The 72,089-nt window shown below is 38.6% G+C and overlaps 1 protein-coding gene across 1 annotated transcript; it reads right to left on the bottom strand.

Moving 5' to 3' along the window:
- Positions 1 to 11,651: 11,651 nt before the first annotated feature.
- On the bottom strand, positions 11,652 to 66,185 carry LOC126011797 (ketimine reductase mu-crystallin-like). Its single transcript, XM_049775587.1, is given in 4 exon segments — positions 11,652 to 12,121; positions 12,124 to 12,269; positions 15,692 to 15,789; positions 66,147 to 66,185. Coding segments are annotated over 4 exon segments (753 nt in total).
- Between the last annotated feature and the right edge of the window lie 5,904 nt (positions 66,186 to 72,089).

The following is a 72,089-nucleotide window of genomic DNA, read 5'->3' as shown; positions in this document are numbered from 1 at the left end:
TCCTCTTTGCGCCTTGTCATATTTCCTATCTCAAGACCATGGCAACTATGTGGTGCATATTTTTATTGCTGCAGTGCTCACTGAATATCTTATTTGATTTCTCTTTTTGAACTGTTGTGGTGTTTCACCTTCTTCTTTTCCCCTTGGTCCCTCAAACCAAGAATGAGAGCCTCTAGAATGACTCTGCTCATAGTCGGTGTAGTCGATTTTTACCCCATTATATTACCTTTCTCTTCCTCAAACAAAACCACATGACTTGAACTTTCTAGTCCCGCCTCCCAATTAGAGGGGGCAGTAATGGAGGCACCAAGACCAAACAGTTATAAAACTACTAAGTAATAAACTAGACACAGAAGGGACCATGCATTCTAGCACGCCCTGGGGGGGCGGAGAGTGGAGGAGGATATGGGAGGCAGGATGGGAGCGGTTGTGGGAGGACAATTCGGTGGTGGGAATTCCCCTGATTCAATGAAAATATGTATCTGAAATATTACTATGAATGATATGTAAGCCACTATAATTAAAATAAAAATTATATTTAAAAATATAAAATAAAAAGTGTGATGACCAAAAAAAAAAAAAAAAAGAAATACAAATTAAAATAGACTAGGAAGTACAAATGAGTACTTCTAGAGTAAATTCCAACCTTTTGCAAGTATGGAGTTTGACAGTTGCTCCAAATTTACTCAATTGTAGCACCAGGTTGTAATTCTCAAATTAGACTAGGGCTATAAGGGTTTGTTTATAAGGGACTGCTTCAGTTTCTTTTGAGGTGCCACTTTAGAACAGTCAATAACGTAATGTAACCACTCTTAATTCAAAGCAGTATCTTATTTTTATATTATAGGCAGTAATCTTCAACTCTTTCTTGGTTTACCCTTTGTAGAGTGTACTCCTTTCAATGAGTATAATTCTGTAGTGGAGTGGAACTATTCCTTACTGATTTAGGAGAGTCTAACACCTCAGTTCTTTAAAAATTAAATTATATATGGATGGTTGCACAGACATCTGTAGTTGGCCTAATAGAGAGAAACTACCTTTGCTTCTGCAATCATGGCTAATCTACACCAAAACTTAGATTGATCTGCACTAAAAAATGAAACTCTGACCAACAAAGCTTCTACAGCAAGAAACTGGAGGAGAGAATCCTTTTGGATTAGAGTTAGAAAAATGCCCTCTTAAGAAAAAACTTCTGCTATAGAACAAAACACTGAAATCAATAGTTCTTTAAGGTGCAGAACTTTATTCTGGGGAACAGAAGGGATTATTCCAAGCTCTTGAATGTGAGACAAAAAATTATAGGTGTTAACAGGGGTCAGAGTTATCTCCAGGCACCATCTTGATGCCCTCTTGCAACCTTGCTGGGAGCACATTGTACTCTTTCATTCTCCACTGTAACAACCCTGAGGGCATATTCCTGAGGTGAGATCACAATTATTTGTGCTTAGCAAACAAACACAGCCCTAGCCCTTCCAGTTCACACCAGACTGTTACCAAGCAAGTAGCACTCCTAAAATTAAAAGTGCCCTGAAGGGTATGTCCGTCCTAGAGTATGCTCTGAGGTTGAAGGCTAAAGTTTATCCTGGTATATCACTACCTAGACCTTTATTACAATGCCCTGCTGGGCACTGGCGACTCTGAATTTCTGGTTGTGGCCCAAGCCCTTGTAAACTTGTTGCACAAATGCCTTAAGCATTCAGAGTCTTAAATTCCAGGCTCTTCCTGATGCCTGATAAAACTTGGCTCAGGACGGAGACTGGTAATTTGTGACTATTCCCCTCTTGTCATTGGTTTTGTTCAAGCTTTGAGTATAGGAACCTCCTTAAACTCACATAACCTTGAACCATCATTCAAATCCTGCACCTGTTTGATGTTAGAAAATAGGTACACACTGAGTTTATTAGCTTAACCTCTTGGTTGCTACTCAGGTCTGCTTAAATTTGGTCCTGGAGGAACCCAAGATCTTGAATCTTTGGTGGTAACTAAAATTGAGAGAACAGGCCTTTCCAAGTTCTGAGAAACTTGGACCATAGGAAATTGCCCAGGTCCATTTGATCTCCATGATAAGTGCAAATAAAAATAACAATGATTGGGGCTGGAGAGGTGGCGCTGGGGCCAGAGAGGTGGCGCTAGAGGTAAGGTGTCTGCTTTGCAAGCGCTAGCCAAGGAAGGACCGCAGTTCGATCCCCAGGTGTCCCATATGGTCCCCCCCAAGCCAGGGGCAATTTCTGAGCTCTTAGCCAGGAGTAACCCCTGAGCATCAAACAGGTGTGGCCCAAAAAAAAACCAAAAAATAAATAAATAAATAACAATGATATATCACCTTGATACCTGAAGTGATAGCCTCTATAAAAAAGAGAAGAAACATCAAGTCCTGGCCTGAGTGTGGGAGTGGTACTTCAAAGAAACTCTGAGACATTTTATACTAGAAATGTAAATATGTTAAGTCTTAAAGAAAACAAAAGCATAAGATTCTCAACAAATTAAAAACTAATCAGCGTAAGATTCTGCAATTTTACTCCTAGGTATCTCTCCCAAACATACAGAAATACTGGAGATATATAGCAGAGAACGAGGCCTGGATTCTGTTTTAATATTTAGGAAAAGGGTGGCATTCTGAACAAGATAGATAATAGGATATTTTTTAATAGGATATTTTTTGACCTGAATATTATATAGTCAGCTTGCATTACATTTTAAAATCTGTTTCTTCATGTCAATGCTAGTATTTTTATCTAAGAAGATTGTCTCCAGCAAATCCTAGGGGACTGGTCCAGTTAACTCTCAGAAGTTGGTAGCAGTGAATAAGAGGGAAGGTGACTAAACACATATTATAAAGCTCTTAGTGAACAAGGAACTCCAAATATAACAATTTAAAATACACAATAAAATATTAATTTATTTTAAGAAAAGACTATCATGACGTTTGCTATGTGGATGAAACTGAAGGATATTATACAGAGTGAAGTCATTCAGAAGAGGGATCTACACTGAAGGCTATCTTTCATATGATCTATAAAAAAAACTATAGTAAGGTAATAATAATGCAACAGAATTTGTATTCTGCCACTGTTCTACAGAACTGAATTTACCATGATGGGGAGATTGAGGTTGGGGTTGTGTTGAAGGAGGATCCCTCAGACAATGGTGGAGGAAAATGGGTGCTCTATTGTCTTGGAACATTGTATGCATGAAACCCTGTCATTAATAGTACAGAAGATCACAGCAAGCAAGTAAAACTAATAAATAAAATAACTAAGTAAAATAAAAATTAATCTTTCACTCATTACTAAAATTGGTCCATGTATGTTGAGATGTTGCATCAGAGCCCTTAGGATGGGCTTGGATGGAGGTGGATGATGATGGAGGTCTTTCTCCTCCAGCTCATGACACGGGGCTCTGCAACCCCCTTCAGCTGTCGGGGTGGCAGCGAGGAGAAGATCCACTCACAGATAGGCTTCAGGAAATATCAGCTTTATTTGCCCTGGTCACCACATGTGTGGTCTATCATAACCATTCACGCTGGATCCTTATTCAGCCCTGCATACTAACTTGTCTTTCAGTCATCTTTCCTCCTGCTCCTTCTCCATACTCCATCCAGGCCACCTCTTTTGCCCCTCAGGCAAAACCTCTTATAACCTTTCATTTCTGGGAGAATCTATTCGCAGGTAAGATTACACAGGAGGAAATGGGAGGTGTGGTTACACATGTATTCCATCACCTTTAAAAGAGAGACCTTGGGGCTGGAACGATAATACAGTGGAGGGGGGGGGGAGTTTGCCTTGTGAGACCAACCCAGGTTTGATCCCTGGCATCCCAGAGGGTTCCTCAAGCTCGCCATGAGTGATTCCTAACCAACAGTGCCAGGAATAATCCTTGAGCACCATTGGGCATTGCTCTAAAACTAAACAAAAACAAAACAAAACAAAATAAATAAAAGAGAGATCTGGACTGTAAAAAAGTAATGCTGTGCACTATGACATCCTCTTCAGTCTGTTTCTTGTACTATTTTAGTTCAGGTGCTTTGAATAAATATTCATCTCCTCTGGGATGAGATCATTCTGAATTCTGATTGAGCACTTTTCCTGGGAAAACATGGAAGAGAGAGGTAAGATAAATTGGGATTTCCCCATCACTATGACTGATCTTTGGTTTTTTATGTAGTTCAGGTAACATGGTAACAAAATAGCTAATAATGTTTATGTATGCACCCAATCGAGTGGTGAGCGTTGAGGCTATAACATATTCTCTTTATCTACTTTCTCTCTTATATTATCTATATCTGCTTACTTCTTGTTGTTTCTAGTGTCTCTGCTGCCCTAGATTACATACTCTATAATAACTTTGACCCTTTTTAATACTGCAGAGCTTTGGCCAGAGTTATCAGGCATGGAAGCTTTTATTTACCATAAAGGTGGAGTAAAGTGTGGGTAACTAAGAGATGTTCCAATAGCTCCTTAGATTTAAAAAATAATTTGCTAGCCTCTTTGGATAATGGCAGCCCATTTTCCTCTCAACAAACTTGACTGAAATTCAATCGTGAATAACTTTATATCTGTTAAAAAAAACTGTATTATGGTGGCCAGAGCAGTGGCACAAGTGGTAAGGCGTCTGCTTTTCCCATGCTAGTCTAGGATGGACCAAGGTTTGATCCCCCAGTTGTGTCCCATATGGCCACCCAAGCCAGGAGCGATTTCTGAGAGCATAGCCAGGAGTAACCCCTGAGCATCACCAAGTGTGGCCCCAAAACAAAACAAAACAAAAAACCCCTGTATTATGAACAGCCTTGTATCCACAGTGTTTTAATAAATAATTAATAGAAAAGAACTGTATGGATAGAGTGGCAAAGAAAGTGAACTTTATAATTAAACTAAATGCAAATAACTGACTACATATCGTAGTATCATGTTTATACTCAGGATACGGAGTAACTCTATGTTATCAATCTGAAGTATAAAGCTAAAAACAAGAAAATTTGCAAATCAGTTACCCAAAGTGATGGGAAATAGAACCTGGTCTATAGAATGGAGCTTATATAAAGGTAAGAAGTGTGAATTTAAAGGGAAGGGACCCTGAGAGAATGGTGGAGGAAAGCAGACACTCTGGTAGAGGTTGTGGTGTTGGGTCTTTGTGTGCATGTCCACAATAAAAATTTAAAAAAAAAAAGAAAGAAAGCCTATCAACATTAACAGTAGTATAAATCGCGATATCTTAAATAAAAAAATAAGCAAAAGTTTCTTCCAATCAAGATGTTTTCTGTCTAAGATAGAGTGAGGGTTCAAGGAGTTCAATGTAATCAGTTTTCCATTGGGCATCACAGTGGTCACTTTGAGGTATTTTGTCAGATAGTTTAGCTTAAGTATATATGATTTTTAAGTGGGATATTATTTATCTGTGACAATAAATTAGTCTTGGTGAGTTAGAGGCCTTCCTGATAGCCCCATGTACCAACTCCATCCTGCCATCCCTGCCATCCTGAACCCATTGTGCTAGCAATGAATGGCTGAATGATAGCCTGAAACTGACATCAACTGATCACTAAGCCATTTAATCTACTTGGCTATGTAGTATATTTTTTTTACATTGAATGCTCTCTGGTAAATATGTGAAATCTTCATAAATTATTTATACTCCCACAGATCTATCTACTTATATAGTAACTTATATATGTACCAGAATTCTACTATCAGGTCCTAACCTAACCAGCCAAGTTAACCAAAACTGCCATGATCCAATGTCTGTCCTTACCCAAGTTATTTCTATTTTTCATACTGCCTGGTCCTCTAAACATTGGGAATTTTTCTTTCTCATTTTTGTACTTGAGACCAATTTAAATAGTACTATCACAACCCTGCAGTCATTTTTTACCCTAAATTTACTTTCCATATCCATTTATCCATGAACCAAGTTCAGTTTCTCAATATTCTCTTACATAGTTCATTTGGGGTTCTTCCATTATATATAAATTGAGGAAGAGGTGCCTTCCTTTCTACTCTTGTACAGTCACATCTGCACCATATCCATCTTACAGAAGAATGCTCTTGGTGTCAACCTACCTTCTGTTTTGTTGGATTTGGCAGGACTGATTCATGGTAGGTAGCTCACATATCACTTGCTTTTCTCCAGGGTCAGTTAATCACCAGAATTTCCAGTTGAGTGGCATATGTGTCTCTGTTATAGATTATATGGACTTTCTTCAGACCCTAGTCATCAAATTAGATTCTATGGGATATGAAAAGAGGTGTGGTAAAATGGGGTGACTCACCCAAATTATAATCAAGGAGACCAAAGGCCACTGTTAACAATATCCTGAGCTGGAGATTTGATGCTCAGGCATAGTAAATGTGGAGCTGTTCAGGTATAGCAGTGCCAGGATGCCCTTGGCCATACAGTGCCAGGAATTGACTAGGGAAGTTGTTCGTTCTTGCAAGGCATATATCCCTAACCAGTGAAATATCTCCCAAGCCCTCTTTTGGCTTTTAACTTCAATTTTAAGTGTCATTTTTACATCACAAATACTTCTAAAAATAGTTATTTAATAATAAGGCTTGCAAAGTTTCATTGTCTAAGTTGCATTATATAATGCTGGTTGCATTATAGATTGAACCTGCTTATGAGCTCTTCCTGTTCTGGGGCACATTCAAAGTTGATATCTTCTCATGTCACTTGTTAAAGTGAACAGAGAAAATAATCAGTTGTGAATTGCACTGTCTCTAGAATCCAAAAAGGTTTATTAGTGTTGTTATTATATCATTGGTGGGGGAAATAGTACATGGTAATTTTTTTAATTGTTATTTAGGCATGCCCAAGAACACTGAACCTTTCACAATTTTTCTGTTTTCTGTTTTGAGCATAGCCCTTTAGACAGTGGGTGAGAAAGTAAGTGAGTGTGGGAGTTGTAAAGCTTTGTTGGCAGCAAAGTTTTATGAAAGCAACAATCAAAAATTAAATAAAGGGGCTGGAGAGATAGCATGGAGGTAAGGCGTTTGCCTTTCATGCAAGAGGTCATCGGTTCGAATCCCAGCGTCCCATATGGTCCCCCGTGCCTGCCAGGAGCAATTTCTGAGCATGGAGCCAGGAGTAACCCCTGAGCACTGCCGGGTGTGACCCAAAAACCACAAAAAAAAAATTAAATAAAAACCATTTAATGAATACAAGGTGTTACTGGCAGCAATAGACCATATATTTCTCAGATAAAATGAGGTCATGAGTAGAAAAAGCTTACGAAGTTCTGCTCTTGAATCAGGTGGGTTGCTACCCCATAGGTGATATTGAAGTGAATATGGATCTCAGCTGATATTATTACATGTGATTTAAAAAATAATTTTAACTGCTCAGCCATTTCTTGGTCTTCCCTTTTGCCGTCTTTCAACCATAGCTGTTACCCTCAGTTTTGAAGTCTGAGAGTACTACCAACTCTAAAGTTTGTACTTTACAATGATGCCTGCAGAGACTTCAATATGGCTACCTATAAGTCAGTGGGCCTGGTGTGCTCAGTGAGCTGGATCCCATTTGTGTCTGGCTCCTATGTGCACCCTCTATAACAAGGTCATGGTGATGTTTTGGGCCCTTAGACCTCACTGGTAACACAGATTCTGCATTTTTATAGTTATTAAGAAATTTGATACTTCTAGTATAAAATTTTTTATGGTATTAATTACAGTTTACTCAAAGGAATAATGTGGGCAATAATTACTAGCCTTACTCTAATACTTGGTGGATCTCAATTCATTGAAGTCCTGAAACTTGTACAAGGATCATGATCATTCTTAGGAAACCTATTTTCAGTTTCCTGCTTACCATTATCCACTGTATGTAGCTGTGAAAATTAACATGACAACTGTTGTGTTAAACCCGTACATTTAGGGGATTCCAACCATGCATATAATTAAGACACTTGCTCTTGACTAGCACTCATAGATAACCTCTAAGTTCCTGGTCTACCTTGCCTGATTAAGAGTCGCTGTAGGCTTGGTACTCAGAATACAGTGCTAAACTGGTGTGATCTATGCTTGAGGCCTTAGGTCATGATGCCTGCATCAATCTAATCTCTAGAGATGTTGGAAACTTAAGGTCAGTCACGTGGTAACTTTATTTACACGTGACCAACTGCTCATAAATATTCTTGACATTAAAGTTCACCTAAGTTTCCCAGTTTCTGAGTGTATTGTCACACGTCAATGCTGGAAAAACTGGGCTCTATTTACTTGGGCCACTGGAAAAGGATAGATTCACATTGTCTCTTCTGCATTCTGTTTAGTGCACCATTTGTCATTCTTGACCTTAATCTGTGTCTTTTCACTATAATACACTATACCCACAATAATACCAGGTTTCCTGAGTTCAGTGATCCTGGAAAATTATTGAAACCTAAAGTTGTCTTTAAAACCACAGACACAGCTGGCTCATTATTTAACCCACAGAATATCATGTTATACTATGCATCTCCAGAAATTTCTGTAGATCAGGAGACTCTAACTGTCCCTCCAGTCTTGCAGCTCATAATAATTGTGCCCATCCAGGATCCTCTCACACTTTGCAGCCTCACTGTTATCAGGAGCCCAATTCCATAGCACTATTTTCAACTGCCAGCCCTGCCTTATAAGGGCAGCCCCTAAAATCTATTCAAATATTTGACTTTCCTCAACATCACACCCCTCATTATGTCAGTAAATTCTGTGTTGTCTGGGTTAGCTTTCTGGTTTCCTGTAGTATATACACTCTGACATGATTACTTCATTTTCAGGGGTCTCAAACTCGAAGCCCATGGGCCGTTTGTGGTCCTCAGTACAACATTTTGTGGCCCTGCTCTAGAGGAATCTTTTTTGTTTGTTTGTTTTGTTTTGTTTTAGTTGTTTGGGTCATACCTCCCAATGTTCAAGGCTTACTACTGACTTTGCACTCAAGGATCACCCCGACTTTGCCTCCTGTGGCCCCCAGGTAAATTAATTTTGAGACCCCTGATAGCCCTTTAATCCTGTGCTGGCATTTTTACTGCTCATTATAAGGGTTATCATTATTTTGTTTGTTTTGGGGCTACACTCAACAGTACTCAGGGGTTACTCCTGGCTCTGATCTCAGAAATGGCTCTTGGCTAGCTCAGGGAGCATATGAGATGCCAGAGATCAAACTCAGGTTCTTCTCAGGTCACTTCAGTCCCAAGGGTTATCATTTTTGATTTATTAATTGATTGATTGATTAGGTCATATCTAGAAAAATTGGAACTTACTCTTAGCTCAGGACTCAGGACTCACTCCTGGAGGTGTTCACGGGAATCTATGTGGTGCTGGAGAGATAGCTGGAGTGGTCACATGCTTGGCAAAAGTCTTATCCACTGTACTATCTCTTGCATCCCTGGGTCACCATTTTTTATATTCTTCCAAGAGATCTTGCTTATGTTTTTTCCGAGATTCCAGATGCTAATTAAATTCTTCATAATGAGTGAATTTTGCCATGTTAATGAGTATGGCAGGGACCATTATCTATCCTCTAATGTCCTGCTCTACTCTCTACTCTCTTAGTGCAGAGTCCTTAGGATACAGTCTTTCGACTAGTCTCCTGTTGCTGCTGTTACCTGATGTTTGTCTCCTGTAGCAGCACCTCTAAGTATCTTTGCTTGCCTTTATGGACCAATACTTTTATTCTCTGGATTGTGCTATGATGTGACACTGTTTCTTCTCTTAGTGTGGTAGGGACAGATCCTGGAGTCAGGGGCATATCTTGCTGCCTTGTCCAAGCTCACAGTCATTTTTGGGAATTTGTATTCAGTTTCTGAACAGTAAGTAAGGAGGTAAAGGCCCAGGTCCTCCTGCATAACTTCAGGATGATACAGAAAGACAGAATCTCTGGAGCTAGTCTTTCTTTCTGCAGCATCCTGAAATTATGCAGGACCTGGGCCTTTACCTCCTTACTGTTCAGAAACTGAATGCAAATTCCCAAGAATGACTGTGAACTTGGACAAGGCAGATTTCTTCAAGTGAGGCCAATTCAAAGCAGCAGCTCTCTCAGCATGGAGAAATGAACTTTTTTTTTCTCCTGAATGGGGATTTGTGCATGTCAGCACTCTAACTACCCAGAACAGAGATAAAATTCTACGTTCTCCATAAACAAAAGGGTAGGTTCAAAATAATTAAATTTAAAGCAATGTTTTTTTTTTCAAGGGGGATCATATACAGTGATGCTCTGGGGTTACTCCGAGCTATGAGCTCAGAAATCGCTCTATATGGGATGCCAGGGAGCAAACCCAGGTTTGTCCGGGGCCAGCCGTGTGAAGGCAAAGGACTTACTGCTGCACTATAGTGCTGGTCCCTAAAGCAATGTTTTATTTCTTAAAAGACCCATTTTATAAATGTTTGTTGAAATAATTGATCATTTGAGTATATTAAGGGATAAATTAATTGTAATTATATAATAGTACTAATACAACCTGGATATGTCAGAACAATCACATCATTAAAAGTGAAATACAATGGTAGGGTTTTGGATTGTTCAGAATAACTATATTCCCTTGATCCCTTAATGTCCCACAAAAGAAAATCATTAGGAATAAGAAAAGGGATAAGTGAACAAAGAAAGAAGCTTAGCTCTGTTTTTTAGAGAGGAATATGTGACCCATGGAAGACCGTGAGGTCTCCATAGAATCAGAGTGCTCTGAGTGCCAATCACTCAGTTTTACCATATACCAATGACCATCACTTATAAAAAATTATTTTTGTGGAACTGGAGAGATTGTGCAATAATTTGGGCACTTTAAATTTAAATTTAATTACATCTGGCCAAACTTGGTTTGATTCCCAGCATCCCATATGGTCCCCCTGAGCACCTCGAGGAGTAACTCCTGAGTGCAGTCAGGGTGAAATTCTGAGCTCCAATGAGAGTGGCCCTAAAACAAGGAAAAATACCTTTGTGTATTAGGAAAATGTTCTAAGAACTTTTTCCTTTCTGCTGTGTGCTGAAGCAGAACTGGCTGCATTCTGAAGGTGAAAATTTGGAGGAGCAGGGTTTTCACTAGGACTTCAGTCAACATTACCTTAAAGTTGGGTCAGCTCTTCTCTAATGCCCTCTGCTGGAAGGTAGCTAGAATTACATAAGGATTTGTCCTATACATCTGAAGGATTTTTCTATTCGAAATTTTTTCCTGGTTATAATTTTAGGGAACTGTCTCCAAAGCCTAGCACCTTTCTCAGAAGATAAGCCCATCATCTATCAGAAAGATTCTAGAATGATAGAGAAGTATGTCTCCAGTCTGGGTGCAGGAGGGTTTGAGAGGATCATCCAACCTGTTATTAGGGAAGGAGAAGCAAAGTGTTGGCTCTTCCTGGAAAGTGATAAAGTATTCTTAGGTAACAAATTATCCCCAACTTTTATTTTCAGAATCAGAAAATTATTTATTTCAAGGGATTACAAATAGGAGTTAAATACAAAGGAAAGAGTTGCTACAATAATCTAGTAGGTATAAGGGAAAAATGGCCACCTAGCTTTGTTTTCTAACTACAACCAAGTGGAGATCTCATTATTAAGGTAAGACATTGTAAGCACAAAGCAATAACTCACTGGGGATTAACATCCTTCACTAGAGTTAAACAGAGATTACTGAGAGTTATTTAGCTTTGTCAAACTATATTATCCACTGTTACACAGGATCCTTAGGCTTATTTACTACATGACCAGAAATCATACATGAGTTTGGCTGCCTCCATGTTTTCCACACCCATTTCCCAAAACTTGAACATTGTGGTCTTCTCACAATGAGCTGGTCTCACTCCCTTGAGCACTTTCGACAGTTCAGCACAGATCTTGGCCTCCATCAAGAAGATGTCTCCACCCTTCCTTGAGTCCACATTCAGAACAATATGGTTCAAGAACTCATCTTTTATTTCTCCCCAGTCTGGTTTGTTGATTTCAGTGACATTAATGTGAGCCTCTAGTTTCACCCATTGACCAAACAAAATGGGCTTTGTTACCACAGAGACAGTTATGATCACATCTTCAACTAACAAAGCCTCTTGGACTGATGAACAGACCCCCACCTCTCCCTCCACAGCATCTGCAGATTTCTTTGCATTTTCTTCAGTGTGATTCCATATTCTCACCTCCTTAAAAGACAACTGCTCTGTGAAGCCTCATAGTGGTGAATGACCTGGACCCCAGCCCCAAGGATGCTGAGAACATCAACCCTAAAAGGTTTAAAAAACTTGGTGGTAATAGCAGGCACTGCAGTTGTTCTTTTTGCTGTTGTGACATTTCCAGTTATCACCAGGCTCTCATTCCTTCACTGTTAGCTCTCTGGGGTTTCCTCTTGCTCATATTGCTTATGGAATAATAATAAAATTTATTCTTGAAATTTTAGGTAACTCAGACTGGAAAAGATAGCATAGTGTGTAAATCACTTTCCTGGCACATGACAAATCTGGGTTTGATCCCTGGCACCATCCTTTTCCAAGATTGATCCATTAGCACAAAGCCAGGAATAATAAGCACTGAGTACAATTGGATATGGTCCAAAAACCACTACCACCCAAATATATCTCAGTTGATAAAGAATTATTCCTCAGGGCTCACATTTAATTGACCTGTCACTCAATAATATAAATCTCTTGGTCGAGGACAAAAATATTTACCTGTTAAAATATTTCATGTCTTAACTTGCTGGTCTCCCTATGAGCTGCAAAGTTTTCAAGTAAGAAATTTTTGCACCAATATAGAGTTCATATTTGATTGTGTGATGATGGACAGATAAATGACATTGTGTTTCTTTAACCCCTACATTTATCTTCATTTAAAATTATTTTTGGATTTGGACCACATCTGTCTGTGCTCAGGACTTATGCCAGTTCTGAGCTCAGGGATCACTTCTGGCTGGCATAAGGAACCACTTGGCGTGCTGGGAATCAAAGCCCAGTCAGCTGCATGGCAAGGCATGCACCCTATTTACTATCATTTTACCCCCACTTTATTTTTACTTTTTCTTTGTTTGTTATTGGGACACACCTGCAAATGCCCAGTGGTTACTCCTGGTTCTGTGCTCAGAAATTACTCCTGGAAGTAGGGACCATATGAGATTCCGGGGATTGGACCCGGATGAGTTGGCTGTGCACAAGGCAAACACCCTACCGGCTGTGCTATTGCTCTGTCCCCATTATTTTAACATTTTTAATTAAAAAGCTACAAGCCATGATTTACAAAATTATTGATAGTTGAATTTTAGGTATATAATATTCTAACACCAATCCTCCCACTAGAGTCAACTTCTTTCCACCTGTGTTTCCATGGTTCTCCCAATTGCCCCCCCCCCCACCATATCTGCCATCAAGAAAAGGAAGTTACAGGGGAATGGGGTTAAAGGCCTCAGGTTTACTAATAAAGTTGATGAGTGGAATAAGTATATATGTATATAAAGTACATATGTGTGTGTATATATATAGCATCAGGCACAATAACACTGGAAACACAAGATCCAAGCCACAACCAGACTCATTTGTCTTTCTAAAATATTAACTCCACTTGGACTCCTGTAAAGTAGTGACTTTCTTAGAAGAGAGGCTTTAGTAAGCCCTAGGAACTACCAGTTGTGATCCCAAAACATATTTTTTAATTCCTCTTTACGTAAACTTCTCTCAATCAATGACATACCTTGGGACATTGAGGCAGTTATGTTGCTTAAGAGGGGAGGCTTTGGTTTAAGGATCACTCCCCCATCAAAGTTGGGAAAGAATATTAATTTTAATGACCAGAATAGCTTTCACAACTCTGAGACTTCTTAAATCATGGACAATCGATAGTATGGAAAAGTCTACTCTGGAACTTGGAGCACAAGCCTAGTCCTAAGGCCTTTCTGAGGCTGAAGACCTACTCATGAAAGAACACACATGCTGTCTCTGTAGGAACTGGGCTGATCACATGGTTAGATGAGGGTGGCTCTCAGGTTCGGTTAGGAGCTACAGAGGAAAATTTGAACTTCTAGGTTCCATGAGAGATGTGACACCATGAAGAAACCTGAATCGAGCCCCTGAAAATGCCCTCCCTGGGACCATAACTCTGGACTACCACTCAGCCAATCCAGAATAAGCAAGAGGAGGCAGGTCTGGAAGTGAACTCGTGCTAGGTTAAAGCTGTGTTGACCCTGTGGGCCTGCAAGGGTCAACTTCCATTTCCCCAGTACTTTCTGTCCCACCTCCTCCCCCAGATGATGACCAGGAAAGAATGGGTCCGAGGCTGATGACCACAGACACTTTATTTCATTTCAACAATGTTTATATAGGACAAGAGGAAGTGGGATACTTGCAGGGTGACAGGACATAAAAAAAGTGAGATGCCAGGAAAAAGAGAATTGTGAACAGTGGGGATTAGGAATGCCTCAGGAGCAATATAATTTTGCCGGGTATTATCTCCTTAAATTAGAGCTGTTTTTGAAGGAGGAGGGATGGCTCAGTCAAGTCTGATAAGAAACTGTTGAGTTACAGCCCTTAGGATGGGCTTGGATGGTGGATGGATGGAGGGACCTTTCTCTGCCATTCCAGGCCATGTGGCTCTGCAACCCCCTTCAGCCAGCAGGTATCTGGGTCCAGGAAAGTGGCAGGTAGAAATCTCACTCACAAGCAGGCTTCAGGAAGTATCAGCTTCATTCATGCCCTATCCACCACATGTGTGGTCAATATTAACCATTTACGCATGCTATCCTTAGCTTGCCCTGCGTCTTAGCTTTTCCAGCCATGTCTCCTCCAGTTCCCTCTCCAGGCTGTCAAAGTCCCTTTTTCCCCTTGGTCAAAGGCCTTATCTAACCTTCCCAAGACCCCTCCCAGAAAAGGGCCGGTCTTGCAGGTAGTTACATGTAAATCTGGGGTGGAGTCACATCTCCCCCTTCTCTGAAATGTAAATGAAGCTTTTGTAATCCTGACTTCACCTTTAGCCAAAGGCGGGTAATATTTCCAAAGCAACAATATAATAAATGAAAATTAACATACCAGCCTTCTTCAAAAACATAACATTTCTGCAAAATATATCATACACCTGTAACTTTAAAAAAAATTCTTTTCTTTTTTCCAATGCTTTTTACCAAGCACTATCCTAGAACTTCTTTTGTTCCTATACCTTTAAACTATTTTGGGGAACTTTTTGTTCTTATTCACCTTCCCTACACACAAGCACAAAAGCATAATTTACAGAACATACATTTTAAAAACAGGCACAATACATTAAAATACACAGTAAACATTATACCATTGGAAACATTAACTATGGAAAACAATAAAACACATTTAAATCATTAAGAAAATGACTTAAGACAAAGTTAGATGCAGGAGGTTAGAAATCAGATCTTTTAGTTGGGCTAAGCTATATTACTCCCCCTTTTCAAAATTTTTTACACTACTACCTAATTTTTTCCCATTACCAACACCAATTGTGAAATTCTTTTACCTAAAACCAAATGTCCAGATGCTGATTTTGTCCCATGCTGCTCTCACCACATGGTTATACTGCATGGAGTTTCAGCCCCCTGCAGGCCGGTTCGCTCACACTGTTTTTTTGCTGACTATGTGGTCCCAGGTCCCGCAGTTGCTCTGGGGCTGTGTTCGCTGTCTCCATTCCACGCGCCACTGCCTCTGGTCCAAGCAGAAGTTTATCCTCTGCAGCTAGGGTGCTCAGGCTGCAGCAAAATCGGCCTGAATCGCTGAAGAGTGATGCCGGCTACAGCTGCCGTCTCCACAAGTGGGGCAGAATTTGGAACTGTAGCTCTTTGCTGCTTTGGCCATGTGTCTGCCGCTTCAGTGTTTTTTTCACTGGGAGCATCTGGATGTAGAGTTCAAAGTGATTTAAACTAAAAGTCCAGTTTGAAATTTTCAAAGTCGAAGTCCAAATTCAAGCTGACTTAGCTTTTCCAGCCATGTCTCCTCCTGTTCCTTCTCTACGTTGGCAAAGTTCCTTTTTCCCATTGGTCAAAGGCCTTATCTAACCTTCCCAAGACCCCTCCCAGAAAAGGGTGGGTCTTGCAGATAGTTAAAGGTAAATCCGGGGTGGAGTCACAGGAACCACTAATTACGAGGTGATGGTGCCCCTCTTTGTGTTGTCCTTTTTATCTCTGAGTGGTATCTCTCTGAAGTGTTTCACTTCAAGGAGAATCCCCTGAACAATTGTTCTATGGTGTCCCCTATAACAGTAGCTCTATGGGGTTATATTTTCCAGGCAGTTCAGGAGCAATCATCACAGAGGGGATCCAATAAAAAGCGTTGCTTGCAGCTGCATGGCATTTATCTTAGTGGATTCTTCATTAAGTATATCTTTTCAACATGCCTCTTCCCATTGCTCCTTAACCCCCTTCTCCTCAAATCCCTCCTTCCCGAACATTGAACCTCTGAGAGCCCACATTTTTTCTAGTACCACCATTCACTGAACTTTTATTCAGTGTCTACATATGTCAGTGCACATATATGTATATATTTGCATATACATATACAAATGATCCATGGACAAACCAATATTTGGCAGAGATCATTTACTTCTCTAATGTTTTCATAAGGAAATAAGTTCTAATGTCCCTCCTTGCTAAAAGATTTATGTTTACTAGATGCTTTTTATTACAGAGATTTCAGGATCCCAAGGTTGTCTAAGGGTCAACTAAGTGATCTATGAGGAGAGGAGTAGTTATTTCAATGTTAATTTATTTCTGCATAAGGCATGAGGGTGGTGAGGGTTACCTGGAGCTATATGCCCTATTCTGCATTTATTTACCAGATGACTTGAGTTGGGACTCAAAGGTGGAAGAAGAAGAGAAGGCAGGTTATAGCAATGCTCAGGTCATGCATACAATGTGGGGTGTGATGGTTTTAGAGTCACAGAGGACTCATATGTGTGGGCCCTGTTGATTTCAAACACCAGGATTTAATACCCTTGGTTACTTACTTCTGTCATAACATTAATCTGGTACCAGTCTTTATGTCAGAATTCTCAACTTAAGAACATATGACTTCAGATAGGCCTCCACTATATTCCAAGGAAACCAGCTAAAGATTACATTAGATGGAGATCTAGTGTATGAGACTAGAGGCCAATTGGCAGGGCAAGGGGACACAAGGAGACAAGGGGGAGCCAGGGTCAGAAAAACATTATGAAACACTGATGTATTCCACTTTCTAAAAGCTCAAATCAAATTATCATGAGCCTATCACTCCCAAGAAATAATTTATACTCAAAATCTTATTTATGAAAAATTCAAATAAGATACAAGCTGATAGAGTTATAGGAATATGCAAAGATTCAGTTTGGGTCCAATTCTCTGAGGATTAATGCAGTGAGATAATGGGGTGCAATAAGGAACATTAATCATTGACATAGAAACCATACTAGGATGCCGATTTTGCTATTATTAACTGTATGATCCTGCTAAAACCTTTAAACATTGGGGAAATCTTAGTTACTCAGTTTCCCTATTTCTCACCAGTAATAGGGATATAATGAAGATCAAAGCCTTCCTTGTCTTCTAGGGTAGCTCTGAGCTTTGGGAAGTAGAGGAAGGGTAGTTGATAAGCTATATAGCAAAGAAACGAATTGAAACTCTGTTTTTACTAACAATTATTTCTTCTTTCACATTCTAGAGAACAGTTATCACTGCTGGAAATATGTTAAAAAATCAGCACACATTGCATAGTTATCCTTTTTAATATTAAATTTAAACTATTCCTTTGAAGCATGACTCTTGAGTGGAGGAAAACATGAGTAGCTTCAGTCTATTACAGGACTATTGCATGAATTAGATCAGAGAACGAAGAGTAGAGAACTAGTTTATGTTAATTCTAGGGTGACTCAAATGAATGACCTGGTAGGGGTGTGTCTATAAAAGATGTTTCCAGTTTATCCAGATTGACATACATCACCTAAATGGTGCTGTACATCATTGATAAGGAAAAATTTTCCTGAGGACAAGGAAAGAGCATCAAGGGTCTTGGCCAGTGTGTGGGCCCAGGAATGATGAAGATGAATGTAATTGTGTGTGTATGAAAATGACCTTCCCCACATACACATGTAAGTGGTCCCCAGCAGTTCACTTCCTTGTTCTATTGTCAAGTATAGACAGAATTGGAACGTCAGGCCTAGAAAGTTTCAAGTGAAAAGAAAAGGATATTGTGGCCCATAAAAGAAAATTTTCAAATAAGGATAGAGAGCTGATTAGAGAAGCAAGAGGGTCAGCAGCAAGAAAAGAGGCTACTGGAAAGTCAAAAATAATAATTGCAAAAGCCCATGGGAACTGAGGTAGACAGAGAAGTACCAGGGTCCTCTTTGTGACTGAGAAGCACCACTTTCACACCCATGTCAGTGTATTCAAGAGAAAAAAGAAGAACCAGGACAAGGGGAAAGTCTCCTGGCCACCCTGGTTGGGCTCTGCCCAGCCAGCCCCACAGTCCCAAGAAATTGAAAAGACAGAGTAGCAATAGGTCCTCTTTGTGACTGAGAAGGGCTGTTTTTGGACACCAGTCAATGTGCCCCAGTAGAAAAACAAACACCAGAACAAGGGGAAGGGCCTTCTAGTCACCCAATCTGGGCTCCACTTAGCCACACAATCCCAAGAAACTGAGGCAGATAGAACGGCAATGGGGTTCTCTTTATAACTCATAAGTGCCATTTTCACAACCAAATCAATACATCCTGAAAAGAGTTTGGCTGCTCAACTTCACTCCATGTTGACACATTTTTTTACAATCAATGAGTCACAGGGCAGCACATAATAAACTTTATAACTCATAAGTGCCATTTTCACAACCAAATCAATACATCCTGAAAAGAGTTTGGCTGCTCAACTTCACTCCATGTTGACACATTTTTTTTACAATCAATGAGTCACAGGGCAGCACATAATAAACACCACCGGATGTGAAGGTCACAATGGGAAAGAAAGCAGACACATTTAGACAGAAAATAAAGTTCTGAGGCCCCGACTAGTATTAGCCAGCTTATAGGCTCTTAAAAGACTTTAGAAAAGTAATGTTGAGAATGCTTTTAGGAATTTAAAGGTATCATGGAACTAACAACCAATAAGTCTTAAGGGGATATGAGCACAGAAATTAGAAGGCTCCAAACAGAAATGGCAGAACTGAAAAAGTTGGGACATGAAATGAAACTCATGGAAAGGCCTCACCAGCAGAATAATAGCTGCTCAGGACAGAATCAGAGACCTCTAAGATGAATACCTACAGACAACAGCAGAAGATGGAAAGGGGTCTTAAAATAAATGAAGATGATAAGAGAATTTTGAGATAAATTCAGGAGAAATAGCATAAGAATCATCAGCATTCCAGTGAGTTGGGAAGATAGAAGTCTAGACATGAAGAAGCATCAGTCAAAGATATCACTGTTGAGAAATTCCCAACCTGGAAAGTGCATGTACCCACATCCTGGAAGCATGAAAGGTACCAAAAAAGATCTAAATAAAAATACTTTCAAGACATATCCTAATAAGAAAGATGAAAACCATAGAGATAGAATACTGAAAGCAGTAAGATCAAAGAAGGAAATCATATACAAAGAAGTGTCCTTGAGATATACACCAGATTTACCAAAGGCAACCCTCCAAGCCAAAGTTAGTTATAGAATACAATGAAAAAAATCAATAAAATAAACACCTCATCAAGAATACATTATCCTGCTAGACTGCCATTCAGATTTGAAGGAATGAGTAGCATAGATAAAAAAAAAAATATCTCAGGAACTTTGTAGACTCAACACCAACTTTAAAAGAAGAACTGGCAGTACATAAAAAAAATACAAACACAACAAACTTCTACAAAAATATGGCACAAAATTTTATGACAATTATCTCTCTCAATGTTAATGGACTAAAGCACCATTTAAGGGCACTGAGTGGCAAATTGGATTAGACAATTGAATTCAAAATTCTTCTGCCTGAAAGAAACATAATTAAATAACCATAGCAAACATAAAGACAAAGGTTGGAAGACAATTATTCAAGCAAACAGCTCCTTCAAAAATGTGCAGGTATCTATCAGATGATAGATTTACTACTCAAAAAGGAGCTTCCTGATTTCCTGCTTGAGGATGAGGAGGAAGACCTTTGGGAAAGGAATATGGGAGGCGTCACTTTCCCCAACTTTAAATTGTATTCAAAGCTATAGTCATTAAAACAGCAGGGTACTGTAATAAAGACAGACCCTCAGATCAGTGGAATAGACATGAATGAGTATTCAGAGAATGTGCCCCAAATATATAATCAATTAATTTTTGATAAAGGGGCAAAAAATAAAAAATGGAGCAAACAAAGCCTCTTCAACAAGTGGTGTTAGCACAACTGGTCAGCCACTTGCAAAAAAAGAGAACTCAGACCTCCACCTAACACCATGCACACAGGTCAACTCCAAATAGATTAAAGACCTTGATATCAGACCCAACATCATAAAATATATAGAACAATATGTAGGTAAAACACTCCATGACATTGAAACTAAAGGCATCTTCAAGGAAGAAACAGCACTCTACAAATAAGTGGAGGCAGAGATTAACTGATGGGACTATATTTAGCTGAGAAGCTTCTTCACCTCAAAGTAATAGTGTTGAGGATACAAAGGTCACCCACAGAATGGGAGAAACCAGTGATGGGCAAGATTGGACATTGAGCTCCCATTTGATCCAGTGAAGCCTCATCCCCCACCCTTTCTCCCTAGGTAACTTGACCTTACCTGCAAGACCCCGCCCATTCCTGGGAGGGGTCTTGGAAAAGGTAGATAAGGCCTTTGACCCAGGGGATTAGGGCTTTTTGGGTCTCTGCCCTTTTGGTCTTTGACCAGCATGGAGGTCAAAGGAAGATGGCTGAAAGGAGTTAAGATGCAGGGCTAAGAATAGCAAGTGCTTGAAAGGTTATATAGGCCACACACATGTGGTGGATAGGGATGAATAAAGTTGATGCTTCCTGATGCCTGCTTGTGAGTGAGTTCAATACCCATCACTTTCCTGGACTCCAGACCCGCCAGTTCATGGGGGATGAAACCACGTGGCCTGGCAGAGAAAAATCCCTCCATCCACCTCCATCCAAAATCATCATTAATTATTTAACGCAACAATCCAGCTATACCACTCCTAGGGATATACCTTAAGAACACTAAAACACAATACAAAAATGCCTTTCTCCCACCTATATTCATTGTAGTACTATTTACAATAGTCAGACTCTGGAAACAACCAAGATGCCCTTCACCAGATGAATGGCTAAAGAAACGGTGGCACATATACACAATGGAATATTATGCAGCCATCAGGAGAGATGAAGTCATGAAATTTTCTTATACGTGGATGTACATGGAATCTATTATGCTGAGTGAAATAAATCAGAGGGAGAGAGATAGACACAGAATAGTTTCATTCATCTATGGATTTTAAGAAAAACAAAAGACATTATTGTAATAATTCCCAGAGACAACAGAGATGTGGCCTGGAAGGACTGGCTCTCGATGTAAAGCTCACCACATAAAGTGGTGAATTCAGTTAGAGAGATGACTACACTATCTATCATGACAATGTTAATGAGTGAGAGAAGTATATGCCTCCCCCTGTCTCGAATATAGGCAGGGGGAGGGGAAGGAGGGAGATGGGGGGCATTAGTGGTGGGAAGGTTGCACTGGTGAAGCAGGGTTTTCTTTTTACGACTGAAATCCAACTACAATCATATATGTAATCATGGTGCTTAAAGAATTTTTTTTTAGAAAAAAACCATACATTCCTTTAAGCCAACTTTATCCACAATAACATTATAAAATGAAATACTTTAAAAAAAAAAAGACTCAGAAAGGTTATGAGAGGAAATCACACTCCTAAATACATATTCAGCCAATGAGGGTTGAACAAAATATTTTAAAAACCTGCTTATAGGGGAAAAAACCCTGCTTATAGGGACTGAGTTGTGGTGCAAGCTGTAAGGTGACTGCCTTGCCCATGCTAGCCAAGGACAGACTGCATTTCGATTCCACGGCATTCTATATGGTTCCCCAAGCCAGGAGCAATTTCTGAGTGCATAGCCAAGAATAACCCCTGAGAGTCACTGGGTGTGGCCCAAAAGTCAATAAATAAATAAATAAATAAATAAATAAATAAATAAATAAAAACCTACTTATAGATGAAGAAAAATATCAATATAACACTGTAGCAATTGGAGATTTGAATAACTCTCAATCACCTCTTGATAGATCAACCACGCTAAAATCAGTAAGGATATACTGGCTTTGAAGGAACACATGGAAGAATATAATTTAGTGGATTTACTTATATATAGGGATTTTCATCCCCCCAAAGCCACATACATATTCTTCTCCAGTCTACATGGGACAATCTCTAAGATAGACAACATGCAGGACCACAAAACATACCTCTGTGAAACTATGAGGATAAAAATTGTATCACCTATCTTCTCAGACTATGATGATCTGAAAAGCAAAGTTAATTACAAAGAACAGTGGAGAAATATCTGGACATGAAATAACTTATTATTGAACAACAAGTGGGTTAGAGAAGATATCAAAGAGGAAATCAAAAGATTCTTGGAAACAAATGAAATGAGGATCAAAGCTATCATAATTTTGGGGACACAGCAAAAGCAGTGTTAAGAGGAAAGTGGTCCTCAAACTACGGCCTGCGGGCCACATATTGTATTTATTCCCATTTTGTTTCTTCACTTCTAAATAAGATATATGCAGTGTGCATAGAAATTTGTTCATAATTTTTGTTTTTACTATAATCTGGCCCTCCAACAGTCTGAAGGACAGTAAACTGGCCCCCTGTTTAAAAAGTTTGAGGACCCCTGGAACTTTAGAGCTTTGCAAGCATTCATCAGGAAGGAAGAAAGGACCCACATAAATAACTTCACTGCAGTTTAAGAAATTGGAAAATGGGACCGGAGAGATAGCATGGAGGTAGAGCTTTTGCCTTTCATGCTGAAGGATAGTGGTTCGAATCCCGGCATCCCAAATGGTCTCCAGAGCCTGCCAGGAGCAATTTCTGAGCACAGAGCCAGGAGTAATCCCTGAGCGTTGCCAGGTGTGATCGAAAGAAAGAAAGAAAGAAAGAAAGAAAGAAAGAAAGAAAGAAAGAAAGAAAGAAAGAAAGAAAGAAAGAAAGAAAGAAAGAAAGAAAGAAAGAAAGAAAGAAAGAAAGAAAGAAAGAAAGAAAGAAAGAAAGAAAGAAAGAAAGAAAGAAAGAAAGAAAGAGAGAAAGAGAGAGAGAGAGAGAAAGAGAGGGAAAGAGGGAGGGAGGAAAGAGAGAGGGAGAGAAAGAGAGGGAGGGAGGGAGGGAGGAAGAGGGAAGAAAGAAGGGAGGAAGGAAGGAAGGAGAGGAGGAAAGAAAGAAAGAAAAAAAGAAAGAATGAAAGAAAAAGAAGAAAGAAAGATAGAAAGAAAGAAAGAAAAAAAGAAAGAATGAAAGAAAAAGAAGAAAGAAAGATAGAAAGAAAGAAAGAAAAAAAAAAGAAAGAAAGAAAGAAAGAAGAAAGAAAGAAAGAAAGAAAGAAAGAAAGAAAGAAAAAGAAAGACGTGCAGGTGTTGCTTCTGGCTCTGCACTCAGAAATCACCCCTGGCAGATTGGGGGAACCATATAGAATGTTGGAAATTTAACCGGGTCCCTCCCGGGTGGGCTGTGTGCAGGGCTGCGTTCCCTACTGCTGTGCTATCCAGTTCTGAAGGAACTTTTCTTAATATAATCAAAAACATTTACCACAAGTCCACAGCAAACAATATAATTAGTGAGAAAAAAACTAAAAACCTTCCCTCTAATATCTGGCAAAAGAAAATGTTGCCGATTCTCACCACTTCTATTTAATATAGTATAGAAAGTACTTCCCTTTGCAATTAAGCAAGAAAAAGTTATCAAGAAAGGGAAAATTTGTGAATGACAAATAACTATTTGTAGATAAAATGCTACTATATTTAGTAATTTATAAAGATGTTACAAAAAGCTCCTAGAAACAATGGATTTGTATAGCAAACTGTTAAGCTACATCATTAATATGCAAAAATCTATGACTTCTATATTCAAGTAACTAAAGAGAAGAAAAATATTAAAAGAATACAATTGCATTCTAAATGTGTCTCAGAAAATCAAGTATCTCAGAATCAACCTAACTAAAGATGTGAAAGATGTATAAAAGAAAAATACAAAACACTGCTTCAACAAACAGAAGACACAAGGAAATGAACATGCATGAATTGGGAGGATTAACATCATTAAAATGGCAATACTCTCCAAAGCACTGTGCAGACTTAATGCAATCCCTATAATGATACCCATGACATTTTTCAAAGAAAGAGAGGAAATACTCCAAAAATTCATATGGAACAATAAATCTCTATGAACAGCTAAAGCAATCCTTGGGAGAAAGTAGATAGGAGGCATCACTTTCCCCAAACTTAGATTGTACTATAAAGAAGTAGTAATTAGGGGACGAAGCAGTGGCACGAAGTGGTAAGGCATCTGCCTTGCTGGAACTAGCCTAGGACGGACCACAGTTCAGTCCCCCAGCATCCCATATGGTCCGCCAAGCCAGGAGTGATTTCTGAGTGCATAGCCAGGAGTAAACCCCTGAATGTCACCAGGTGTGGCCCAAAAAACAAAGAGGAAGGAAGGAAGGAAAGAAGGAAGGAAGGAAGGAAGGAAGGAAGGAAGGAAGGAAGGAAGGAAGGAAGGAAGGAAGGAAGGAAGGAAGAGAAGAAAGAAAGAAGCAAGAGAAAAAAAGAGAGAAAGAAAGAAAAAAAGAAAGAAGAAGAAAAAGAAAGAAAGAAGAAAAAAGAAAGAAAGAAAGAAAGAAAGAAAGAAAGAAAGAAGAGAAAGAAGAAAGAAAAAGAAAGAAAAAGAAAGAAAGAAAGAAAAAGAAAAAAGAAAGAAAGAAAAAGGAAGAAAGAAAGAAAGAAAAAGAAAGAAAGAAAGAAAGAAAGAAAGAAAGAAAGAAGAGATAGTAATTAAAATAGCATATTACTGGAATAAAGACAGATCAATAGTGAGGAATTGGCTTGAATATTCTGAGACTGACCCTCAGGTATATAATGAATTAATCTTTAATAAATGGAAAAGAAATATGAAGTGGAACAAGGAAAGCCTCTTCAACAAGTGGTGCTGGGAAAACTGGTCAGCTTCATGCCAAAAATTAAACTAAGACCTCTTTTTAATGCTCTGTAAAAAAATTAAATCAAAATGGATTAAAGTCCTGAGCCAAAAGGTAGTCATAAGAAATGAGGGCCCGGAGAGATAGCACAGCGGTGTTTGCCTTGCAAGCAGCCGATCCAGGACCAAAAGGTGGTTGGTTCGAATCCCGGTGTCCCATATGGTCCCCCGTGCCTGCCAGGAGCTATTTCTGAGCAGATAGCCAGGAGTAACCCCTGAGCAACGCCGGGTGTGGCCCAAAAACCAAAAAAAAAAAAAAAAAAAAAAAAGAAATGTAAGAACTCTTCATCACATTGAAGCTAAATGTGTCTTCAAGAATGAACTGAGCACTAGTGAAAGCAAAGATAAGCAAAAGGGACTACATTAAAATAAAAAGTTTCTGCACTTCAAAAAAAAAGTTGACCAGAATACAAAGACTGCCAGTTTATTGGGAGAAATTATTCACCCAGTACCCACCTTAGAAGGTTTAATAATAAGATAAATAAGACCATTTAGCAAGGCAAACATTTAATCATATTAAAAAATGGGGAGGAATGACCAGAAACTTTCTCTAAGAAGAAATACAAATAAAAGGCACATGAAAAAATTCTCCGTATCATTAGTCATCAGGTAAATGTAAATCAAAATGAGATATCATCTCACACCACAAAGACTCATACACATTAAAAATAACAAGATCAACCTGTGCTTGTGTGAATGCAGGGAAAACGGGACTCTCATTCACTGCTGGTAGGAATGTAGCCTGGTCCAGTCTTTTTGGAAAACTGTATGTATATTCTTCAAACCCCTAGAAACTGGAGTTCCCATATGACCCAGAAATATCATTACAGGGAATATATTGTAGGAGCTCAAAAACACAATGCAAAAAAGGCATCTACACTCCTATGTTTACTGTAGCACTATTTACAATAGCCAGAATCTTGAAACAATCCAAGTGACTGAGAACAGATGAGTGAATAAAGAGACTATGGTGCATCTACACAATGGAATATTATGCAACTTTTAGGATAAATAAAATTATGAAATTTTCTTATAGATGATGGATATGGGGAGTATTATGCTGATCAAAATGAATCAGGATTCATCATACATAGGATGGTAGCAATAATTTGTGGGATATAAAATAAAGATAGTATGATAGTGATATGCAAATTTAATAGAGACAAGGGTTAAGAAGATGGTCCATGGTAGGAAGCTTGTCGCAGAGTGGGGGGATACAATTAGGGCAAAAACTGAGAGACTGTGACAATGATAGTTGGAAATGATCACTCAGGACAAAAAGTGAGTGGTGAAAGGTGATAACATGATACCCATGATACCATTTCAGCAACAATATTGCAAATCACAGTGTCTCAAAGGAAAAAAAGACAGAAGAAAAATGCCAGTGACAGAGATAGAATCAGGTAAGAGGAGGATGGCGGAGTAGGGTAGGACTGAAACTGGAGACTTTAATGGAAGGAAATGTGTACTAGGTGAAGAGATGAGAGATGACACTGTATAACTAAAACTCAATTATGAACAACTTTGTAACTGTGTCTCTAAAGTGATTCAATTAAAAACTATACAAAATAAAAGATCATGGGATTGAGTTTCCTAGGGTAGGAGGCCTAGAAGAATGGAAGAGAAGTATAGGAGAAAATAAGCAAACAGAGTGAGAGGCTGTGTTTGAAAGCAGTTGTAGGCTGAGGTGGGGAATAGCTGTCTTTCCTCTTCAGGCTGGTCTTTTTTTTGTTTGTTTGTTTGTTTTTCTGGGAGGGTCACAAAGCAAAAAAACAACCCTGGTATATGGCAATGATAAGGTATGGAGCCAGTAGTTGTTCCCATGACAATATGCTTCAAGAGTGGAGAAACCCTGAATCTCTTAGGCCACGGGAATTTCCTTCCTTCCCCAATACTTGCTGTGCCTATAAAATAAAAAAAAAAAAAAAAAAAAAAAAAAAAAAAGGTGGGGTAACACAAACCCTGTCACTGCAGCACTTTTTCTGGTGTTGTTTTGTTTTATCCTTTTTTTTTTATATTATTTTCCTTCTCCTTTTTCTTCCACTTTTTTTTTTCTTTTCCACTTTTGTGGATATTATTTGGTGATTTTTTTTTTTTTAGTAATTGATACCAATTTTTTTTCTCCTTTTCCTTAACCTTTTTACCTCCAACAGAATAGCATAATTTGAATCATTCAGCCTCATAAATTGATGGGGGAAAAGAATGATACCAGGACCAGTCATATGAACATGTAGTGTAAAGAAAAAAATGACCAGATTGGAACACCAAACAGAATAGATACCCAACCTATAACAAGCTGTAAGGCAAAGACCATTTGCAGTAGGATTCTTGCGGGTAAAGGAGGGAGATGTGGGAAACATGCTGGGAACAAGAGTGGAGGGAGGATAACAATGGTGGTGGGAATGCCCTTCATTCATTGTCACTATGCGTCGTAAATAATTCTGTGTAAATGAACTTCAGTCACAATAAAAAAATAAAATAAATAAATAAATAAATAAAAAGAAATTGCTCATGGCTTGGGGACCATATGGAGCACTGGGGGATCAAACCGTGGTCTGTCCTAGGCTAGCGCCAGCAAGGCAGATGCCTTACTGCTCCGCACCACCTCTCTGGTCGTTTTTTTTTTTTTTTTTTTTTTTTTTTAACTCCTTTTTTATGGTCAATTTTTTAAAAGCCTGGGCCAGAGAAATAGTTTGCCCTTAGCTCCTAAGAAGCAGTTTGCTCTCAGGAAATCTAGAAACACAAGAGGATGACTTCCCCCCATTCAGTATTTGATCTAACAGAAAATGACCACATCTGGAGATGGGGCCAGGTAATAACACCAATCCAAGGTGCTACATTCAAAGGTGTTTCTAACCAATTAGTAACAAGGTGTATACTGAGTGAGATAGAAACAGGTAAATTCCAGTAATTTCTTACAACTGAACCATTCGGTGGACTCTAGAGGTTTTTGCAGGACTTACTCCATGCAACCATACCAGTTTCTGGTTTCTCCTTCCATATTGACAACACCCTATGCTTTGCTTCTACCTAGAGAATTTTATTGCAACCCAGTAAGAGAAGAAAATCCTTTCCTTTAAGAGTGTTTACCGTGGCCGGAGAGGTAACACGATGGTAAGGTGTTTGCCTCGCATGCAGAAGGACGGGGGTTCGAATCCCAGCATCCCTTATGGTCCCACCAGCCTGCCAGGAGTGATTTCTGAGCATAGAGCCAGGAGTAACCCCTGAGCGCTGCTGGGTGTGACCCAAAAACAAAAATAAAACAAAACAAAAAAAAAAACAAGAGAGAGAGAGGGGGGAGAGGGAGAGAGAGAGAGAGTGTTTCCTTTGTCATTTTGGGTTTTTAAAAACATTTATTAGGGACTATAAGTAAAGTGAGTAGTGCATTTGGCTTGCACACATTCGATCTGAGTTTGATCCCCAAACCCTGTGTGGTTCCCCAAACTCAGAGAGGAGTGATCCCTGAACACAGAGCCAGCAAACTGAAATTTCTGCATGCTACTTGTTTAACGAAATGTTGTGGTATTTTATTCTTCCATTTTATTCTGAAAACATTTCCTGTGATTATTTTTTTCTTGGAAAAGTAAGTATAGAGTGAGGGCCAGAGAGATAGCTTGGAGGTAAGGTGTTTGCCTTGCATGCAGAAGGACGGGGGGTTCGAATCCCAGCATCCCATATAGTCTCCCAAGCCTGTCAGGAGCGATTTCTGAGCGTAGAGCCAGAAGGGACCCCTGAGCGCTGCCGGATGTGACCCTAAAACAAAACAAAACAAAACAAACAAAAAAGAGTAAATACAGAGTTCTTCAAGTTTCCTCCCATTCCAGGATATATTCCTGAGGAGGTTAGACATTTCATTGAAAATCCTGAATTGGGTGTCAGCTATCTCTGAAATTATCCTGATTTCTTTCCTTCTTTCTCTCTCTCTCTCTCTTTCTATCCCTCTATCCCCTTCCTTATTTCCTTTTTATTTGCTTATTGTTTAGAGGTGATGAGAAGAGAGTAAAGTGAAGACTAAAAGGGGGGAGGACAAGAATGATTAATCTTTGAAGAACTTTGCAGACTCATTAAGTAGCAGCTAAATGAGCATCTTTGTCCCAAAAATCCTCAGCAGTGACCTTCCAATCCGAATCTGACAGTTGCATGACTGCCCTTGTTAACCGATGTCCCTGAATTAGCGTCAGTGCTCAATCACTGCTTCTGAAAACCTGCTGTCTGTCAGCTATGGAGATTTCCATGTTAAAGAATTATTTGCATATTTAAAAAGCTCCTAACAGCCCGCTAATTGGCATGGAGTTCCTGCAAGATGTGGAGATGCCCGTAAGCTATGTTGTTAACCCTGTCCACAAACAAACACGTGCCCATCAGCTTTACCTGTTTAAATTAAACTGTGATTACTGGGCAATCAAAACCCGACAAGTGTCATTACTAATTATCCAAATGAGACTTGAGATGTTTCAGACGCACTTAGATATTTTTATTTATTTTTCCAATTGCTTGTTTCACTTTACACCCGCAAACAACAGGAATAATCTAGTTCAACTAAATGGTTTTATCAAGTGCTTCACTTTTTAATTTATTTATTTACTTATTTTAATATAGCGAGGAACACTTCAAAAACAGTCATTTTAGAGTAAAATTAAAAAAAACCTATAGATCTACTGGAAAGAACTGCGTAAAATGGTAAAACCAGCAGGTGGCAGTGTGGACCAGAAAATAAAAATGTCATCAGGCCTTTTGAGTAAGGTACTAAGGTTTTATTTACTAACCCCTGAATAAGTTTTTGAATTAGCTTCTGCATTGTCCAGTCAGAAAGTGTTCTGGTACAGATATAGGTTATCGCTTTACATGAAAAGTTTTAGGTTTGAAAAATAAAACATAAAGCCTCAGAACAGCTTGGTGGTGACCTTATATTGTGGTTTGGGGGACCCGAGGAGTCCAGCGTGGTCTCTGCGATTCTTTGACTTAGGGTTCAGCCAGACCATTTTGGTTCTTGGTTTATCTCCCTTTCAGAAAACATGCTTTACTTCCCTTTCACTTAATCACGTCATTCCATTCAAGGTTGGTATACGTAATTTTTAAAAATTCACTTTTTATTAAGGCATCATGATTTACAAAGTTTTTTTGGTTATGGTTGTTGTTGTTGTTTTGGGGTCACACTCCGCTCAGGGATTACTCCTGGGACTACGCTCAGAAATCGCTCCTGGCTGGCTGGGGGACCATATGGGATGTTGGGATTCGAACCAATGACCTTCTGCATAAAAGGCAAACGCTTTACCTCCATGCTATCTCTCCGACCCCTCTATAAAATTTTTTACAGAGGTTTTATTATTTTTTTAAAATAATATCTTTATTTAAACACAGTGATTACAAACATGATTGTAGTTGGGTTTCAGTCATAAATATAACACCCCCTCTTCACCAGTGCCACATTCCCATCACCAATGCTCCCCATCTTCCTCCATCCCCTCTCTCCCACCCCACCCCCCGCCTTATTAGAGACAGGCTTTCTGCATCCCTCACTCACTGACATTGTTATGATAGTTATCACTGTAGTTATTTCCCTACCTACACTCACTACTCTTTGTGGTGAGCTTCATATCTTGAGCTGGTCCTTCTGGCCCTCATCTCTGGAAATAATTTCAATAATCTTTTATTTTCCTTAAAACTCATAGATGAGTGAGACTATTCTGTGTTTCTCTCTCCCTCTGATTTATTGCACTCAGCATAAGAGATTAGTTTTAGGCATACAACCCTCTAACACCAATCCCATCATCAGAGTCAATTTCTCTCTTTCATTGTCCCCAGGTTCCTTCCCATGCCCCCAGCCCTTGACAGTCACATTTTGCTTTTGGTTGTTGTGATTTGTGTCTTGTACAGTGTTGTTGGCTTTATGGTTTAGATGTACCACACCTCTACACCTCCTGTGTGCCTCAAACTGAAATCCCTGCTCCCTTACTTCCTTCCCACATCATCATCTTCTTCTTCTTCTTCTTCTTCTTCTTCTTCTTCTTCTTCTTCTTCTTCTTCTTCTTCTTCTTCTTCTTCTTCTTCTTCTTCTCTTCTTCTTCTTCTCTTCTTCTTCTTCTTCTTTTCCTTCTTCTTTTTTTTTTTTTTTCTTCTTTCTTCTTCTTCTTTTCTTCTTCTTCTTCTTCTTCTTCTTCTTCTTCTTTCTTCTTTTTCTTCTTCTCTTCTTTTTCTTCTCTTCTTCCTCTCTTCTTTTTTCTTCTCTTCTTCTTTTTCTTCTTCTTCCTTCTTTTCTTCTTGTTCTTTTCTTTTCCTTCTCCTCTCCTCCTCCTTATTCTCCTCCTCCTTCTTCTTCTTCATATATAAAATCTTTATTTAAGCACCATGATTACAAGCATGATTATAGTTAGCTCTCAGTCATAAACAGAACATCCCCTTTGTCAGTGCAGCATTCCCATCACCAGTGCCCCCTCCCTCCTCATCTTACTCCCTCCCTTTGACGTCTTTCCTTTCCTGTACTTCTAAATTCTATAATCTAAGGACCAGGGTAATCTAATTATCCCCCAATTTCCTTGTTTTGCTATTCTATATATAAAAGTAAGTGAGATACTTTGGTATTTGTATTTTCCCCCCTCTGAGTTAGATGATTATTTTCAAAATACTTTTTGGTTTCTAGGATGGATTAACTAAAACTAAATAATGTTATTCTTAAAATTTTTAAAGGGCCAGACAGATAATAATATTGTCAAAAATTAATATTGTTGTTTAAATTTTTTAATTAAGTAACATTATTGTTAAAAGTTTGCCTTTGAGGGGTCAGAGATATAATACAACATTTACCTTGCACACAATTGAACAGGGCTGACTATTATTAGCTATACCAAGAGTGACCCCTGAGCAAAGAGCCAATAATAATAAGACTGAGCAACTACCAAGAGTAGACCAAAACATAAACCAAAGGAAAGATGTTAAACTTTATAGGAAACAGTTGACTTAGATATAAGTGAAATATTTTAAGGTTTATTTTAAGAAAATCATTCTAAGGAAGGGTTATTTTGGTATGAAAGAAACAGGCATAAAAATTAAATCTTCGAGCAAGTATAACATGGAGAGTCCCACATGACTTTACAATGTTAAAATATTAGTTGCTTCGTCTTATTTTGCTATTTCACTGAGATTATTTAGCTGGAAAGAGATATGAGAAATAAAATTTTACAATACTCTTGCTCTTATTTTTGTTTTTTTTTTTTTTTGTTTCTTTGCTCAATTAAAACTACTGAAAATGTATTCACAATTATTGTAAATGGTTAAACTTTAAATTCAGTTGTCAAACATCTTGCTAATTAAAAAAATCTTCATCCTAGGATGAATTGCCTTTTATTTATGAGTGGTATACTGGGTGGGAGAGAAGTGGGGAATGTTGGGGTCAACTCACCTGTGCTCAGCACTTACTCCTGCTCCTGGCAATGCTCTAGAACCATATGCAGTGCTGGGGATGTAACAGAGGACGGCCATTGGCCATTGGCAAAGTGCCTTAGTATGTACAATTTCTCCAACTTTTCACCTATAGTGAAATAGTTTCTCTATTTCATCTATAGTGAAATAGAGATAGTTTTCACCTATCTTTGGATTCTCCAGACAAACTAAACCAAAAGGGAGAAGTGGGGTGGGGATAATAGGGAGAGGGAAGAACAGATTATAAAGAGAGGCAGAAAGAGAGAGAATGAGAGTCAGAGAGGACAGAGAGAGACTTAAAGAAATTACGTGATTTTGTGGAGTGGTTGGACTGTCTAACTCTGCAGGATAACTCTGACAGGCAGGAAACCAACTACTAACAGGCAGTTTTTGGGCCAAAGGTGCTCTGTGAACTTAAGTCACTCTTGTTTCCTGGGGAGATAACCTTTTGTTTGTTTTTAGGTCTTCAACTGACTGGATAAGGTTCACCCACATTATAGAGAAAACTGCTTGGTTCAAAAGGTCAATTAAAATATTAATCTAATATTTAAAATATATACATTTACAGAAATCTTCACAACCACGTTGATCAAAATTTTGGCTCTCATGGACAAGCTACAATGACACATAAAAATATATGGAACTATCAAAACCCTTTATTTTTCCTCCTGAAAAGATATCCTAAGTCATTAGATAGAATGTAGAATGGGTAGACACTTGCTATATGGTCACATTCGGACAAGAAGCTACACAAAACACTGCAGTGAGGACAGACTCTGAGCTGCCAAACAGACCTGACTGTTAGTCCTTACTTACTGATCACTTTTACTTATTGTGGCACTGTTAAAAAATATTTTATTGAAACCACTGTGATTTACAAAATCCTTCATAGTTGGGGTTCAGACATACAATAAATCAGGGCCAATTCCACCAGCAGTGTTCACCTCCCTCCGCCAATGTTCCCCAAGTGCATCCCCTACCACTTCCCTTGGCCACCAGCCTGTCAGTATAACAGGACCATTTTAAGTTTAGATTATTAAAGATTGGGTCTCTTGATTCTATTGTTGTTGTTCCCTTTTGCTTGAATATCCATTTCTGTCCTTTTTCTTAACACTACTGATGCACCTGAGACCACTTGGCCTCTAACCCCCATTCTTTCATATTTGAGTTTCTCCCCTTTCACTCAGTTTATTTCCTTCTTGCTATTCTTGGGGGCCAAGAATGTTTGAGACAACTTCCATTTAGAACATTGCATTTATTCATGCAGTTATTCTAAATATCACAGATAACTTATGTCATTCTGTATTAATCTTTCTTCTTCTTCTTCCTCTTCCTCTTCTTCTTCCTCTCCTTCCTCTTCTTCTTCCTCTCCTTCCTCTTCTTCTTCTTCTTCTTCTTCTTCTTCTTCTTCTTCTTCTTCTTCTTCTTCTTCTTCTTCTTCTTCTTCTTCTTCTTCTTCTTCTACTTCTGGCTTTCTTTAGCTTATCTTCTAGTTCCATCCATGTTGCTGAAAATTGCATGATTGCATCATTTTTTATAGCTATGTAGTATTCCATTGTGTATATGTACCACATCTTCATGATCCACTTATCTGTTGTTGGTCATTTAGGTTGATTTCAAGTCTTGGTTATTGAACCAAATGCTGTAATGTATAGCAGTGTGCATACATCCTTTTGGATGAAAGTTTTTCTGTCCTGGGGATAGATTCCAAAAAAAGGATTGCTGGGTCATATGGCAGCTCAATTTTGAGTTTAGTAAGAACCCTCCATACTGTTTTCCATAGGGGTTGGACCAGGCAGCATTTCAGCACTGGATGATGGGAGTTCATTTCTTACCACATCCCTGCCAACAGAGATAGTTCCTATTATTTTAGATATATGCCACCTTCGTGGATGTAAGATGATATCTCATTGTTGTCTTGATTTGGATCATTATCCCTAATGGTAGGGATAATGATAAGTGATGATGAGCATTTTTTCATGTGTCTGTTGACCATCTGTTAATCTTCTTCAGTGAAGTGTCTGTTCATTTCCTCTTCTAATTTCTGATTGAGATTTTGGGTTTTGTGGAGTTGACATTTGTGAGAACTTTGTATATCCTAGATATCAACCCTTTACCTGATGTGTTAAGTGCAAAATATTTTTTTCCCATTCAGGTAGCTATCTTCTAATTTTAGTCCTTGTTTCTTTTGCCATACATAACCTTTTTAGTTTAATGCAATTCCATTTATTCAGATTTAATGTATAGTCCTTGCCATTGGCATCTTATCATTGAAGATTTCTTAGAAGTCTAAACCTTGGGGTGCTCTGTCTATGTTTTCCTCAATGAATTTTATAGATTCGGGTCTAATCTCAAGGTCTTTAATCCACTTTGAATTGACTTTTGTGTAAGGTGTGAAATATGAATCAATATTTAGTTTCTTACATGTGCTTATCCAATTGTTCCAACAGCATTTGTTGTAAAGACTGTCTTTATTTCATTATAAGTTTTTGGCTCCTTTTTCAAATATTACTTACCCATATACTTGGGGATTTGTCACTGAATATTCTATTCTGACCCTTGGTCTGAAAGTCTGTCTTTGCTCCAAGACCATGCTGTTTTGATCACTTGTAGATGAGCTTCAAATTAGGTAATAAGATGCTTTCAGTTTCTTGTTTTTCAATATGGATTTGGCTATCCTGGGTCTTTTATGGTTCTACACAAACTTTGCAATTAATTAATTGTTCTAAGTCCATGATGAATATTGTCTGAATTGGAATAGTGATTGCATTGAATTAATATAGTAGTTTAGATAAGACGGTCATTTTGATGATATTGATTCTTCCAATCCATGAGTATAAAATGATCTTCCATTTCCTTAGGTCCTCTTACATTTCTTTAAGTGCCTTAAAGTTTTCATGGTATAGGTCTCTCACCTCTCTTGTTAGGTTGATTTCTAGGTACTTGATAGTTTGGGACACTATTTTAAATGGGATAAACTCTTTGATCTCTTTCTTCTCTGAGCCATTGTTTGTATAAAAAAATGCAACTGTCTTCTGTGTATTAACTTTGTAGCCAGCCACTTTGTTATATTGGTTTATTGTTTCTATGAGCTTTTAGGTTCTTTGGTGAAAATCATTATGTCATCTTTAAATAGAAATAGTTTAACTTTCTCTTTCTTAATTTGGATTCCCTTGATTTCCTTTTCTTTTCTGATTGCTATTTCTAGGACTTCTAATACTAAGTTGAATAAGAGTGGAGACAGTGAACACCCTTGCCTAATGTCTGACTGTAGTCGTAATGCTTTCAGTTTTTTGTCATTAAGAATCATATTGGCTGTGGGCTTTTTATAGATAGCTGTTACTATCTTGAGGAAGGTTCCTTTCATACCTATTTTGCTGAAGGTTTTAATGATGAATGGGTTATGATTTTTGTCAAATGCTTTCTCTACATAAATTGATATAATTACATGGTTTTTATCCTTCCTTTTACCAATGTGGTGTACGAGGTTGATTGATTTGCATTATTGAACCATTCTTGCATCCCTGAGATAAAACTCACTTGGTCATAATGTATAATATTTTTGATATATTGCTAGATTTGGTTTGCTAATATTTTATTAAGGATTTTCATGAATGTTCACAGCCTTTTCAACAATTGTTGTTTGGAAAACTAGTTGGCTACATGCTCAAAAATTAACTCGAACTTTTTTTTTGAGTCAGACCTGGTGACACTCAGGGGTTACTCGTGGCTATATGCTCAGAAATCGCTCCTGGCTTGGGGGACCATATGGGACGCTGAGGATGGAATCGTGGTCTCTCCTAGGTTCGCCGCATACAAGGCAAATACCCTACTGCTGTACCACTGCTCTGGCCCCATTCTTGGACTTTTTCTTATACTGTGTGCAAAAGTCAATTTAAAGTTGGTTAAAGGTCTAGATATCAACATGAATCCTTAAGCTCCAATGAGGGAGAAAATGTAGAACTCTCTATGGCATTGAAGCTAGAGATATTTATAAGGAATTAATACCAAAAAAGCAGAAGCCAAGATGAACAAATAAATTCTTAATTCAATGACTACATTGAATTAAGGAGCTTCTATACCTCAAAGAAAGTGATAAGCAAAATGCAAAGACATGACACAGACTGGAAGAAATTATTTACTTACTCATCTGACAAAGGTTAATATCTAGAAGCAAATCAAGTACCCCCAAATAGAGAACTGAATAAAAAAACTGTGGCTCATATACACTATAGAATACTGCTTAGCCATATGAAAAAATAAAGTCATGCAAATTGTGGTTCCATGGATGGATCTGGAGAGTATCATGCTGAGTGAAATTAGGAGGAAAGGGACAGGCACTGAACGATATCTCTTGTATGTGGGACATAAAGAAACATAGTAGGGAAATAATTAAAACCCAAAGGCAATAAAAACAAAGCGTTCGCGTTGGAACTCTTTTTTTTTAATAATTATATATATTTTTATTTTTGAAGAAGTTATTTTCTTTTTTTTTATTTTTTTTATTTTTTTTAATTTATTTAAACACCTTAATTACATACATGATTGTGTTTGGGTTTCAGTCATGTAAAGAACACCACCCATCACCAGTGCAACATTCCCATCACCAATGTCCCAAGTCTCCCTTCGCCCCACCCGACCCCCGCCTGTACTCTAGACAGGCTCTCCATTTTCCTCATACATTCTCATTATTAGGACAGTTCAAAATGTAGTTATTTCCCTAACTAAAATCATCACTCTTTGTGGTGAGCTTCCTGAGGTGAGCTGGAACTTCCAGCTCTTTTCTCTTTTGTGTCTGAAAATTATTATTACAAGGGTGTCTTTCATTTTTCTTAAAACCCATAGATGAGTGAGACCATTCTGCGTTTTTCTCTCTCTCTCTGACGTATTTCACTCAGCATAATAGATTCCATGTACATCCATGTATAGGAAAATTTCATGACTTCATCTCTCCTGACAGCTGCATAATATTCCATTGTGTATATGTACCACAGTTTCTTTAGCCATTCGTCTGTTGAAGGGCATCTTGGTTGTTTCCAGAGTCTTGCTATGGTAATAGAGCTGCAATGAATATAGGTGTAAGGAAGGGGTTTTTGTATTGTATTTTTTGTGTTCCTAAGGTATATTCCTAGGAGTGGTATAGCTGGATCGTATGGGAGCTCGATTTCCAGTTTTTGGAGGAATCTCCATATCGCTTTCCATAAAGGTTGAACTAGACAGCATTCCCACCAGCAGTGGATAAGAGTTCCTTTCTCTCCACATCCCCGCCAACACTGTTTATTCTCATTCTTTGTGATGTGTGCCATTCTCTGGGGTGTGAGGTGGTATCTCATCGTTGTTTTGATTTACATCTCCCTGATGATTAGTGATGTGGAACATTTTTTCATGTGTCTTTTGGCCATGTGTATTTCTTCTTTGTCAAAGTGTCTGTTCATTTCTTCTCCCCATTTTTTGATGGGTTTAGATGTTTTTTTCTTGTAAAGTTCTGTTAGTGCCTTGTATATTTTGGAGATTAGCCCCTTATCTGATGGGTATTGGGTGAATAGTTTCTCCCACTCAGTGGGTGGCTCTTGTATCCTGGGCACTATTTCCTTTGAGGTGCAGAAGCTTCTCAGCTTAATATATTCCCATCTGTTAATCTCTGCTTTCACTTGCTTGGAGAGTGCAGTTTCCTCCTTGAAGATGCCTGTAATGTCCTGGAGTGTTTTGCCTATGTGCTGTTCTATATATCTTATGGTTTTGGGGCTGATATCAAGGTCTTTAATCCATTTGGATTTTACCTTTGTACATGATGTTAGCTGGGGGTCTAAGTTTAATTTTTTGCAAGTGGCTATCCAATTGTGCCAACACCACTTGTTGAAGAGGCTTTCCCTGCTCCATTTAGGATTTCCTGCTCCTTTATCAAAAATTAGGTGGTTGTATCTCTGGGGAACATTTTCTGAGTATTCAAGCCTATTCCACTGATCTGAGGACCTATCCTTATTCCAATACCATGCTGTTTTGATAACTGTTGCTTTGTAGTACAGTTTAAAGTTGGGGAAAGTAATTCCTCCCATATTCTTTTTCCCAATGATTGCTTTAGCTATTCGAGGGTGTTTATTGTTCCAAATGAATTTCAAAAGTGTCTGATCCACTTCTTTGAAGAATGTCATGGGTATCTTTAGAGGGATGGCATTAAATCTGTATAATGCCTTGGGGAGTATTGACATTTTGATGATGTTAATCCTGCCAATCCATGAGCAGGGTATGAGTTTCCATTTCCGTGTGTCCTCTCTTATTTCTTGGAGCAGAGTTTTATAGTTTTCCTTGTATAGGTCCTTCACATATTTAGTCAAGTTGATTCCAAGATACTTGAGTTTGTGTGGCACTATTGTGAATGGGGTTGTTTTCTTAATGTCCATTTCATCCTTATTACTATTGGTATATAGAAAGGCCATTGATTTTTGTGTGTTAATTTTGTAGCCTGCCACCTTGCTATATGAGTCTATTGTTTCTAGAAGCTTTTTGATAGAGTCTTTAGGGTTTTCTAAGTAGAGTATCATGTCATCTGCAAACAGTGAGAGCTTGACTTCTTCCTTTCCTATCTGGATTCCCTTGATATCCTTTTCTTGCCTAATCGCTATAGCAAGTACTTCCAGTGCTATGTTGAATAGGAGTGGTGAGAGAGGACAGCCTTGTCTTGTGCCAGAATTTAGAGGGAAGGCTTTCAGTTTTCTCCATTGAGGATAATATTTGCCACTGGCTTGTGGTAGATGGCCTTCACTATATTGAGAAAGGTTCCCTCCATTCCCATCTTGCTGAGAGTTTTGATCAAGAATGGGTGTTGGACCTTATCAAATGCTTTCTCTGCATCTATTGATATGATCATGTGGTTTTTATTTTTCTTGTTATTGATGTTGTGTATTATGTTGATAGATTTACGGATGTTAAACCAGCCTTGCATTCCTGGGATGAAACCTACTTGATCGTAGTGGATGATCTTCTTAACGAGGCATTGAATTCTATTTGCCAGGATTTTGTTGAGGATCTTTGCATCTGCATTCATCAGTGATATTGGTCTGTAATTTTCTTTTTTGGTAGCGTCTCTGTCTGGTTTAGGTATCAAGGTGATGTTGGCTTCATAAAAGCTATTTGGAAGTGTTTCTGTTTGTTCAATTTCATGAAAGAGTCTTGCCAAGATTGGCAGTAGTTCCTCTTGGAAAGTTTGATAGAATTCATTAGTGAATCCATCTGGACCTGGCCTTTTGTTTTTCGGCAGACATTTGACTACTGTTTTAATTTCATCAATGGTGATGGGGGTGTTTAGATATGCTACATCCTCTTCCTTCAACTGTGGAAGATTATAAGAGTCCAAGAATTTATCCATTTCTTCCAGGTTCTCATTTTTAGTGGCATAGAGTTTTTCAAAGTAGTTTCTGATTACCCTTTGAATCTCTGTCATATCAGTCGTGATCTCTCCTTTTTCATTCCTGATACGAGTTATCAAGTTTCTCTCTCTCTCTTTCTTTGTTAGGTTTGCCAGTGGTCTATCAATCTTGTTTATTTTTTCAAAGAACCAACTTCTGCTTTCGTTGATCTTTCGGATTGTTTTTTGAGTTTCCACTTCGTTGATTTCTGCTCTCAGCTTTGTTATTTCCTTCTGTCTTCCTATTCTTGGGTCCTTTTGTTGAGCATTTTCTAGTTCTATTAGCTGTGTCATTAAGCTACTCAGGTAAGCTCCTTCTTCCTTCCTGATGTGTGCTTGCAAAGCTATAAATTCCTCTCAGTACTGCTTTTGCTGTGTCCCATAAGTTCTGAGAGTTTGTGTCTTTATTGTCATTTGTTTCCAGGAACCTTTTGATTTCCTCCTTGATTTCATCTCGGACCCACTGGTTATTGAGCATGAGGCTGTTTAACTTCCAGGTGTTAAAGTGTTTCTTCTGAGTCCCTTTGAAGTTCACAAATAATTTCAGAGCCTTGTGGTCAGCGAAGGTAGTCTGCAAAATTTCTATCCTCTTGGTCTTATGGAGGTATGTTTTATGTGCCAGCATGTAGTCTATCCTGGAGAATGTCCCATGTACATTGGAGAAGAATGTGTATCCAGGTTTCTGGGGATGGAGTGTCCTATATATATCCACTAGGCCTCTTTCTTCCATTTCTCTCCTCAGGTCTAGTATATTCTTGTTGGGTTTTAGTCTGGTTGACCTGTCCAGTGTTGACAAAGCCGTGTTAAGGTCCCCCACAATTATTGTGTTGTTGTTGATATTATTTTTCAGATTTGTCAACAGTTGTATTAAATATTTTGCTGGCCCCTCATTTGGTGCATATATGTTTAGGAGAGTGAATTCTTCCTGCTCTACGTACCCCTTGATTAATATAAAATGTCCGTCTTTGTCCCTTACAACCTTCCTGAGTATAAAGTTTGCATTATCTGATATTAGTATGGCCACTCCAGCTTTTTTATGGGTATTGTTTGCTTGGATAATTTTTCTCCAGCCTTTTATTTTGAGTCTATGTTTGTTCTGACTATTCAGGTGCATTTCTTGTAGGCAGCAGAAGGTTGGATTGAGTTTTTTGATCCATTTAGCCACTCTGTGTCTCTTAACTGGTGCATTTAGTCCATTGACGTTGAGAGAAAGAATTGTCCTGGGATTTAACGCCATCTTTATTTCAAAATTTGGTGTGTCTTTTGGGTAGTCTTGTCTTAGATTAGGTCTTTCAGTTTTTCTCTTAAGACTGGTTTTGTGTCTGTGAAGTTTCTGAGCTGTTTTTTGTCTGTGAAACCATGTATTCTTCCATCAAACCGGAAAGTGAGTTTTGCTGGGTATAGTATTCTGGGTGAAGCATTCATTTCATTCAGTCTTGTCACAATATCCCACCACTGCTTTCTGGCATTGAGTGTTTCTGGTGACAGGTCTGCTGTAAATCTCAGGGAAGCTTGCTTGAACGTGATTTCCCCTTTTGATCTTGCTGTTTTCAGAATTCTGTCTCTATCTGTGGGATTTGTCATTGTGACTAGGATGTGTCTTGGGGTGGTTTTTCTGGGGTCTCTTTTGGTTGGTACTCTTCGGGCATGCAGGATTTGATCACATATATTCTTTAGCTCTGGAAGTTTCTCTTTAATGATGTTCTTGACCATTGATTCTTCCTGGAAATTTTCTTCCTGGGTCTCTGGGACTCCAATGATTCTTAAATTGTTTCTGTTGATCTTATCATAGACTTCTATTTTCGTCTGTTCCCATTCTTTGACTAATTTTTCCATTGTCTGCTCATTTGCTTTAAGTTTTTTGTCCAATCTCTCCTGCTGTATGGAATTGTTATGTATCTCATCTTCCACAGCACCAAGTCTATTCTCAGCTTCTGATACCCTGTCCCAGAGCTTATCCATTTTGTCATTCACTTCGTTTACTGACTTTTTCAGTCCTTTTAGTTGACATGTTATTTCAGTTTGGAGTTTTGTGATTTCTGCCTTCATATTTTCTTGGTTCTTATTAGTGTTCTGTTCAACTCGATCCATGGTTTCTTGGAGTCTGTTGAGCATCTTCCATATTGCTAGTCTAAAGTCCTTATCTGAGAGGTTGATTAGTTGGTTGGTCATTATCTGGTCCTCAGAATTGTCATCTTCATTCTCTATGTCTGATGCTGGCCTGCATTGTTTCCCCATTGTCACACTTGTATTGTGGGTTTTTCTACGTGTTGTGGTGGTATTCATTGTCTATATGATGTAGGCAGCACACTCCTCTGGTTCCTCCCTTTCTGGATGGGCTGACTTGCCTCTAAGGTAGGGGAGTCCTCCGTGGATGAAGCCTCACACTGGGTCAAATCTTAGGCCCGAGCATGCAACAGAGAAGACAGTCCAGAGAGAAATGTTTGCTTCTGTGATATAGCGCCGTTCTTAGTGTGATTTTTCCTTCTTGTTGCAATGGAGTTCTTTCCTTAGAAAGAGTGCACGGCCGCGTAGCGAAGCGGAGTGGCCGTGCTCCTCTGGAACCTCTTTTTGCCCCACTCGCAAGAGTTTCACGCAAGAGGACAGTAGACAGACATAGACAGGTCACACTCACAGTCTTTCACAGTTGAGCCCCACTGGGCCGGTGTACTTTCGTGGATTTTCCCCGCCTGGTGTCACACACAGGGAGCCAGCTTTTGCAAAGCTTAGCCGGTTTTTATGCTCTGAAGTCCCTCCCTGAAAATGGCGTCTGGGCGAGCGAGGTTTCTGGAGCCTCTCCTTGCCCCACTCGCAAGAGTTTCACGCAAGAGGACAGTAGACAGACATAGACAGGTCACACTCACAGTCTTTCACAGTTGAGCCCCACTGGGCCGGTGTACTTTCGCGGATTTTCCCCGCCTGGTGTCACACACAGGGAGCCGGCTTTAGCAAAGCTTAGCTGGTTTTTATGCTCTGAAGTCCCTCCCTGAGAAGAAGTTATTTTCTAAATCCGCGTTGGAACTCTTAATAGATATTTGACACTGCATTTCGTAGGGGTCGAGTGTTTCACCTTCTTTTTCTCCTTCGCCTCTCAAATCGATGACGAGAGCCTCTAGAAGAATTTTGCTTATTTCCGGCGTATTAGACTTTTACCCCAGTTTATCACTTTTCTCCTCTTCAAACAAAACCACATAACTTGAACTACCTTCTCCTGCCTCCTAACTAGAGGGGGAAATAAAGGAGGCATCAGGACCAAACAGGTGTAAGACTACGAAGTAATAGGATAGGTACAGAGGGGACCACATATTCTAGCAGCCCTAGGGGTGAGGGAAGAGGATATGGGTGGTAGGACAAAAAGGGAGGTGTAGGGAAGACAAACCGGTGATGGGAATCCCCTTTGATCTTATGTAAATATGTAACTAAGATATTATTGTCAACAATATGTAAGCCACTATGATCAAAATAAAAATTATGTTAAAAAAATAAACTCTCTAACTACGTTTAAAAAAAAAACAAAGAACAGGAGAATTGGTTTTCAGAAGGAAGACTATCTTGAGAGTGAGAGTGGGGATGGGGGCTGAAATAGACAGAAAAGAGAAGACAAAAACATGGTGGAGGGAAGCGATCAATTGAGAGGAGGGGGTACTAAAATGTGGTAGTTATTTATGAATCCCTATCAGTAGTAGTGATAGATACCACAGTGCCTAAATTTTATTTTTAAAAGTGTGTGCCACAGAGGCAGGCTGGTGGGCTGGAGGAAAACTGGGGGCACTGGAGAGAACTGAACACTGGTGAAGAGACTGGTTGTTGGAACACTGGATACTTGAGACCCAGTAATGGATAACTTTGTAATTTACAGTGACTAAGTAAAAAATAAATAATTTTTAAAAGAAGTGAATGGTGTTTGGGTACCTTGCCCTCAACAAACAATACCAAGTACATTGCCACTCTCTTCTCTAGTATTTCCAGTATAACAATGATAAGCTACACAGAGAAATTCTTAATGAGATTATCTGAGTTTTGTGGACAGTTATCCATGATTCCTAACTCCATCTCCCTTGAGTAAAGAATACAGAATGTCTGTCAGAGTTCCTAGTCCCAAACAATCACCCATCTCCTCCACTCTCATCTGCAGGAAGGCATGGTGAAAGAGAGCACATTTTAAGCATCATTGCCTTTTAAGACAAGGCTGCCATAGAGAAAAGTATAGTATGGTAGCAGATGAAAAATAAGTCTGGGCTTTTGTTGTTATAAACCATAAGACATAGCTTTTGTTGCTATACGACACTATAGTCTGAGTGTCCAAGAATAGATGACTGGATACAGAATCCAAGGCATAATCATATAATACTTGGTTATATATATTATATGGTAAATGGAGTACTATTCAGCAGTAAAAAAGGACAAAACCATGTCATTTACTGCTATATAGATGGATCTGGAGAGTATCATGCTAAGCAAAGTCAGTCAGAACATTTCTCCTGAGCCACAGTTTTGCTTTTGTGTGTTAGAGTCCAAAATTATTACATACAAAGCAAATTTCAAAAAAAGAGAGGGGGTCATATCCACATACCATATTTGCCGGCTTATAAGATAACTGGGCATATAAGACGTCCCCCAATTTTGCAGTTAAAACATAGGTTTAGGCCTATATTCTCTGTATCAGACAGAACATTCCTGTGCTGCAAGTGCTGCATGTGTTCCTGTGCTCATGTACTACAGTGAGCCTATCACAATATGCAAAGGTTCAAGATTTGGCATCATGAAATCTGCAAAATCTGTAAAAATAAGTAAATAAAGGAAACACTGATAGACTTCCTCTCTGACTCTGGCCAATCTGAGCAGGCTTTTTACAGTGTAGATTTGGGTCCAGAACATTGTCTAATTTGCATGCATAAAAAGCCTGCTTGGATTGACTGAGTTAGAGAGGCGGTCCGAGCAGCCTTGCAGTGATCGAGTTGGAAAATTCGTTTGTATAATTATTCAGACAATTTTCATTTAGCAGCATATTGAAATATTTTTTGGGATATACTTGGCGTATAAGATGACCCCCGATTTTCGGTTGACTTTTTTGTTTCAAAAATCGTCTTATACGCCAGAAAATACGGTAACTGTTTTGAAATCTATATGTGTAAAATTTTTATTACACAATACTATTCTATTTATTTTTAATCATGTGTCTTGTACTAATGGTATTGATGAAATTAAATGCTCTCATTAGTTTGAGCAACCCACTGCACATCATGGAATGTTTCACTCATAAATTAAAGTACATCATTATACTTCTAAACCTTTATGACAAAGATAGAAACTCTTCATCTAAGTCTGGTGAGGTTCAAGATTTGGCATCATGAAATCTGCAATTGTTGGTGTGTTCTAGGCATGATTTCTAGAAAAAGTTTTCAGAACATGATACCTCATCAAAACCACAAAAAAGTTAGAAAGCTGGTCAGAGAGATAGCACAAAGGGGAAGGCATTTGCCTAACCTGAGTCCTACCCATATTTGATCCCCAGCATCCTATATGGTCCCCAGAGCCTGCCAGGAGTAATTTCTGAATGCTGAGTCAGGCAACACTTGAGTGCTGCCAGGTGTGACCCAAAAACCAAAAATAAGTAAATAAAGGAAACACTGATAGAACAAGGAAGAGAAAAATTCACTCCAATCTATACAATTTCTTATTCATACTTGCTACATTTTGTAAATTAGATTTAAAAAAAAAAGATGAGTTCAGCTACTTTATTCACAAGGGTAGTTCAGACATAAGGGAATACCCTCCTGTTCCCAGAAACAGGTAGAAAATTTCTGGGGAAGTTGATGTCAAAGATCTGGAATTTTCTGTGCTTTGTAAAGATTCAAGTTCCTTCTTTTCTCTCTCTCTCTCTCTCTCTCTCTCTCTCTCTCTCTCTCTCTCTCTCTCTCTCTCTCTCTCTCTCTCTCTCTCTCTCTTTTTTTTTTTTTTTGGTTTTTGGGCAGTGCTCAGGGGCCACTCCTGGCTCTATGCTCAGAAATCGCCCCCGGCAGGCTCAGGGGACCATATGGGAAATCAGGATTCAAACCACCGTCCTTATGCAGGTAAGGCAAACACCTTATTTGTGTGCTATCTCTCCGGCCCCTCCTCCTTTCCTCTTACCTGAGTTGGGGCTGGAGTGACTGTAGAGCAAGTAGGATGTTTGCCTTGCATGTGGCCAGTCTAGGTTTGATCCTTGCCATCCCATAGCAAGGTCAGGAGTAGTTCCTCAGTGTCAGGAAAAACCCCTGAGAAAAGATACTTATTTCATTATTTCCAAAGAAATCTCATCGAAAACAGATCCTTTGCTCCATGCGGTAGAGGTCCCAGGTTAGACTAGGGAATGCACAGACTGGTAAACTCTGGCTGAGGAATAAGATGGTGTCTATTGTTCACAAATCCAGCACGAGGTGGCATTGGAGTTCCATAGTTCCCTTTGCCTCTGTGTATTGCCAGCCAGGACCAGGGAGTTTTGAGCCTTTTCATTTAAATCCCTCAATGTCCAGTTCATTTGTCTTGCTAATTATTCTAGAAATAGCTCAGCATTCCTCATAAAAATGTGCATTTCTATAAAATGTGAATGGTGACAGTGTGAGCCCCTTATTCCAACAAGAGAGCTTTTCTTTGAATTATAGCAGATGTGTTTAGTCACACACACACACGCACACGCGCGCGCGCACACACACACACACACACACACACACACACACACACGTTTTGAACATAAGGAATGGCCTAGGGCAGAACTAGGTGACGTTGCTTCCATTTAGCTCCTTCCTCTGCAGTCAAGACTTAGTCTTCTTCTTACAGGCTGAAATAGTAACTCAAACCTTATTTTCTTCTTCCTTTTCAAAGAAAACATTTCCTTTCTAATGCAAGTGACCCAAGCACATGTGTCAGTCATTTTTATGGTAGAGGTCAAATTGGATCCAGAAGAATTATGCAGAATATTCATTGTTAGCTTCAGAAAATAGCTCAGATTCACAGAAAACAGCACCAAAACAAGCAATCTATTGCTAGCTTTTTTTTTCTATTTTGAAACATGTATGTGTAAACTTATTAAAAGTTTGTTTTTTTCCCTATTTTGAATTTTTCTTAGGAAAAGTTTGGGGTCATCTTATTTTTCTATTTTTGTGATATGACATCATTTTAATACTGCATATTGTTTCTGCCCTTAGCTTCAGGGGTGGAGGTATTCAGTGGGACTTGATTTCACTCCTAGAAGGAGCACAAAGTATGTGCCTTACCACTGGGTAATACCAAAAGCACACATTGTCTTTTTGAACAATATGGGATTGACTGACGTTATCTTTTTATTTTGTTTAGTAGAGAAAGTCGAGTCATTTATGTTCATAATAATGAATTATTGGGTGCCTTTTGCCTATCCTGGCAGCTCCTGAGGTGGCTGGAAGATAGGAGTAATAATGTCTGTGTGATGTTCAAGGTATACTTTGTTAGTTAAGGTGTACTGCTTCTTTTCCATCTGTCAGATGGGCAAAATGAAAGAGAAATCTGACAATAGCAAACAAAACAAAACTGTTCTTGGCTCACAGGGATTATTTTTATAATGTCTGTTTCTTTTTTTCTTTATTTAAACATCTTGATTACATAAATGACTGTGATTAGTTTTCAGTCATGTAAAGAACACCCCCTTCACCAGTGCAACATTCCCACCACCAATGTCCCAAATCTCCCTCCATCTCACCCAACCCCCACCTGTACTCCAGACAGGCTTTCCAGTTCCCTCATTTATTCACATGATTATGGTAGTTCTCTGTGTAATTATTTCTATAGCTGCACTCACCACTCCTTGTGGTGAGCTTCATGAAGTGAGCTGGAAGTTCCAGCCCTCCTCTCATTGTCTCAGAGATTGTTGCAAAAATGACTTTTACTTTTCTTAAAACCCATCGATGAGTGAGACTATTCTGCATCTCTCTCCCTCTGACTTATTTCACTCAGCATGATAGATTCCATGTACATCCATGTATAGGAAAATTTCATGACTTCATCTCTCCTGACGGCTGCATAATATTCCATTGTGTATATGTACCATAGTTTCTTTAGCCATTCGTCTGTTGAGGGGCATCTTGGTTGTTTTCAGAGCCTGGCTATTGTGAATAGTGCTGCAATAAATATAGGTGTGAGGAAGGGATTTTTGTATTGTGTTCTTGTGTTCTTAGGGTATAACCCTAGGAGTGGAATAGCTGAATCGAATGGGAGCTCAATTTCCAGTTTTTGGAGGAATCTTCTTATTGCGTTCCATAGAGGTTGGACTAGACGGCATTCCCACCATCAGTGGATAAGAGTTCCTTTCTCTCCACATCCCTGCCAGCACTGATTGTTCTCATTCTTAGTGATATGTGCCAATCTCTGGGGTGTGAGGTGGTATCTCATCGTTGTTTTGATTTGCATCTCCCTGATGATTAGTGACAAGGAACATTTTTTCATGTGCCTTTTGGCCATTTGTATTTCTTTTTTTTATCAAAGTGTCTGTTCATTTCTTCTCCCCATTTCTTGATGGGATTAGATGTTTTTTTTTCTTGTAAAGTTCTGTCAGTGCCCTGTATATTTTGGATATTAGCCCCTTATCTGATAGGTGTTGGGTGAATAGTTTCTCCCACTCGATGGGGGACTCTTGTATCCTGGGCACTATTTCTTTTGAGGTGCAGAAGCTTCTCAGTTTAATGTATTCCCATCTGTTGATCTCTGCTTCCACTTGTTTGGAAAATGCAGTTTTCTCCTTGAAGATGCCTTTAGTCTCAATGTCCTGGAGTGTTTTACCTACATGTTGTTCTATATACCTTATGGTATCAGGTCTGATATCAAGGTCTTTAATCCATTCGGATTTTACCTTCGTATATGATGTTAACTGGGGGCCTATGTTCGCTTTTTTGCAAGTGGCTAACCAGTTCTGCCAGCACCACTTGTTGAAGAGGCTTTCTTTGCTCCATTTAGGATTTCTTGCTCCTTTGTCAAAAATTAGGTAATTGTATGTCTGGGGGACAATGTGTGAGAACTCAAGCCTATTCCACTGATCTGAGGGTCTGTCTTTATTCCAATACCATGGTGTTTTGATAACTATTGCTTTGTAGTACAGTTTAAAGTTCGGGAAAGTAATGCCTCCCATTTTCCTTTTTCCTAGGAGTGATTTAGCTATTCGAGGGTGTTTATTGTTCCAGATGAACTTCGTAAGTGTTTGATCCACTTCTTTGAAGAATGTCATGGGTATTTTTAAGGGGATCACATTAAATCTGTATAATGCTTTGGGGAATATTGCCATTTTAATGATGTTAATCCTGCCAATCCATGAGCAGGGTATGTGTTTCCATTTCCGTGTGTCCTCTCTTATTTCTTGTAGCAGGGCTTTATAGTTTTCTTTGTATAGGTCCTTCACATCTTTGGTTAAGTTGACTCCAAGATATTTGAGTTTGTGTGGCACTAATGTGAATGGGATTTCCTTCTTAACATCCATCTCTTCCCTATCATTGTTGGTGTATAATAAGGCCATTGATTTCTGTGTGTTAATTTTGTAGCCTGCCACATTGCTATATGAATCTATTGTTTCTAGAAGCTTTTTGGTAGAGTCTTTAGGGTTTTCTAATTAGAGTATCATGTCATCTTCAAACAATGAGAGCTTGACTTCTTCCTTTCCTATCTGAATTCCCTTGATATCTTTTTCTTGCCTGATCGCTATAGCAAGAACTTCCAGTACCATGTTGAAGAGGAGTGGTGAGAGCGGACAGCCTTGTCTTGTACCAGAATTTAGAGAAAAGGCTTTTACTTTTTCTTCATTGAGGATAATATTTGCCATTGGCTTGTAATAGATGGATTCAACTAGATTGAGAAAGGTTCCTTCCATTACCATCTTGCTGAGAATTTTTATCAAGAATGGGTGTTGGACCTTATCAAATGCTTTCTCTGCGTCTACTAATATGATCATGTGATTTTTATTTTTCTTGTTGTTGATGTTGTGTATGATGTTGATAGATTTATGGCTGTTAAACTATCCTTGCATTCCTGGGATGAAACCTACTTGGTCGTAGTGTATGATCTTCTTGATGATGCATTGGATCCTATTTGCCAGGATTTTGTTGAAGATCTTTGCATCTGCATTCATCAGGGATATTGGTCTGTAATTTTCTTTTTTGGCAGCATCTCTGTCTGGTTTTGTTATCAAGGTGATGTTGGCTTTATAAAAGCTGTTTGGGATTGTTGCCATTTTTTCAATTTCATGGAAGAGCCTGGCTAGGATTGGTAGTAACTCCTCTTGAAAGATTTAAAAAAATTCATTAGGGAATCCATCTGGACCTAGGCTTTTCTTTTTGGGCATATGTTTGATTACAGTTTCAATTTCCTCAGTAGTGATGGGGGTGTTTAGATATGCTACATCCTCCTTACTTAAATGTGGAAGGTTATAAGTGTCCAAGAATTTTTCTATTTCTTCTAGGTTCTCATGTTTAGTAGCATAAAGTTTCTCAAAGTAGTCTCTGATTACTCATTGGATCTCTGCTATATCTGTCGTGATCTCCACCTTTTCATTTCTAATACGGGTTATCAGATTTCTCTCTCTTTGTGAGTTTTGCCAAATGATCTATCAATCTTGTTTATTTATTCAAAGAACCAACTTCTGCTTTCGTTGATCTTTTGGATTGTTCTTTGGTTTTCCACTTCATTGAGTTCTGCTGTCAGCTTTGTTATTTCCTTCTGTCTCCCTATTTTTGGTTCCTTTTGTTGGTAATTTTCTAATTTTTTGAGCTGCATCATTAAGTTATTCAGGTATGCCCCTTCTTCCTTCCTGATGTGTGCTTGTAGAGCTATAAATTTTCCTCTCAGGACGGCTTTTGCTGTGTCCCATAGATTCTGGCAGTTTGTGTCTTCATTATTATTTGTTTCCAGGAAAGTTTTGATTTCCTTTTTGATGTCATCTCGGACCCACTGGTTGTTCAGTAACAGCGTGTTTAATTTTCAATTGTTAAAGTTTTTCTTCTGTGTGGCTTTGTAGTTCACATCTAATTTCAGAGATTTGTGGTCAGCAAAGGTAGCCTGCAAGATTTCTATCCTCTTGATTTTATGGAGGTATGTTTTATGTGTCAGGATGTAGTCTATCCTGGAGAATGACCCATGTACATTGGAGAAGAATGTGTATCCAGGTTTTTTGGGATGGAGTGTCCTGTATATATCCACTAGTCTTCTTTCTTCCATTATTCTTCTCAGGGCTAGTATGTTTTTGGTGGGTTTCAGTCTGGTTGACCTATCAAATGTTGATAGGACCGTGTTGAGGTCTCCCACAATTATTGTGTTATTATTGATTTGTTCTTTCAAATTTGTCAGTAATTGTATTAGATAATTTGCTGGTCTCTCATTGGGTGCATATATGTTTATTAGTCTGATTTATTCCAGTTGTACATATCCCTTGATTAGTACATCGTGTCCATCTTTGTCCCTTACCACTTTTCTGAGTATAAAGTTGGTGTCATCAGATATTAATATGGCCACCCCAGCTTTTTTGAGGTTGTTGTTTGCTTGGATGATTTTCCTCCAGCCTTTGATTTTGAGTTTATGTTTGTTCTGACTATTCAGATGTGTTTCTTGTATGCAGCAGAAGGTTGGATTCATCTTTTTGACCCATTTTGCCACTCTGTGTCTTTTAATTGGTGAATTTAGTCCATTGACATTGAGGGAGATGATTGTCATAGGATTTAATGTCATCTTTGTAGATAAGTTTGCTGTGTTTGTTGATCTCTCTTGTCTTAGAGTAGACCTGTCACTTTTTCCTTTAAGGCTGGTTTATCATCTGTGAAGTTTCTGAGCTGTTGTTTATCCATGAAACTTTGTATTCTTTCTTCAAACCTGAACATGAGTTGGGCTGGGTTCAGTATTCTCGGTGAGGCATTCTTTTCATTCAGTCTTGTCACAATATCCCACCACTGTCTTCTGGCCTTGAGAGTTTCTTGTGACATGTCTGCTGTAAGTCTTAGGGGTGCTCCTTTGCATGTAATTTCCCTTTTTGATCTTACTGCTTTCAGTATTCTATCTTTATCAGTGGGATTTGTCATTGTAATGACGATGTGTCTTGGGGTGTTTTTCTTTGGGTCTCTTTTAGCTGGTACTCTTCAGGCATGCAGGATTTGATTGCATGTAGTCTTTAACTCTGGGAGTATTTCTTTGATGATGTCTTTGACAGTTGATTCTTCCTGGAGATCTCCTACCTGGGTCTCTGGAACTCCAAAGATCTTATGTTGTTTCTGTTGAGTTTATCAAAGACTTCTATTTTCATCTGTTCACATTCCTTGAGTACTTTTTTCATTGCCTGTTCGTTTGTCTTAAGGTTCTTTTCCAATTTCTTCTGTTGTGTTGAGTTTTTCTGCATCACATCTTCCAGTACTCCGATTCTCTCCTCAGCTGCTGATACCCTGGTGCCGAGGTTATCCATTGAGGTTTTCAGTTGAGCTACCATGTTTTTCAGATCTGTTATTTCAGTTAAGAGTTTTCTGATTTTTGTTTTGTGTTCTGTTCAGATCGATCTATGCTTTCTTTGAGTTCTTCAAATATATTCCCTAATGCTATTTTAAGTTCCTTATCCTAGAGGTTAATCAGGTGTTTGAAATTTATTAGATTATCTGAGCTTTCATCTTCATTCTGTTTGCATGGTGTTTGCCTGCGAGGTTTCCCCATTGTCATTCTTGTAGTGTGGTTTTTCCTGCGTTATGTGGTGGGGTTCATTGGTTAGAAAGAGTGCGCAGCCACAAAACGAAGCAAAGCAGCTCTTCTGCTGCCTCTAGTTGACAGTTTTTTTGGGGTTCGCTCCCTAGGCCTCTGAGGGATTCCTTCAGGGATTCAGAAACACAGGCAGATAGGCACAGGAGAAGTTTCCCTTGAAGTCCTCAGAGTCTAATGTCTGTTTCTTCTCTATCATTATTTGTGAATAAGAAGGCTATTGATTTTTCCATTTTAATTTCACAGCCTGCCACTTTGCGATAAGTCTATTATTTTTAGAAGCTTTTTTGTAGTCATTAGGATTTTCTAAATAAAGTATCATGTCATCTGCAAACAGTGAGAGCTTGACTTCTTCCTTTCTCATTCATAATAGTACCACAGAAACTAAAATACCTTGTAGTCAACTTAACTAAAGAGTTAAGTATCTATACAAAGGAAACTGTAAAATACTGCTTCAAGGAAATAGAAATTCATGAATCCCTTTTATAGATTGGTATTATTAACATCATTAAGACTGTAATGCTCCCCAAAGCATTGTACAGATTTAATTCAATCTCTTTAAGGATATCCACATTCTTCAAGGAAGTGAATCAAACACTCCTAAAATTCACTCGGAACAATAAAGTCCACAAATAGCTTAGTAACCCTTAGGAAAATGATGGTGGGAGGCTTTACTTTCCCCAAATTTAAATTGTACTACAAAACAATAGTTATTAAAAAATAGCATGATATTGGAATAAACACAAACCCTCATATCAATGGAATAGACTTGAGTATTCAGAGAATGACCCCCTATATATAATCAATTAATCTTTGATAAAGGGGTAAGAAAGGCAAAATGAAGCAAGAAAAGCCTCTTCAACAAGTGGTATTGGGACAACTGATCAGCCACATGCAAAACAGTGAACTCAGACCTCCATCTAATAATAACACGCACAAAGATAAAATCTAAAAGGATATCAGACCTGAAACTATAAGGCACATAGAAGAAAACACAGGCAAAAAATTCTGTGACATTGAGATGAAAGGTAATTTCAAGTAGGAAACACCACTGTCCAAATAAGTAGAAATAGAGATAAACAAATGAGACTATATTAAACCTAGAAGCTTCTACACTTCAAAGGAAATAGTGACTAGGATGCAAATGTGATACACAAAATGGGGAAATTACTCACCCAATACTCATCAGATAAAGGGCTAATATTAAGACATACAAGGTACTACAGAAATTCACAAGGAGAAAACATTTAATCCTATCCAAAAATGGGGAGAATAAGTGAGCCAAAACTTTCTCAAAAGCAATATGAAAAAAATGTTCCATGTCACTATCCATCAGAGAGATGCAAATCAAGACAACAATGAGGTACCAGCTCATGACCAGAGACTGGCACACATCACAAAGAACAAGAATGATCATTGTTGATATGAATGTGGGGAGAAAGGAACTCTCATCACTGTTGGTGGGAATGCCATTTAGTTCAACTTTTCTGGAAAAAAAAATTATGATATTCCTCAAAAAAAAAAACCTGGAAACTGAGCTTCCATATGATCCAGCAATACCACTCCTATGGATATTCTCTAGGAACAGAAAAACATACTACAAAAATTACCTCTGTGCTCCTATGTTCATTGAAGCACTATTTAAAACAGCCAGAATATGGAAACAACCCAGGTGCCTAACGACAGATGAGTGGCTAAAGAAATGGTGGTACATCTACACAATAGAATACAATGCAGCTGTTAGGGAAAATGAAGTCATGAATTTTTCACATACATGATGGACATGGAGACTATTATACCGATCAAAATGAGTCAAATGGGAAAGTTGCACAGTAAAGGGGTGTGTACATTTTATGACTGAAACCCAACTATAAACATGTTTGTAACCACAGTGATTAAATAATTAAATTATTTTTTAATCTAATAAACTTACTTTAATATTATTATTTGTACATCCAATATGTTCTCTATATAACCCAATAATATAAAACATCCAAAAACTGTTACAAATGATAGGTAGATAATTCCTATGTTGATTTATTTTTCTACAAGACAATTTTTGTTTTTTTTTAATTCTTTTTAGAAAATTTTTTATTTAAACAACTTCATGACATACATGATTGTGTTTGGGTTTCAGTCATGTAAAGAACACCACCCATCACCAGTGCAACATTCCCAACACCAATGTCCCAAATCTCCCTTCTCCCCACCCAACCCCTGCCGGTACTCTAAGAAAGGCTTTCTATTTCCCTCATATATTCTCATTATTAGGATAGTTTGAAATGTAGTTATTTCTCTAATTAAGCTCATCCCTGTTTGTGGTGAGTTTCATGAGGTGAGCTGGAACTTCCAGCTCTTTTCTCTTTCATTCTGAAAGTTATTATTGCAAGAATGTCTTTCATTTTCCTTAAAACCCATAGATGAGTGAGACCATTCTGTGTCTTTCTCTCTCTCTCTGACTTATTTCACTCAGCATAATAGATTCCATGTACATCCTTGTATAGGAAAATTTCATGACTTCATCTCTCCTGACAGCTTCATAATATTCCATTGTGTATATGTACCACAGTTTCTTTAGCCATTCATCTGTTGAAGGGCATCTTGGCTGTTTCCAGAGTCTTGCTATGGTAGTGCTGCAATGAATATAGGTGCAAGGAAGGGATTTTTGTATTGAATTTTTGTGTTCCTAGGGTATATTCCTAGGAATGGTATAGCCGGGTCATATGGGAGCTCGATTTCCAGTTTTTGGAGGAATCTCCATATTGCTTTCCATAAAGGTTGAAATAGACGGCATTCCCACTAGCAGGGGATAAGAGTTCCATTCTCTACACATCCCCGCCAAGACTGCTTGTTCTCATTCTTTGTGATGTGTGCCAATCTCTGGGGTGTGAGGTGGTACCTCATAGTTGTTTTGATTTGCACCTCCCTGATAATTAGTGATGTGGAGCATTTTTTCATGTGTCTTTTGGCCATTTGTATTTCTTCTTTGTTAAAGTGTTTGTCCATTTCTTCTCCCCATTTTTTGATGGGGTTAGATGTTTTTTTCTTGTAAATTTCTGCCAGTGCCTTGTATATTTTGGAGATTAGCCCCTTGTCTGATGAGTATTCAGAGAATAGTTTCTCCCACTCAGTGGGGTGCTCTTGTATCCTGGGTGCTATTTCTTTTGAGGTGCAAAGCTTCTCAGTTTAATATATTCCCTTCTGTTTGTCTCTGCTTTGACTTGCTTGGAGGGTGCAGTTTCCTCTTTGAAGATGCCTTTAGTTTCAATGTCCTGGAGTGTTTTACCTACGTGTTGTTCTATGTATCTTATGGTTTCGGGTCTGATATCGAGGTCTTTCATCCATTTGAATTTAACCTTCATACATGATGTTAGCTGGCAGTCTAAGTTCAATTATTTGCAAGTGGCTAGCCAGTTCTGCCAGCACCACTTGTTGAAGAGGCTTTCTTTGCTCCGTTTAGGATTTCTTGCTCCTTTATAAAAAATTAGGTGATTATAGGTCTGGAGAACATTCTCTGAGTATTCAAGCCTATTCCACTGCTCTGAGGGCCTGTGTTTATTCCAATACCATGCTGTTTTGATAACTATTGCTTTGTAATACACTTTAAAGTTGGGGAAAGTAATGCCTCCCATATTCTTTTTCCCAATAATTGCTATGGCTATTCAAGGGTGTTTACTGTTTCCAATGAATTTCAAAAGTGCCTGATCCACTTCTTTGAAGAATGTCATGGGTATCTTTAGAGGGAATACATTAAATCTGTACAATGCTTTGGGGAGTATTGCCATTTTAATGAAGTTAATCCTGCCAATCCATGAGCAGGGTATGTGCTTCCATTTCCACGTGTTCTCTCTTATTTCTTGGAGCAGAGTTTTATAGTTTTCTTTGTATAGGTCCTTCACATTTTTAGTCAAGTTGATTCCAAAATATTTGAGTTTTTGTGGCACTATTGTGAATGGGGTTGTTTTCTTAATGTCCACTTTTTCCTTATTACTATTGGTGTATAGAAAGTTTTTTGGTAGAGACTTTAGGGTTTTCTAGGTAGAGTATCATGTCATCTGCAAACAGCGAGAGCTTGACTTCTTCCTTTCCTATCTGGATTCCCTTGATATCTTTTTCTTGCCTAATCGCTATAGCAAGTACTTCCAGTGCTATGTTGAATAGGAATGGTGAGAGAGGACAGCTTTGCCTTGTGCCAGAATTTAGAGGAAAGGTTTTCAGTTTTTCTCCATTGAGGTCAATATTTGCCTCTGGATTGTGGTAGATGGCATTAACTATATTGAGAAAGGTTTCTTCCATTCCCATATTGCTGAAAGTTTTGATCAAAAGTGGGTGTTGGACCTTATCAAATGCTTTCTCTGCATCTATTGATATGATCATGTGACTTCTATTTTTCTTGTTGTTGATGTTGTGTATTATGTTGATAGATTTATGGATGTGAAACCAGCCTTACATTCCTGGGATAAAATCAACTTGATTGTAGTGAATGATCTTCTTAATGAGGCATTGAATCCATTTTGCCAGGATTTTGTTGAGAATCTTTGCATTTGTATTCATCAGCGATATTGGTCTGTAATTTTCTTTTTTGGTAGCATCTCTGTCTGGTTTAGGTATCAAGGTGATGTTGGCTTCATAAAAGCTCTTTGGAAGTGTTCCTGTTTTTTTGATTTCATGAAAGAGTCTTGCCAGGATTGGTAGAAGTTCCTCTTGAAATATTTGAAAGAATTTATTAGTAAATCCATCTGGGCCTGGACTTTTGTTTTTGGGCAGACATTTGATTACTGTCTTAATTTCCTCAATAGTGATGGGTGTGTTTAGCTATGCTACATCCTCTTCATTCAACCGTGGAAGATTATAAGAGTTCAAAAATTTATCCATTTCTTCCAGGTTTTCATTTTTAGTGGCATAGAGTTGCTCAATGTAGTTTTTGAATACCCTTTGGATCTCTACCATATCAGTAGTGATCTCTCCTTTTTCATTCCTAATACGAGTTATCAAGTTTCTCTCTCTTTGTTAGTTTTGCCAGTGGTCTATCAATTTTGTTTATATTTTCAAAGAACCAACTTCTGCTTTCGTTGATCTTTTGGATTATTTTTCAGGTTTCCACTTCATCGATTTCTGCTCTCAGCTTTGTTATTTCCTTCTGTCTCCCTATTTTGGGGTCCTTTTGTTGATTACTTTCTAATTCTATGAGCTGCATCATTACACTATTCAGGTATGCCCCTCCTTCTTTCCTGATGTGTGCTTGCAAAGGTATACATTTTTCTCTCAGTACCGCTTTTGCTGTGTCCCATAGGTTCTGATAGTTTATGTCTCCATTGTAATTTGTTTCTAGGAAGGTTTCGATTTCCTCTTTGATTTCCTCAGACCCACTGGTTATTCAGTATTAGGCTGTTTAACTTCCAGGTATTAAAGTTTTTCTTCTGTGTCCCTTTGTAGTTCACATATAATTTCAGGGCCTTGTGTTCAGTGAAGGTAGCCTGCAAAATTTCTATTCTCTTGATATTATGGAGGTATATTTTATGTGCTAGCATGTAGTCTATCCTGAAGAATGTCTCATGCACGTTAAAGAAGAATGTGTATCCAGGCTTCTGGGGGTGGAGTGTCCTGTATATATCTACTAGGCCTCTTTCTTCCAATTCAGGTCTAGTATATTCTTGTTGGGTTTCAGTCTGGTTGACCTGTCAAGTGTTGAAAATGCTGTGTTGAGGTCTCCCACAATTATTGTGTTGTTATTAATGTTATTTTTCAGATTCGCAACAATTGTATTAAATATTTTGCTGGCCCCTCATTCGGTGCATATATGTTTAGGAGAGTGATTTCTTCCTGCTCTACATACCCCTTGATTAATATAAAATGTCCATCTTTTTCCCTTACAACTTTCTTAAGTATAGAGTTTGCATTATCTGATATTAGTATGGCCACTCCAGCTTTTTTATGGGTGCTGTTTGCTTAAATGATTTTCCTCCAGCCTTTTATTTTGGGTCTATGTTTCTTCTGACTATTCAGGTGTGTTTCTTGTAGGCAGTAAAAGTTTGGATTGTGGTACACTGGCACAGTGGGGCCCAACTGTGAAAAACTGTGAGTGTGACCTGTCTATGTCTGTCTACTGTCCTCTTGCGTGAAACTCTTGCAAGTGGGGCAAAAAGAGGCTCCAGAAACCTCGCTCGCCCAGACGCCATTTTCAGGGAGGGACTACAGAGCATGAAAACCGGCTAAGCTTTGCAAAAGCCGGCTCCCTGTGTGTGACACCAGGCGGGGAAAATCCGCGAAAGTACACCAGCCCAGTGGGGCCCAACTGTGAAAAACTGTGAGTGTGACCTGTCTATGTCTGTCTACTGTCCTCTTGCGTGAAACTCTTGCGAGTGGGGCAAAAAGAGGCTCAGAGGAGCACGGCCGCGTAGCGAAGCTACGCGGCCGTGCACTCTTTCTAAGGAAAGAACTCCATTGCAGCAAGAAGGAAAAATTACACTAAGAACGATGCTATATCACAGAAGCAAACATTTCTCTCCGGACTGTTTTCTCTGTTGCATGCTCGGGCCTAAGATTTGACCCAGTGTGAGGCTTCATCCACGGAGGACTCCCCTCCCTTAGAGGCAAGTCAGCCCATCCAGAAAGGGAGGAGCCAGAGGAGTGTGCTGCCTGCATCATATAGACAATGAATACCACCACAACACGTAGAAAAACCCACAATACAAGTGTGACAATGGGGAAACAACGCAGGCCAGCATCAGACATAGAGAATGAAGATGACAATTCTGATGACCAGATAATGACCAACCAACCAATCAACCTCTCAGATAAGGACTTTAGACGAGCAATATGGAAGATGCTCAACAGACTCCAAGAAACCATGGATCGAGTTGAACAGAACACTAATAAGAACCAAGAAAATATGAAGACAGAAATCACAAAACTCCAAACTGAAATAACATGTCAACTAACAGGACTGAAAAAGTCAGTAAACAAAGTGAATGACAAAATGGATAAGCTCTGGGACAGGGTATCAGAAGCTGAGAATAGACTTGGTGTTGTGGAAGATGAGATACATAACAATTCCATACAGCAGGAGAGATTGGACAAAAAACTTAAAGCAAATGAGCAGACAATGGAAAAATTAGTCAAAGAATGGGAACAGACGAAAATAGAAGTCTATGATAAGATCAACAGAAACAACTTAAGAATCATTGGAGTCCCAGAGACCCAGGAAGAAAATTTCCAGGAAGAATCAATGATCAAGAACATCATTAAAGAGAAACTTCCAGAGCTAAAGAATATATGTGATCAAATCCTGCATGCTCGAAGAGTACCAACCAAAAGAGACCCCAGAAAAACCACCCCAAGACACATCCTAGTCACAATGACAAATCCCACAGATAGAGACAGAATTCTGAAAACAGCAAGATCAAAAGGGGAAATCACGTTCAAGCAAGCTTCCCTGAGATTTACAGCAGACCTGTCGCCAGAAACACTCAATGCCAGAAAGCAGTGGTGGGATATTGTGACAAGACTGAATGAAATGAATGCTTCACCCAGAATACTATACCCAGCAAAACTCACTTTCCGGTTTAACGGAAGAATACATGGCTTCACAGACAAAAAACAGCTCAGAAACTTCACAGACACAAAACCAGTCTTAAGAGAAAAACTGAAAGATCTAATCTAAGACAAGACTTCCCAAAAGACACACCAAATTTTGAAATAAAGATGGCGTTAAATCCCAGGACAATTCTTTCTCTCAACGTCAATGGACTAAATGCACCAGTTAAGAGACACAGAGTGGCTAAATGGATCAAAAACTCAATCCAACCTTCTGCTGCCTACAAGAAACGCACCTGAATAGTCAGAACAAACAGACTCAAAATAAAAGGCTGGAGAAAAATTATCCAAGCAAACAACACCCATAAACAAGCTGGAGTGGCCATACTAATATCAGATAATGCAAACTTTATACTCAGGAAGGTTGTAAGGGACAAAGATGGACATTTTATATTAATCAAGGGGTACGTAGAGCAGGAAGAATTCACTCTCCTAAACATATATGCACCAAATGAGGGGCCAGCAAAATATTTAATACAACTGTTGACAAATCTGAAAAATAATATCAACAACAACACAATAATTGTGGGGGACCTTAACACGGCTTTGTCAACACTGGATAGGTCAACCAGACTGAAACCCAACAAGAATATACTAGACCTGAGGAGAGAAATGGAAGAAAGAGGCCTAGTGGATATATATAGGACACTCCATCCCCAGAAACCTGGATACACATTCTTCTCCTATGTACATGGGACATTCTCCAGGATAGACTACCTGCTGGCACATAAAACATACCTCCATAAGATCAAGAATATAGAAATTTTGCAGACTACCTTCGCTGACCACAAGGCTCTGAAATTATTTGTGAACTCCAAAGGGACTCAGAAGAAATACTTTAACACCTGGAAGTTAAACAGCCTCATGCTCAATAACCAGTGGGTCCGAGATGAAATCAAGGAGGAAATCAAAAGGTTCCTGGAAACAAATGACAATAAAGACACAAACTATCAGAACTTATGGGACACAGAAAAAGCAGTACTGAGAGGAAAATTTATAGCTTTGCAAGCACACATCAGGAAGGAAGAAGGAGCTTACCTGAGTAGCTTAATGACACAGCTAATAGAACTAGAAAATGCTCAACAAAAGGACCCAAGAATAGGAAGACAGAAGGAAATAACAAAGCTGAGAGCAGAAATCAACGAAGTGGAAACTCAAAAAACAATCCGAAAGATCAACGAAAGCAGAAGTTGGTTCTTTGAAAAAATAAACAAGATTGATAGACCACTGGCAAACCTAACAAAGAAAGAGAGAGAGAGAAACTTGATAACTCGTATCAGGAATGAAAAAGGAGAGATCACGACTGATATGACAGAGATTCAAAGGGTAATCAGAAACTACTTTGAAAAACTCTATGCCACTAAAAATGAGAACCTGGAAGAAATGGATAAATTCTTGGACTCTTATAATCTTCCACGTTTGAAGGAAGAGGATGTAGCATATCTAAACACCCCCATCACCATTGATGAAATTAAAACAGTAATCAAATGTCTGCCGAAAAACAAAAGCCCAGGTCCAGGTGGATTCACTAATGAATTCTATCAAACTTTCCAAGAGGAACTACTGCCAATCTTGGCAAGACTCTTTCATGAAATTGAACAAACAGAAACACTTCCAAATAGCTTTTATGAAGCCAACATCACCTTGATACCTAAACCAGACAGAGACGCTACCAAAAAAGAAAATTACAGACCAATATCACTGATGAATGCAGATGCAAAGATCCTCAACAAAATCCTGGCAAATAGGATTCAATGCCTCGTTAAAAAGATCATCCACTACGATCAAGTAGGTTTCATCCCAGGAATGCAAGGCTGGTTTAACATCCGTAAATCTATCAACATAATACACAACATCAACAACATGAAAAATAAAAACCACATGATCATATCAATAGATGCAGAGAAAGCATTTGATATGGTCCAACACCCATTCTTGATCAAAACTCTCAGCAAGATGGGAATGGAGGGAACCTTTCTCAATATAGTGAAGGCCATCTACCACAAGCCAGTGGCAAATATTATCCTCAATGGAGAAAAACTGAAAGCCTTCCCTCTAAATTCTGGCACAAGACAAGGCTGTCCTCTCTCACCACTCCTATTCAACATAGCACTGGAAGTACTTGCTATAGCGATTAGGCAAGAAAAGGATATCAAGGGAATCCAGATAGGAAAGGAAGAAGTCAAGCTCTCACTGTTTGCAGATGACATGATACTCTACTTAGAAAACCCTAAAGACTCTATCAAAAAGCTTCTAGAAACAATAGACTCATATAGCAAGGTGGCAGGCTACAAAATTAACACACAAAAATCAATGGCCTTTCTATACACCAATAGTAATAAGGATGAAATGGACATTAAGAGAACAACCCCATTCACAATAGTGCCACACAAACTCAAATATCTTGGAATCAACTTGACTAAATATGTGAAGGACCTATACAAGGAAAACTATAAAACTCTGCTCCAAGAAATAAGAGAGGACACACGGAAATGGAAACTCATACCCTGCTCATGGATTGGCAGGATTAACATCATCAAAATGTCAATACTCCCCAAGGCATTATACAGATTTAATGCCATCCCTCTAAAGATACCCATGACATTCTTCAAAGAAGTGGATCAGACACTTTTGAAATTCATTTGGAACAATAAACACCCTCGAATAGCTAAAGCAATCATTGGGAAAAAGAACATGGGAGGAATTACTTTCCCCAACTTTAAACTGTACTACAAAGCAACAGTTATCAAAACAGCATGGTATTGGAATAAGGATAGGTCCTCAGATCAGTGGAATAGGCTTGAATACTCAGAAAATGTTCCCCAGAGATACAACCACCTAATTTTTGATAAAGGAGCAGGAAATCCTAAATGGAGCAGGGAAAGCCTCTTCAACAAGTGGTGTTGGCACAATTGGATAGCCACTTGCAAAAAATTGAACTTAGACCCCCAGCTAACATCATGTATGAAGGTAAAATCCAAATGGATTATAGACCTCGATATCAGCCCCAAAACCATAAGATATATATAACAGCACATAGGCAAAACACTCCAGGACATTACAGGCATCTTCAAGGAGGAAACTGCACTCTCCAAGCAAGTGAAAGCAGAGATTAACAGATGGGAATATATTAAGCTGAGAAGCTTCTGCACCTCAAAGGAAATAGTGCCCAGGATACAAGAGCCACCCACTGAGTGGGAGAAACTATTCACCCAATACCCATCAGATGAGGGGCTAATCTCCAAAATATACAAGGCACTGACAGAACTTTACAAGAAAAAAACATCTAACCCCATCAAAAATTGGGGAGAATAAATGAACAGACACTTTGACAAAGAAGAAATACACATGGCCAAAAGACACATGAAAAAATGTTCCACATCACTAGTCATCAGGGAGATGCAAATCAAAACAACGATGAGATACCACCTCACACCCCAGAGAATGGCACACATCACAAAAAATGAGAATAAACAGTGTTGGCGGGGATGTGGAGAGAAAGGAACTCTTATCCACTGCTGGTGGGAATGCCGTCTAGTTCAACCTTTATGGAAAGCGATATGGAGATTCCCCCAAAAACTGGAAATCGAGCTCCCATACGATCCAGCTATACCACTCCTTGGAATATACCCTAGGAACACTAAAATACAATACAAAAACCCCTTCCTTACACCTATATTCATTGCAGCACAATTTACCATAACAAGACTTTGGAAACAACCAAGATGCCCTTCAACAGACGAATGGCTAAAGAAACTGTGGTACATATACACAATGGAATATTATGCAGCTGTCAGGAGAGATGAAGTCATGAAATTTTCCTATACATGGATGTACACGGAATCTATTATGCTCAGTGAAATAAGTCAGAGAGAGAGAGAGAGAGAAAAACGCAGAATGGTCTCACTCATCTACGGGTTTTAAGAAAAATGAAAGACACCCTTGTAGTAATAATTTTCAGACACAAAAGAGAAAAGAGCTGGAAGTTCCAGCTCACCTAAGGAAGCTCACCACAAAGAGTGATGAGTTTAGTTAGGGAAATAACTACATTTTGTACTGTCCTAATAATGAGAATGTATGAGGAAAATGGAGAGCCTGTCTAGAGTACAGGCGGGGTTCGGGTGGGGCGAAGGGAGACTTGGGACATTGGTGATGGGAATGTTGCACTGGTGATGGGTGGTGTTCTTTACAAGACTGAAACCCAAACACAATCATGTATGTAATTAAGGTGTTTAAATAAATTTAAAAAAAAATAAATAAATAAAAAGAAAAAAAAAGTTTGGATTGTGTTTTTGATCCAATTAGCCACACTGTGTCTCTTAACTGGTGCATTAAGTCCATTGACATTGATAGAAAGAATTGTCCTGGGAGTTAGTGCCATCTTTATATCGAAGTTTGTGTGTCTGTTGGTCAGTCTTGTCTTAAAGTAGGCCGTTCAGTTTTTCTTTTAAGAATGGTTTTGAGTCTGTAAAGTTTCTAAGCTGTTGTTTGTCTGTGAAACCATGTATTGTTTCTTTAAACCTAAAATTGAGTTTTGCTGGGGGCAGTATTCTAGGCAAAGCATTTATTTCATTGAGTTTTGTCACTCTGTTCCACTACTGCCTTCTGGCCTTGATTGTTTCTGGTGACAGGTCTGCAGTAAACCTCAAGGATGTTCCCTTGAATGTAATTTCTCTTTTCCATCTTCCTGCTTTCAGAATTCTGTCTCTATCTGTGGGATTCATCATTGTGACTAGGATGTGTCTTGGGTGTTTTTTCTGGGGTCTCTTTTAGTTGGTACTCTTCAGGCATTCAGGATTTGATCTCATGTATTCATTAGCTCTGGTAGTTTCTCTTTAATGATGTTCTTGACTTTTGATTTTTCCTGGAGATTTTCTTCCTGGGTCTCTGGGACTCCAACGATTCTTAAGTTTTTTCTGTTGAGCTTATTGTAGACTTCTATTTTCTTCTGTTCCCATTCTTTTTGTAATTTTTTCATTGTTTGATCATTTGCTTTAAGGCTTTTTTCCAATTTTTTCTGCTGTATGGAATTGTTATTCATCTCATCTTCCAGTGTACTAATTTTATCCTCAGCTGCTGTTAACCCATGGGAAAGCTCAACCATGTTTTTCTTCTTTTCATATTCTGAGCTTTTCAGACCTGTTGTTTGACCTGAAATTTCAGTTTGGAGTTTTCTGATTTCTATCTTCATATTCTCTTGATTCTTATTAGTGTTCTCTTCTATACTTTCTTTGAGTTCTTTGAACATCTTCCATATTGCGACTCTAAACTCCTTATCTGAGAAACTGACTAGTTGGTTGGTCATGTTCAAGTCATCAGAGTTGCCATCGTCATTCTCTATGTCTGGTGCGGCCTGCGTTGTTTTCCCATTGTCACACTTGTATTGTGGGTTTTTCTACGTGTTGTGGTTGTATTCATTGGCTAAATGATGTGCACGGCTGGGAAGCTAAGTGGAGCGGCTGTGCTCCTCTGGCTCCACCCTTTCTCAGCGTGTAAGCTCACCTCCAGGGAAGGCTCCAGGGAAGGCGAGGTGTCCACAGTTGAGCCACACACAGGATAAAATCAGGCTAAAAATGGAGCACAGCACAGAAGACAGACAGACAGGGGTGCTGGCATCTGAGTTCCAGCAGAGTTCAGCGGCTTCCCCTTTCTCAAGTTCTTATAATTTCTCATGGTCGGGTCCCACTGGGTAGGCGTAGTTTCGTAGATTTTCCCAGCCTGATGTCACCTTTTTCTGTTCGGTGTTCATTGCATCACGGAAACATGCAGATAGTTACTCTGTCCAAATCTTTTCTCTGAAGATCCTGAGAAGAATCCTGTCTAGACTCTTTCTTCAGATGGTGATATTCATTACCCTTTCTGCTGGCTGCCTGGGAGTGAGTTCACAGCGCATCGCCCACTGACTGTGCCCTCCTCAGCCCCTGCCACCGCCTTCCAATTAAATTATTTTTTAAAAAATACAGCTTATGGGCTGGAGTGATGGTGCAGCGGTAGGGTGTTTGCCTTGTATGTGGCATCCTATATGGTCCCCCAAGCCAGGAGCGATTTCTGAGTGCATAGCCAGGAGTAACCCCTGAGACTCATTGGGTGTGCTCCCCCAAACAAAAAAGCTTAAATGAGAGAAACAGATGACAAGCTATATTTGCTTTCATCTTTCTGGCTCTTTGACCTGAGCTTTCAAGGCATGACGAGAGTTACAGTTCCCTTTTCTGCCAGAAATGGAGTTGGAAGGAGGGAAGGAAGCAAGTATGGCCATCAGGTTGTCTCCAAAGCAGCTAGAGCTTCAGATTACCTCAGACTCCAGTATGTACTGTCTGGCCTTTCAAAAGAGGACTATGCTGGAGGAAAGCAGGGAGCCTTGTTCCTTCTGTTCTGGTTACTCTTGCCCATAACATGCAGTAGTGGGGAAACAGTCTTCAAAAGCCAGGAAGACTCTGGATTAAAGAACTGGGTTGTACATGGAAGTTAGTGGGTTTTTCCTAATGAATAGAGCTCTCAGTGTGTCTGAAATCAAGCTTTTCTCTTTTTGTCCTTCTTTCTTTAACTCTCTGTTGTGGAAACATCTGGAGAGTGGAGTATCATTTTGTCCATGGTAAATAGCTTAAAGGAAGATAGAATTTTTATTTTCTCACCAAGAGGCAAAAGGGTATAGAGACTGTCACAGTGAAGGTATTGGAAAATGTGTGTATGAAGTGTATTTAAAGGGGAGTTATTTCCATTTCTGAATCACTTTTCTCTTCCTCTTCCAAACATCTGTGAATCAATAAAATAATACATGTGACGACGCAAAATTCTCTTCTGGATCAATCTGAGTATATTTGTTTTCTATCAGTGGATATAAAGAAACAAATTAAAACAGCTAATGAGAATGAAATTGCTTTCATATTCATTTTCAGACCTTATTCTTTCCAATGAATTAAGTTGATTGCCAATTACCAAGCTGTTATTTCCATTTTTGGAATGATGTCTGTTGTGTAATTTCTAGGTTAGGATATCTGACAAAATAACAAACAAAAACAAACAAAAAGAACAACTGATGTTGCTATCTTCCTCATTCTTTTTTCAAGATAAAACAAAATATTAAATTAATTTAAACTTCCTTTGGTTCTCAGCAAATGGTTCACAAACTGATCATGTCAATATCTCCCATGACCTATGAGAAATGCAGATTCTGGATCTAAATATTTCTGCTAATGTATTGAACCAGAATCTGCATTTTATGCACCATAATCTTCAAGAAACTTCAGGCACATTAAAGTTTGAGAGATCCTGATTTCATGTGCTTATGTATAGATTTCTCTACACACAAAAACAACGTAGCACTCATAGTGAGTGCTTAATATTGGCAGTATTACTCACTTAATACTTTTTATATTATTGCTCAAGCTTTATACATATTTTAATTTTGGGATTTCATTGATTTTGTACAGCTCTATATCAGTATAAAAATAAAAAGAAAAGCAAGGTTTTCATTAACATACCTTTATTTTAAACACAGCTTATATATATTGCAACCCTAATGTGTGTCAGATACTATTCTATGTGTTGGAGGCTTAGTAGTTACTGAAACCATATTTCTTTAAGTTCCATTCTGTGCCAGAACAATTTCTGGAACTTTCGTAGTAATATAGTTTCCCCAACATTCTTAAAACATGGCCAAGATAGGTTTTAGGTTTGTTCACCATAAAATTTTCTCAGTGAAAACCATTTTACATTATCACTTTTCTGGTCTATTGACATTGCTTATCATTGATTATTTTTCTATTACTGAAATAATAAATCCTATGAGTAAAGGACTATTTGATCTGATTAGTGTTCCTTTCATAGGAGATCATTCTTATAATCCCAAATAAGCCAATGCTATGTGTCCTTGTTTCTGTCTCCTACTGCTGTTGGAGGATCCATGCCACCAACTCACTTATCCAGGCAAATAATTATGAACAACATACTCTACACAAGTCCCAGTTCTAGACACATGGATATAAATATTGGGTTGTTTGTTTATTTGTTTTGATTTTTGGGCTACACCCAGCAACTCTCAGGGGTTACTACTGGTTCTGCATTCAGAAATCACTCTTTGAAGGCTTTGGGGGAACATATGGGATGCCAGGAATTGAACCCTGGTCTGTTCTGGGTAGCCAACACTCTACAGTTGTGCTATCACTCCACCCTTTGATATTGTCTTTAACATGATTCTGAGCCTGCCTTACTGGTCTGAGAACATAATGCAAAATGTAGTTGATAAATAAATAATGCCAACACAACAGGGTCTCTGGAATCTGAGATTCATTGGAAAGACAGATAAGAAGGGATGTAGAAAAGAATGACAAAATAAAACAAAAACTGTATCCAATGTTCTGCTGCCTACAAGAAACATCTGAATAACAAACATATACTCAAAATCAAAGGTTGAAGGACTATCATCCAAGCAAACAACTCCCTTAAAAAGGCTGGAGTAGTTACTAAAATCATGACACAGACTTTAGACTTTAAAAAGTTATAAAGGACAGAGATGGTCAACTCTTACTAATCAAGGGATATGAACAACATAAAGAAATCACAGTCCTAAACATATACTCAATGAGGGACCAACAAAATACTTAAAGAAATTGTTGATAAATTTAAAGGAAGACATCAATAGCAACACAGTGAGAATGGGAGATTCAACACCTCCTTGTCACCCCTTAATAGGTAAACCAGGCCAAAAATAACAAGAATACTGGTTCCAAGGAAGAAATAAAAGAGAGTTGCTTAATAGATATGTATAGGGCTCTCCATCCCCAGAAAACTGGATAGATTGTATTCTTCAATGCAAATGGGTCATTCTCCGGGATAAACCATATGCTGGCTCATAAAACATGCCACCATAAAAATCAAGACGATAGAAATTACATAAACTACGTTCTCAGGTCATAATACACTAAAATTAGAAGTGAATTGCAGACACAGAAGGAAAATTTTAATGCCTGGAAATTAAACAGCTCACCACTGAACAATTAGTGGGTCAGAGATGAAATCAAAGAGGAAATTAAAAGATTCTTGGAAACAAATGAGAATGAAGACAAAAATTATCAGAATTTGTGGGACAAAGCAAAAGCAGTACTAAGAGGAAAATTTATAGCTTTGCAAGCACTCATAAGAAGAGCTTACATAAATAACTTAATCACACAGCTTATAAAATTATGAAGTGATAAAAAAATGAACCAAAAATAGGCAGGCAGAAAAAAATAATAAAGTTTAGAGCAGAAATTATGAATTATAAATCCAAAAAGCAATCCAAAAGATCAGTGAAAGCAACAGTTAGTTTTTTGAAAATAATATCAAGATCAATAATCCACTAGGAAAACTCACAAAGAAAGAAAGAGAAACTTAATAAACCAAATTAGAAATGGAGATTACTACAGATACTACAGAAATTCAAAAAGTAATCAGAGACTACTTTGAGAAACTCTGCCACAAAACAAGAAAACCTGGAAGTATTGGACAGATTATTGTACTCTTATAACCTCCTAGGTTGAATAAAGATTATCTAGAATATTTGAATAGACCCATTTTTATTTTATAATTTCTATAATTATTATTTTATAATTGAAGAAATTATTATAGTGATCAAAAGTCTTCCAAAGACAAAAGCTCAAGTTTGGTTGAATTCATTAACAAATTCTTTCAAACGTTTCAAGAGGATCTATTGTCAATACTTTTCAGGCTCTTCTAGGAAATTCAAGAAGCAGAAACACTTTAAAATAGTTTTGATAAAGCTAATATAACTTTGATAGCAAAAGCAGACAGAGATGCCACAAAAGAGAAAACTACAGACAAATTATCATGAAATACATATGCAAAGATCCTCAACAAAATCCTAGCAATCTGATCCAATGCCTTATCAAGAAGAGCATACACTATGATCAATTAGTTGTCATTCTAGAAATGCAAGATAGTTTAACATACAAAAGCCAATCAACATAGTACACCACATCAAAAAAATAAAAAATAAAAATTACTCAATCATTTTAACAGGTTCAGAAAAAGAATTTGATAAGGTCCAACACTCATTCATGATAAAAACAAGATGGGAATGAGAGGAATTTTTATCAAGCCCCCGAGAAATATTATACTGAATGGATGTAACCTGAAAGTTTTCTTCTGAGATCTGGCACTAAACAAGGTTGCCCCCTTGCCACTCCTATTCAGTATAGGAATATTCAACATATGGAAGTAATTGCCATATCAATTATCCAAGAAAAAGGTATAAAGGGCATCCAGATAGGAAAAGAAGAAGGCAAGCTCTCACTGTTGAAGATGACATGATACTATATTTAGAAAATCTTAAAGACTTTATCAAAAACGATTCAATTTTTTTCAAAAATGAATCTAGAAACAATAGATTGATATAGCAACATGGCAAGCTCCAAAATTAACATGCAAAAATCAATGGCCTTCTTACATAAAAATAATGACAAAGAATAGATATTAAAAATATTCCGCTATGCCTGCCCAGTGGTTCCCGACTGTGAGAAACTGTAAGTGTTGCCTGTGTGTATTTTTCTACTGTCCTGTCTCCTGAACCTCCTGGGAGTGGGCTGAAAAGGGCACAGAAAAATTGCTTTCCCAGAGGCTCATTCACATGCCGGAACACCAAGGAACTGCTTCCAATTGTGAAAACTGGCTGCCAGTAGTACTTTGCAGAAGGCAGGTCCCCTGTTTGTGACGTCATCTGTGCCTGCCCAGTGGTTCCCGACTGTGAGAAACTGTGAGTGTTGCCTGTGTGTGTTTTTCTACTGTCCTGTCTTCTGAACCTCTTGGGAGTGGGCCGAAAAGGGCGCAGAAAAATTGCTCTCCCACAGGCTCCAGAAGAGCATAGCTGCTCCGTTTCGCTTCGCTGCTGTGCACTCTTTCTAATGAAAGAATGCCACTGCAACAACAAGAAAAAATACACTAGGAACTGTGCTGGATCACTGAAACCCAGCATTTCTCTCCGGACTGTCTTCTCTGCTGCGTGCTCAGGCCTAAGAATTAATCCTGTGTGAGGCTTCATCCATGGAGGGCTCCCCTTCCTTGGAGGCAAGTCAACACACCCAGAAAGGGTGGAGCCAGAGACGTGGCCCCGCACATCATTTAGCCAATGAATACCACCAAAACATATAGAAAAACCCACAATACAAGTGTGACAATGGGGAAACAATGCAGGCCAGCATCAGACATAGAGAATGAAGATGACAACTCTGATGACCAGATAATGACCAACCAACTGATCAACCTCTCAGATAAGGAGTTTAGAGAAGAAATATGGAAGATGCTCAAAGAACTCAAAGACCATGGATCGAGTTGAACAGAACACTAATAAGAACGAAGAAAATATGAAGACAGAAATCAGAAAATCCAAACTGAAATAAGGGGTCAAATAATAGGCCTGAAAAACTCAGTAAACAAATTGAATGGCAAAATGGATAAGCTCTCCAACAGGGTAACAAAAGCTGAGGATAGAATTAGTACTGTGGAAGATGAGATAAATAACAACTTCATACAGTGGGAGAGATTGGGAAAAAAAATTAAAGCAAATGAACAGACAATGGAAAAATTAGTCAAAGAATGAGAACAGATGAAAATAGAAGTCTATGATAAGCTCAACAGAAACAACTTAAGAATCATTGGAGTCCCAGAGACTCAGGAAGAAAATTTCCAGGAAGAATCAATGGTCAAGAACATCATTAAAGAGAAACTTCTAGAGATAAAGAATATATGTGATCAAATCCTACATGCTCGAAGAGTACCAACCAAAAGAGACCCCAGAAAAAAA

This window comes from Suncus etruscus, chromosome 6, assembly GCF_024139225.1.
Source record: "Suncus etruscus isolate mSunEtr1 chromosome 6, mSunEtr1.pri.cur, whole genome shotgun sequence".
Classification (NCBI taxonomy): Eukaryota; Metazoa; Chordata; class Mammalia; order Eulipotyphla; family Soricidae; genus Suncus; species Suncus etruscus.
This window is presented reverse-complemented; position numbering and strand designations above follow the sequence as displayed.